Here is a 63,427-nt window from a genome sequence, read left to right on the forward strand (position 1 = left end):
AAAACGCATGTGCTGAGGCTGAAAGAAGCTTCAGTGCTCTCAGAAGACTAAAAAGATGTCTGAGGTCAACAATGACTCAAATGAGATTAAACAATGCTGCTGTATGTCCACCAGGACAGACTGGACAGTATAGATGTAAAACAAATATGCCAGCAGTTTATCTCAGTTAACGAGAGGAGAAGTCATGTGTTTGGCTCCTGCACATAGTGAACACTGAGTTGTTGTGTGGGGCACCAGTAGTCCATGTCTGTTGCTGTAACAGTAGCTCATGTTTAGAATATAAAATCCCAGCTCACTGATTTGATCGGGGCAATAGTGTGCCTAAAATGTTGCATAATTTTGCTGAGAGATCTTTTACTTTGTGGTCGTCTTAGACGAGTAGTTTTATGGACAAAACCCAGCAGGTCGTTCAGTGTTCCCTTAGTGCTAATGTATCAGAGATGTTGGTGTACTATAACTGAAGTAATGTTGTTAAGTCCTTAAAGTCATATTCTTTATTGTCATGACTCTATTTGAAGCTATTTTTATTTTTGTATGATACCTGATTTATATGGAATATGGCTGAAGTAAACTAAAGTCTAAAATACTTTAGTCAGTCATTTGTTTAATAGTAATTTAACATTATATAATTCACATATAAAACTATGAATTGTAATTTTAAATGGTTTAAAAGCATGTAGAATAGCATATGTAGGCAAGTATATTTCTCCTGTTTTTATTAAGAAGCAAAGACAAAAAGGAAAAAAAAAAGAAACAGGGCAGGGTTCGGTGGTTGAATCATCCGTCCCCACCAACGCCAAAACCAAATCTACGCCCTTGATCAGATGTATTATTATTGTTATTAATATGAACATTTTATCCATACAACACATCAACAATCCCAATTATCAAGACGCCATTTTTATTGATTACTATCATTATTATTATTTGTGTCCCATCTTCTGTATAAGGTTGGATGCTAGAAATTGTTTAGATCTTCACTGATTACTATAGTAAATATTACGTATTTGTGCAAATGTTTCGTATGTTAAAAGTATTTTTCAAACTCACCCATTCATAATGCAGCACGGACCATGTCATTTTAGTGCATTAATTTCCAATGAATTTATTCTTTGTGGCTTAAGCTTGTTTTTTCTTTTTTCTTTTTTGCATGAGAATAAACAGAATGAACCAATCAGATGGCTGCATTTGGCAAAAAGTGCGCTCATAATTCAAAAATTGCATGGATACTAAATATACTATACTTTCGGCTCTCTACTTTTTCCTCTGCCTCCTCAGATGTGGACCGAACTCTGTCAACAAGAGCTCAAACTGCCCCACTGACATTCTGAAATGTGTACGAAAGCAGTCGTGATACAGCTTCAACTCCTTCAACCATGAAATTCTCCCTGCTCTGCTTTCTCTTGAGAATTGGGTGGATGAACCCAGAATCTTCCTATTCTTCTTTAGAAACATCCGAACCAGCTCATCATCACTCAATGTCAACTCAATGTCAATTTCTTTTTGCAGTGTGTTTTTTGAGTACAAATTTTTTGCGTGTACGTATGTTACACAACACATTTGCAATTTCGTGTTGTTTTTTCGCAACACATTCAGTGTCCAACTGCTACACAATGCTTTTCTCTTCAGGTATCATCAGGAACAAGGCTCCTAGAAAGCAAAAGGTAGACTCCTGCTAATAACATGTTACTTAAATCCCAAAATAATTCACCATTGTGTTAGTTTGTCATATTGGACCAAACATCAGCTATAGGGTTGTAACCCTATAAGCTGGGATGTTATTCTCAAAATAGAAGAATTAGGCTGGTGCAATATAAGCATGGATGGAGAAGCAAACATCTTGTTGTGGTAGAGAGAGATAAAGCAAGCCACTGAGATATTGTTTCATGTGAGTTTTAATCAGTGTTGGGACTAACGCGTTATTAAGTAACGCGTTACAGTAACTACGTTATTATTGTGGTAACGAGCACGGTAACTAGTTATTATGCCAAAACCAGGAACGCGTTACTCGTTACTGGGATTTAGATAGGCTTGTTACTCGTTACTTCATGTGGTGGATATCGCGGAGCTTCCACAGATTCAATAACATTAGCAAGTGGTGGAAGCCAGCAGGTGGATGAAGGAAAAGGGAGGCAAGAGGAGAGACCCGAAGCGGCCGCCGGTCCGCGTGTCAGGTGAACTGAACTTCAGGTAAGAAGTTATGACCTGCAGTCTATCTGAGTCAGATATAAACCAAGTTTAGGTGGAGTTTATTTTCGGTATGCTGACATTTTCGTACTGCGTGCTAGCTAGCATGACGGAGTTTCTATACAGCTGGGTGGGTGCTATGTTACTGATGTTGAACTTTATTTTGTTCATACGGTTAATTATTAGAGTTGCCAACCGTCCAGTAAAAAACAGAATCGTCTGGTATTCAGAGAAAATATTACGCGTTTCGTACTGAGGTAAAAAGGAACACAGTTTGTGATTTTTCCTATAATGGTGGGCCGGTCTCTAGTCAAAATGCCCGGGACGATTTTTTTGTCCCAGTCCAGCTCTGTATGCAGCTCATCTGCAGTCTGGTGTTACCTACATCTTCCTATTCAGAAGGCAGAATTTCCAAGTTCTGAGTACAATCAAAAGCACCACGACTGCAGTTTTTGTGTTGGATGTAAAAAGCAGGCAAGAATCATGGCGGCGGTCAACGACGGTCCAGGCGTGGGATTTCTCTCGTGGAAATGTGCACATTATTTTTTCCTTTCTATTGGTAGGTGGCACAGTGCACTTGTGGCAAGTAAGCAAGCTAGAAGACTGGGAACCTTGCTGGGTATCCAGTTACAGAAGCAACACATTAACAAGAGAATTCTGAGTAAAACCAAAGTTACTTTCCCTAGTAACTAGTTACTCTGAAAGTAACGAGTAAATTGAAGTAACTGAGTTACTTTTTTAGAGAAGTAACTAGTAATGTAACTAAGTTACTAATTTAAAGTAACTTACCCAACACTGGTTTTAATACAGTGCACATCAGGGGGTTGTTTTTAAGTTTTGCTTCAGTTATGTGTTGGCTTTAACATGAGAATTTCATTTCCTTTATATCAACTGATTGTTTCCCCAGCTTAACTACTCTCCTGTCTGCCTACATAATTTCCCCAGCACAGTGAAAAACCACTGGCATTTTCAGCCATATAATGCTTGCGGGATGAATGCAGATGCTACTCTAAACTATTTGGTTGAAGGACAAAAGAAGAAATGCATTACATTTACAAATACAGCATAAAGTGTGTTGCATGGAGAATTACCTGCAATAAATGAAAGCGCAAGCAGGAGAGGAAGAGATAAAGTGAAAGGGTAAAAATAGAGGAGTGCTCCCACCATTTGCAGATTTGTTGTGTGAAATAGCGGGCCATTATCTGGACAGCCAGGAAGGTTTAGCACAGTGTGAGGAATGCGAAGGTGAGTCCTGGCGTGTAATTAACAGATAAAACTGTTGGTTCATTAAATGCATATGCAGTGTCATGCATTTACTATGCCAGTATTGATCGTCCGGACATCTCCACGCACCTCCCTGCTCACCGGACTTCTGACACACTACATCCATCACGCCACCTACCTCCACCATATTTATAGAATTTTAATTAGCTCTGAGCTCAAGCCAACATCATTAGCTTTTCTGTCTCTTTTTTTTTTTCAGCAAACAGCCGTGCACGGTAATAATGGTGTTCTTAAGAAGTGGGTACAAGGACACAGCATCACAGAGATATAGCACAGGAAAAAAGGTTGACAGTTTAAAATGACTATGAAAAATGGAAGCTATAGAGGTAAAAAAAAACCAAAAAAAAAACAGCACAACATGTGGAATGCATTCAGTAATGTCACCTTGGAATAATTTCAGTATGATTAAATGAGTAGCTCAAACAATACCTGTGTGATGACAGCATCTAAAAAAAGTAAAGAAGTTGGGCGCGAAATTCTTCTATCTCCACCCTAAAAGACAAGACTGTCATGTTTAGCCTTCAAACATGACCTGACTTACATAAAAAAGATGTTGGGAACCAACTATATTGTACAGAATACATCTTCTAAACAATACCAGTTCTACTAGTACACGTGTTATGCATTTCAAAATCCACATTTGCACATGTGAAAAAAAAAGAAGACAGCAACACAGTCTTTGGAATAAGTCAACTTTTTTACTGTAATCACGCTCAGCTATTGAGGTAATGCAATCAGAGACGCCCAAAGAGACAATCACCAGAAATTTAAAATATAAACTTGCATGTTACAAAAAAAGCCTTAGTCCTCAATGTTCTATCACATGCGCCACAAAACGATGAAAAACAGCTGTTGACTCATAACTAATTGTGTGCGTGAAAGCAGTCTCATTGTGTATGCTTTCCCAAATTTGCCCTTGGCTGCACAGAGAGGCACTTTTCAGCACCCCCACTGTAAATTCACTCTGATCCTGTGATTCATGGATATGACCCCGTGGTCTGTTGGGAGATAGTTTTCACACACACACATTCACTCATGGCCATTACGAACGCACACTATCACACAATGCTCACTTAAGGGTGACCTAATTAAGCCCGCAGATAGGTGTAATTACTTGCAACCTTGATCTGCCCCATTTTCCATTGTTGTGGCTACTTGCTGGCTATGGACTGAGTCACTGTGTGCCCTTGCTGCTTTCGCTCAGACTTATTTTTTTTGTCCATTAGATGCACGAGTCCACGGGCACACAAATAACAGCTATAGATAAATTTAGCCCTGCCATGCTGCCTTTCATTGACTGTTTCATAGAACTCTGTATAAGATTGCATGAGGGCCTCTTCACTTGATTTGATATTGAAAAAGTTCTGAAACAGTTATTCAAATAAGTTAAAGTTCCCTTTTATTTGTGAGGAACTTTTTTTTCCCTCTTCTCTGAGCATGTGCATTATGTGTTTGAAATTTAATATGCTGGTATATTGTATGCACAGATTTGAAGTAGGTATCAACCTAGAGCCTGGTATTACATACTTGCTGTTTACACACAGTGGAGCTCTTCAAAGCTACATATCTTGCTCTGGCAACAACCTTGAATTTCACATTCTAGCAATGATTCCAGAGTGTGTACATAAAATACTGATATCAGGTCAAAATAAGAGAAACTGAATATTTGACTGTCCTTAAGATGCGGAGCTAAAAGTCAAATATTCAGTGGTTCTTATACTCTGAGCACTCAAAACACTTTATACGACTTGCCTCATTCACCAAAGCAGTTTTTTTTTCTAAGGTTTTTGCTTTCTATGTAATATTCATACACGGATGCATCTGAGGGTTTCTATTTTACCCAAGGATATTTGGCATGCAGACAGGAGAAGCCAGAGATCAAACCACCAACCTTCTGATTAGTAGACAACCTGCTCTACCTCCTGAGCTATAGCCACCCCAGACAGACAGATGGATTTTTTTAATAATCTGCAACCGATTGCAAGTAGTTGTTGCAACCAACTGATCACCCAGATGTTGAATGTGCAGTCCCCCTTCAACCTCTGGATGACCACTTTCAGATGCAAGGTAATTGCACAGGTCACTTGGTGGGAGGCAGCCAGGTTCCAAGCAATCCCAGTCTGACGTGGACTGTAGTCGTTCAGCGTCAGAGCCAGTCTGTACCAATGAGAGCAACTTATCTATGATGGGCCTCTTTTCAATGGGGGACTTGACTCGACTGTTAAGAGCGGACAGAAGGACGGACCCACACTGGACCTGCACTGGAATGTTTTCAGAAGTTTTTCTTGGCTTCCAGGTCATTTGTAAGCTTTGTGAAGAGGTGTGGACAGAAAGAGTGATTAACCCAGGGCAAGATGAACAAACAGACAGAGCAGACTGAGGCCAAGCATGTTACCTGGCTTATGTAGCAACGTGGCGATGACCGAGTCTGTGCTTCACCCTTAAATAATCTGCTTCCAGAGCCACTGATGAGTTGCAGGTGAGTTGATTACTAAATGCTTACAGGTGAGTGACTGACAGGGAGGCGGTTAAAAACAGGAAGGAGCCACCTCAGACAAAAGGTACATAACACACACCCATTAAAACACATACACACACACACACACATAGAGACAGAGAGAGACAGAGAGAACAAGAATGAGCGAAAAACCAAGAGCACGAGGAAAAAGAAAAAAACAGACAGGACAACACGAGAAACCACAGGGACCATGACAACAATGGGTTGCTAGCTGGTTTCATTTGGGTTAGATTCCTATATAAAAACAAGATCACCAAGCACCTGTGACATATAGCAGTTAAATCGCCATCCTGCTGCAACTATGTCACTATTTGCGTAACAATTTCTGAATCTCTGTTTCAGATATATGAGGTTTTGGTTAGACTTTGAACACATGCAGTTAATGTGAACTTCTGTTTGAATTAACTTTATGTGAATTTAGACAAATTTGCAGTTTACCCCAGTTTATCACAATTAGTCACTGTAGGCATGTAATTGCTGACTTGACCTCATTCAGTCACAAACTAATAGCAGCCTGATAGGAGACTGACTCCATCATTTTGTCATTTTCACGCAGTCTTGACGCACAAAAGAAGATGGCATCTGACTGCGAGCGGTCACAGGGACGGTCCCTCCCTTTGAAGCACCCATTTCAAAGGCGACAAGACTGCAAGTTCATTCCACACGATCACATTAATTTGGGTCTCCAACCGTGTGTGGCTGGAGCGTTACAATCCGCATCCGAATGTCTGATAATAAAGAGAGCAGTCATTTGTTTGAAAACAATAGCTCTACTAAGAAAAGGCTAAATAAGGGTGTGTGCGATTTATGTAAACTGCGGATGGGCTCAGGGAGATCGCCGATATGAAAAGTTATCACACAAGCTGACATCTGTGGTACTTATTCGCTGTAGGCCCTGCAAGTAATTAATCACAGGCACCTGGTAATGTATTCATTCAGTGACAGTGACCCTCAAAAGGTGAAACTTCCCAAGGCGCCGGTCACTCTTTAAGATGTGTATTTGCACTATGCAATGAGTGCTCCTCACTCAGAACCACTTAATCAATATGTACATATTAAATAGGTCCCTTGCAAGAGTGAAATTTTATGTGCTTAAAAGAACCTTATTAATGTACAGAAATTATTCACTGGATAACCAGCAATCTACAACATTTAAAAGAAATGATTTACTTTCAATCTGTAATTTGCTTCTTATTTTTAAGCAATAAATGTTTTATTAAAATAGTTTTTCCAGTTTTGGAAAAGAGCCACATGCAGACACATTTCACACCACTGAGTAGAATTAAAGCAAAATGCTACATTCATTCCCTACTTGTTGGAACTGCTGATAGCGATGCTTTGATTTGACCTCTTGGTGGAGAGGATGAAAGGTTAGAGAAAAGGAATGACTGCCAAATGTACTTGCATTGATTTCTCCTCCTCCATTATTCGTCTACCTGCCACTCACAGTGGATGGAGTGATTTCTGGGATGTTGGTCTGGCAATCAATGAAAGAAGAAGAGGTAGTTTTGGTGTGCAGGAGAAAAGAAAAAAAAGGAACCTTGTCCCTGTTTAAAGGGAAAGGCACAGACAGAGAGGAACAGCAGGGGAACAGGTGATCCTGCATGTTAAGCAAATACAATAGGTCGAGGTTGCCTCTTTGCAGAATGAGATGTGTGTGGTGAGCAGATGTTGAAAGTGAAACATTGTGACAAAGGGTAATTACTAAGGCTGACAACAGCACTGCATTAGATTACCTTGCGGCCAGTAAGATGGAGGTTAAAATGACCAACCAGTAGCAGTGCGAAATCCCCACACCAACACAAATCTGTTCAATTCTGTTCTGTTTATCCATATAAAAAAACTGAAGGGAAAAGAAACGATTTGCCATTTTCAGAGAGTTATGTCACAGACTGTTTCTGAGCAACTGCCAGACATCCTGTGGAGACTCCAGGAAATTACTGCATCCAGCCAAGAAAGAGTCCAGCACACAACCCCGTGCAAAATGGCAAATTGTCGTCCGTGCACAACCATCGAGGTTTAGAGAGCTGCTGGTAGACAGATTTTGTTCTCTCTGCAACATCTATACAAAAGGCATAGTGTGCGTGTTTGTGTGCTTGTATGTGGTTGTCTACGTGTGTGTATATGTGCATGACTTCACAGTGGGGGATCACTCAGAGAACTGGGCTATAGGTCACCTACATCTTGGCATCACTGTACACACAATTTTTGTAAAGAAGTGGAGAAAATAGAGGGAAAACTGACATAAAGCATAAAAATACACTTTTACATACATATATCACAGATGATTTGTGAGCCGTTATATACCACTGCAGCTGCAAGGCTTTTAATATAGACACAGCTTTAAACAGAGCCTGAATAGCAGTTTTGCCCTATTTCTAATCTTTGTGCCAAGCCAAACTAATTGCCTGCCTTTTCTGCAGTTTTACATTTACCACAGATGTGACAGCAATTTCAATCTCATCATCGAATTCTATAGCAGAAATAATTTTATTTGTCCATTTTTTAGTCAGTTTTTGACTCTTTTTATGAACAGACGTCTTTACAAAAAAGCTATAAAACAGCGGTATGGAGGGACATGTTTGTGTACATAAAGGGTTTTTGGATTTGATAAACATAGTTGTTAAAATTGATTAAAATGCACCAAACTGACCTTGCTGGAAGATGCTAAACTTTCCAGAAAAGAAGATACATCTGTTGAAGTACAGTGCAATGCTCTGTTTCTCTTTTTTTTTTTTCGATTGATTATTCAATATAGCTACTCAGTTGAATCAGGTCTTCACCGACATCTATCACTTGGTTGTCAATCGTCTGGGAACGCAAGATGAGTGAACTCAACGGGGCACAGCAGATTTTAGTGATGTTACTACTTTTGAGTCACTTTAATGAGATATGGGGTCAAACCCTGTGTTTTCCTCAGTAAACATCATCATTTTTCTCTATCTCTGCTCTGCTCCTTATCTGATGGCACTGCTGTTACAAAGCCTTTGGATAGGAGGATGAAGGCTGACAGCAAATCAATAAATTGTATACTGTTGGAATCAGTGTTGGTGGATTTATATATATATATATTAAGAAAGTCTTTAGAGCTCAGTTTCAGAACATGAAAGGGCTCAACATGTAAGGAGTGTTGGTGTGCTTTAACTTCTCCAGACTTTGGTATAAAGAAACAGCAAAGTGGTCACAGGGCTTAGTAGGAGATTTGCTGCTGTGCCATATTGGATTTTTGCTACCATGGTGGATATATTTATTCAAAGATAATGAAGTTCCAAACTTATGCGTCCTTATATGCATGCTGTGTTGGCAGCTTTTACTTATTTTGTCCCACTGAGCCTTGTCAATAATCTCAGAAAGTGTCAGTCCCAGTTGATGCTCATGTTTGGCTTGGTATTTTCAGAATAAGAGGAAAAGGATGCGTTGGTTTGAAAACACTACACAAATAGTAAATTCCTGAAATGGTTAATAGTTTATATTTACCTCAGTAATCTTAGTTTTTTTTTCTTTTTTGTTTTTTTTTTTAATTTGAGTAGTTACTTATGGCTTAAAACTTCCCCAAGTATCCTCATCAATATGTAAATTTTTTGTTATGGCCATTGAGCTTAGAGATTTGAGGGGGCTGAGATTTGGCTGCATGCTTTTTGCTCATCCTGTTTTGACACCTACAGTGTCAAAATACTCCCCGAGTAAAACGCGCAATGCACCAATTAAATTCCACATTAAAACTGTGTGGTTATCAGGGCATAACCCCTTGGTGAGATTATGTTTTGTAGTCAGCTGAAGTCTCTTTCTGCATCCAGCTAAGAGACAGGCGGTGAGGCAAGAAGTAGCAGCTCCCGCAGAAGGTGGTCTGATCAGCCTTATAGATCTTCACTGCAGGGGTTGCGCACTGAGAGCCTAGTTAGACGAGTCTTTGCACCAACTTAATGCCTAACATCAGTCCCCGAAATCAACTCACTCCCATGAAAATTGTCTCCCCTCTTCGGGTGCGTATGTCAGGCACTCTGCCTGTCTTCTTTATGCTCTTAATCTACCTGTTTATCCTCCCCTCCTCAGCCTGTCTGAACCACCTACATCTCTTTCTTTCTACTCAGGCAACTTGCTCAGTGCTGATCCTTGCATGTTCAGCTGTTAAATTCTAGCAGTTCGTCAAACACGACACTAAGATTTTGCAGAGGGCTCACTTTGTTCATGATAACTACACAAGAAAACACTTTGTCAGGTCCCCTTTTTTTCCATTTCCATCAGAGCAAATGTATCGGGGCCACTGTACTAATATGCAGCGCCTTTGACGGGCAACAACACACAGAGGCTTGGTTAGATGTTCCTTCTTTTTCTGGAGTCTGCCTGCACTAATAATGCCCTACTGATATTACATTTATTGTCTGTGTTTTGTGTGCGCGGGGGCTGTCATGAAACAGATTATGACATGCTGACTTTTGAAAGACAAAGGTTGTGGAAATAATTTCAGCATCATACCAGCAAGACCAAAACAAGCTGTGAGTTTCCCTCAGAACATCGTTCAAAGCTTAACCACCTATGCCAAAGTGAGATGTGTGTATACCTCAGCTGGATGAACAGTAATGAACAGGAACCACACTTTATGATTTGTGTGTGTGTTTCCATGCCTGCTGCTGCACTCTAGCATTCGACTTATTGTACTTCTGTATTCTGCTCAACAAAGGCCAACACAAGCAGGATCCTCAACCACAAATCTAAACGGTATTTTGAGTGTGGAGCTGAACTGTGGAGCTTACGGTATCAGTATCAGTTTGAGGCTTGTTGTTGTGATGGACACCTAAAGCAGTTTATTCTCACTATCTTATTTTCCTTGTTGTGTCACTAACTGTTTTGAGGGGAAAACAATTTGTCACCAAGCTTAACTAATTATTTCACCATATTCCCAATATGAGTCAATGGCGTCCTCGTGTCCACTGATTACACCGAAGCAACAACCTGCCACACTGGAAAATTAAGCCAGCATGAAAATACCAGAAACTGCATCCCCTTTGGTGGCCACTTATGTGCGGATCCAAAAAGTGAGTCAATTCCCACAGACCGCCCAGGCAGTTCAATAAGGAGAGATCATTTGGAAGAATTGAACATGATTTACTGAGATACAGAATTCAATTAAGCTGCCTGGCTATTAGACTCCGATGACCCATCACAGCAGAACAGAATCTCAGCAGCAATAGGAATTAGGACAGGACCCCTCCAGAGTCTAGACACCGGTGGTGGTGAAGATGAAGATGGAGGCTTGGTGATGGGGAGGAAGTGAGTTGCACAAATGAGAGTCTAAAAGGCAGAATTACAGAAGAGCGGTGAGATTTAAAGCACGCAGAACAGAAGCTGATTGACTCAGAGCAGGAGGGCAGGAAGATGGTTGACTAGAGCAATGATGTCAGCGCTGAATTTGAAAGCGTAGGAAAGGGGAAGTGCAGAACACCCAGGAAAGCAGGCAGGGGAGTGATTACAAATCCTCATTAAACTTATGCATAAGGTTCAAGTTAAACTGAGCAACCTCATCATCACCATCTTGGTATTTTGAAACTGGACTTTAACCAATCAGTATACACTTTACAATGTTCTTTAGCTTAATTTTTATTCTGTATGGCATTGAATATAGTGTGTAATATAGAGTAAGACCATAAACTCACAAGTAAAGTGTTTACTGAGATCATCTACACTCAATAGACAATAATGACAAAATCAAAACCAACTGATTAAAAATTAAAAACTAAAGTTTCCCATTGATCAAATCACCTGATCTAATGATTTGTAGAAGTCTCTATGGCAGATATTACAGCTTCAGGCCCTGTTGGGTAAGTCTCTACCAGTCTTGCAAACCTAGATTTTTGCACTTTTTCCCATCCTCCTGGAAGAACCTGTGAAGGTTCATAAGTTATGAAGTGAAGCATCTGTGAAGTGTTATCTTCAGGTCTCTTCACAGATATTCTGGAGCTTTCAAGTCTGGACTTGGCTGTGGTACTCAAAGACAGACAGTGACTTATTCAGAAGACATTCCAGAATTGCCTTCACTGCACACTTTGGTTCACGATTGTGCACCGAACGAATCTCAGGTCAGGGAGGGGGGGGATTCATCAAAGACTTCTCTGTTTTTGGCTGCATTTATTCTTTCTTCGGTTTTCAGTTACTCAAATTGGCTGGCCTCTCATCTGAACAGGGAAGAGCCTTGGTGGTTCAAAGCCAGTGTGCTGCTGAGAACACCCAAAACTATATAAAACAAACAAGTTTTATATCTTTGTCATGATCTAATCCTTGCCCCATTTCTATTACAGGGGTGTAAAAAGAATTCCTTGGACTTATAATTTAATTTTTGTCCTGGAATCTTTTATGAATAGCCTACAAAAATATATTTCTCTGCTCTTTTTCCAGATAATTCAATTTACCACAGCTTTACTCCAAGCATGGATACATCTCAGGGATATTTAAAGCCAACAAGATGCATGTAAGAGAAATTTTGTAGTTTTGTCATTTTGAGTTATTTAGTGTGGATTCATGAAAAAAGAATCCATATGGCACTGTTGCCTTACACCAAGAAGGTTCTGGGTTTGAATCTAGCAGCCAGCTGAGGCCTGTGTGGAGTTTGCATGTGCTCCCTGTGCCTGTGTGGGTTCTTTCCAGTTATTCTGGCTTCCGCCCACAGCCCAAAGAGATGCAGGTGTGAAGGTGAACATGACTGGTGACTTGTCCATGTTGTACCCCGCCTCTCACTCTGTGACAGCTGGGATAAGCTCCAACACCCCCATGTGACCTTAAATTGCATGAGCGGTTAAAATATAGATGAATAGATGGATGGTGTTTCATACCTTAATTAACTGTGGAGAAAGTGAATGAATCTCAGTACTTTCTGAAGTAACTGTAATATTGTATTAAACACACAGCTATTAATATCAGTACAGCAAATAAAAAGTAAAATAAAATAACTGCTTTTGTCTTGCAATAAAACAAAAGAATGAATTCTGTGTAGGTACTCAGTAATTACAGGTTAATTTCAATTAATTAATATAGTATTTTTACATATATTCCTTAGACTGCTTTTTTATTTGAACCCTTTTGACTAATTAAGACCAAGATATCTCACCGAGGCGTTCTGCTGCCAGGCAGAATTATCTAATTAATATGTAAGCCGCACAGTGCACTTGAGTTTCAGTGATACAGAACTCCAGGAAGAAAAACAATACCTCAAGCAAACAATGTAACAAGTGCTTTAGGGTCTATGAAAGTACAATTTTAAATCAGCACATTCTGCTAAATTGTACTTTAAAATAAGAGTTAAGATGACAGTCAAACCCACACATAAAAACATCTTGTAAAAATATCTTCTCTAATTATCTTCTCTCTAGAAAAATCGATATAGTTACCAGAAATGTACATACATTTAAAAATAGCCATACACAGTATGCAGTGTCTTACAGTTTTATGCCATGCCCACCATCCATACGCCACTAACAGTGATAAAATGTCTGAATCAGTGAAACTACGAGCTTTAAATAGACTATAATTACTTTAGTCGGTTTCACTCACTCCATTGGCAGAGAATCTTGTTAGGTTAAGTGACACCAAATATCATTAAAGAGTGTATAACTACAGTCTGGCACATGCCACATCAGAGTATGATGAGGCTTCTGCCACAACTCCTCAAATCACTTCCCTATCGAGACCTCAAAGCCTAATTGAAGTGATTTCAGGTGTTCAGTAACACATGTGACAGACAGCGAGGAGTCTTTACTAAAATCAGCCATCTTCTATAAATAGTCCCCAAAGCTGCCTCCACAGCTGGTGCTTTACTCACATAAAGGGAAAGTGTGACATCTAGTGTCTCTCATAATAATAACATCTTGGATTTGTGCAGCTAAATCATACATGGTTATTCTATGTGCACTGGGATGCACATTATCTCACTCTGGTTCTAAATGATACAATCAAATCAGTACCTCGGGCAGTCTGTTTCTTTTCTTTACTATGCATCTTCATGTCAGGCTCATACGTTCATAACAAATAGCTAAAGGTTCAGCAAGAAATGTATAGATGCCAGCCCAGAGAGCTTCACCCAAGCTTAGATGGTATGGAGGCATTTTGCATACCATAATAAGATGGACAGGCTACTCTGTGTTCTTGAAGATGCTGCTAATGGGGGAAGTGGGAAGGCTTTGGGACTGCTTGCCCTAATTAACTTGCCTTTTTTTCCAAGATTCTACTCAATTCCATTCAATGCAATTTTATTTATATAGTGCCAGATTACAACAACAGTCGCATCAAGATGTTTAATATTGTAACGTAAAGACCCTATAATAACATAGAGAAACCCCAACAATTAGACCACACCCTATGAGGAAGCACTTTGGCGACTCTGGAAAAGAAAAACTCCCTTTTAACAAGAAGAAACCTCCCGCAAAGCCAGGCTCAGGGAAGGATAGTCATCTGCCGCAACCAGCAGGGGGCTATCTGACATGCTTCGGTCACCATCACTGGATCTAGCTCTATCAAAAGCTGTTCCGCTTGTTGAAGTACTTCAGGACATCTCAGAATTACAAAGAGGTCTCCGTTTATGATGAGTTATGGAGAGAGGCTCACAAACACAGTATCAGTATTGGAATGGTGGGAAAAAAGGCATCAGATGACCAGCTCTAGAATAGAAGGCTCTACAGGGACATCAGCTGTTGGTAGGAGTGACCAATAGGACAAAGATGGTTTAAGAAATTACATCTTCTATCCAATCCTTGACTCTTCGACTGGTGACTTACAGAAGCATTTCTTAAAGCCCAACTGCAATATGAGAGGTGCTCAGACACTCCATCCTAACAGTGACAGCTTTTTATAAGAATTTCTGCTTTGTTTTCTTATTTGCAGAGATATATGACTTATTTGGATGATCTCAAACATGAGCCGCTCACAAGACAAAAGGATTTTGCAAAAACTGACCAGGATACTGGAAATACTTTGTTTCTTGAACCTTTCAAAAAGGCGTTCCATGTACTTTTGCTGCTTGTGAAGAAAGTTTTCCACACTGAAATTAATCAAAAATCACCTACGAACAATCATAACTGATGAGCACCTTAGTGACATAGGAGTGCTCAATATATAGAGTCACCGAGGGCAAAGTTTTTGGTAAGGATGAGTTTATTTGACTGTTTAAGAAGCCAGCACAAAAAACACAGAAAACAGCTGTTTTGAGGCAGGGCACAGACTAGTTGGTGCAAGTGTAAGTGAATCATACAAGTAATTTGATGAGATAATGTGATCTGTAGATTTTTAAATTATGCATATCTACTGAGCATTTGTATTAATGCACAACACAACAGAGGAACTATTAGCACTTGGAGCATTTACTGCAGCCCTACACATTTTTGAATGTACTGTGACAATACATACAAAATGTATGTACAGTACCCCAGGAAGGCACTACTCCATATTGAACTCGGATTTAGCCAAGTGTCCTCAGACAGTCTGTTGGAAGGAGAAAACATCCTATCTGGAAAGATTGTTTTCACAGTATGACAAAAACTAATTACAAGCAATAAATTAATTTCACGCTACTGCTTTAGAATTAATTGCATCCTTACAGAAGTAACTGGAAGTGATGGTTCAAACGAGCCTGATAAGGGTGGACACACAAAATAGTCTATTGAATTTTGTGGCTTATCAGTGCCATTGCTTTGCGTAGGAAGGCATTTCATAGCAATTAAAGAAAATTATCTAAAATTCTCTTTGTTGTTATTTTAATTGCTGGTTGGGTATTTTTGTCATGCACTTCCAGCAGCATGTATTTCATTAGGGCAGCTGTGCATGCTGTTTTGTACAGCAGGCCCTTCTTATGTTTTTTATGGGGTTTTTTTGTTTTGCTTTTAAATATAAAAATGTATGAAAATAAAATCTTTGTAGTGAACTAGTAAGGCAGGATAAGGTTTTTTTAATTTTGATGAAACTTCCACGTCAATCTCTCCCACTCTGCTTCTCAGTTTAAACATACTTGAGACATATCACACTCATTGAGTGGTCAGCACCTATAATTAAACTGTGTCAAATGATTTTGCTTATCAACTTTCTTTCACACCCTTGACCTCGGGGCTAAGTCATCACTGTGAGCAATTCCAGAGTCATGAGTTCATGACACCAAAAGAGTTGCTATATTAAGAAGTTCTAAACATCTAAACTGCTTTAAAAGAAAAAGATCAGGGTTATGGCTTCAAAAATATTTAGGAATCTGAAACAAAGACATTTTTTAATGCAGATTATTACAAGATCAGTCATCAACAAAAGGGTTTTACCTTAGTAGAGAACATTTCCTTTTTAAAATATGGGTAGAAGAGCTGCTATCTCTGCTTGGATCGCATTCTTCAGATATTTGGGTTAAGCATTTTTTTTGTGGAGGGGGGTCATTATTTTTAGTTAGGTGATTTATGTTCAAAATCACCTAATTAGTCCCTTTGGGATTTTGAGCAAAAACCCTTCATGTTCACATGTTGTTCACATCTTCCCATAATTGTGACAGTATTATTTTAATCTGTACGGATATTGTTGTATTTCTAACAAGATTTCACTGTTTGATCAGGGTGACAGACATTTTTTCCAGGAATTAATTTCACCATTTGTTCTTCTCTCTGCCATCATATTTTATACTCATCATCACAATGTGACAGATGGCCCTTTCCAGAGCCTGCGATTGCATATTTCAAGCCTCAAGTGTCCTTTGTACGTCATCATATTGATAAATTGCATAAGAGACTGGTGACTTGTTTATAACTTCAACGCTTACTTACATTATTTATAAATTAATCCAAAGGGTTACGAGAACTCTGGGGAATTTCAGTTGAGGTTTCAATACATTTTTCATTGAATATTATTTATTCACAGAGGTTTTTGAATAACAAAGCAAAGTTTGTTATCTATACCATCTGACAATTTAAAACTAATTATTGATAATTGTTAAATTACACTAACTGGGGCATTACATAAACTTCCTGTAACCGGAAACTTTATGTCTAAAGAAGTCATTTACTGTTTACAAAATAGAGTTTGTTACCATGATTACAGTTAAACTTTTTAACAATAGGGTAGAACAATGTTGCCATAATAACACCAGTGCACCAACTGGATCTGCCAATGACTGAAAGTAATTATTAGCCAACGAGTTGAGGAGTTGGAACATTGAACATATTGTATTACGCAAGCTATCTGTGCCCCACCCTGTGAAACATTCACCACAGTGCACACAAAGCCCGAGAACAATAAGCAACCAGACTGCGACCTTTCTGTACAGTACAACCAGAAAAAAGGATAAGGTAGGTTTTTTAAAAACTAAATAAAATTTAAATAAGCAGTGAAGACTATAAGCACAAACAGTAGTGCTTATAGTTGTAGAGTTACATGTAGGCTTATTGCATGTGGGCTGACTATGGTGTTTTATAATCTTCATCTTGCACTTATAGTTCCTTTAAATGTAGAAAAAGAAAAAAAACAACTGCTACAGTAGCAAAAATTAAACAACACTCTTTAATGTTAAGGTCAAATTACAACTTAACCACATAATATACATGTAAGGTATACACAGTTCTTTGACTGGGTTTTTCCTGGGAGGCCAGTTACATTTAGTTTCAGGCAGTGTCAGTAACACCTTACCCCTCCGGTTCACACCCTTGTGCAGATTTTAACAGGACTACTGTTGGGAATGTTGCAATAACCTGACTGACAGCGAGCTCAAACCGCACCCATCTGACAGTCAGGGATTTGAAGTAAAACATGGTTACACACAATTTCTGTGGCATTAGGAAATTGTGCGAAATTAAATCAACACTGTTTAAAATAGACCATTATGAATGTATAGTTTTACATTAAATATTGTGAAATATTAGAAAATGTTGTTATTTTGTTTCATTATTTGTTTTACTTCAAATATATCGGCAAAGCCTGAAATTCAATAAAGATAAAAAACAGCAACATGACTGAAATAGAAATGCTTTTTTTTCTTTTCTTTTTTTTTTTTTTTAAACAGCAGGTAACGATTAATAAACAGTTTTTTTTAAAAAAAAAACAAACAAAGTTCCTACTAACTGATAGAAAGACAAACATGCTATTACTCAGTAGCCGCATTTCAAACCAAATTAACAGGAACTTCTCGTCCCGAGAGCTTTTTTTGTCTGTACTCCCAGCAATGTCTTCAGACCCACAAAGCTCAAGCAGAATTGTGCAATTAAATATGAAAAAGCAACGCCAGTTTTGTTGTTGCCCATCTCCCTCCACTGCTCTCTGATGTAAGTGTAAGTTAATGATTACCAACAATTTATGTGGTATACCTTGAAGGCAGTGTGATTTTTATGAAAAGTTGCTTTCCAACCAGAAACACTGCAATCCCTGCACCAAAGGCTCCTGAAGTGTTACAAAGTGCTACCCTCCAAAAATATAAAGATATGAAATCATTTTTCCAAGAACTTAATTTAGACCTTGGTTCCTGAGGTACAAACCTCCAAAAGACTGCAGTCCCTGGGTTCCTGTGGTGGAAACGCGGCTATTGACATACAACATAAAGTATGCACAACCAACAGCATCTACATCATTTTCAGTGCAAATGACTACATTAAAAAAATTAAAAAATTAAAAAAAGATAACAAAAACAAAGAAATAAAGCAACTAAGAGCAATAGCATATACACACCAGCACCACCTGCTTGTTCCTTTTTTACATTCTTACCCCAATAACACGCCAAGCATTCACACCCAATCTGCATCTCTTACAGCTTAAAGTAAACAATATTATCTGGAGTGTCACTTTTCATGTCTTTCTGCAGACCTCTGCAAGAGTTTTGAACTTTGGTCCAAGTGTGTTCAGAAAGTCAAGGTTATCGTTGTCATTATTATTACTGCAGCATCCGATAGAGCCAGCTACAGAGCCACGTCCCTCGAATGCGTAGGCGTGGATGATATCGTCTGCGTATCGCCCATCCTCCTCTGTTCCCATTTGGTTCAATTTCTGGAAGACACAGGCAGTTTGTTATTACTCCTTGCACTAAGCCTGGACGATAGGAGCAAGCATACAACACTTTCAAAGCTGCTCAGGATACGACTGACGGTCAGATATTACACATCGAGCAAACAGACCACCAACAGTTTAGAGAAATAATACCTTTCACCAAGAGCTGAGAAATATTGAGGTTTACACAGGATTCTATCACAGCTTAGAGAAGAACATAGTATTACAAATGGGAGTTAACTTATCTGTAACGGGTAACACATTATTAAACCGCAGAAAAAGAAACTTCTGCTGCTCTTTTTGACTTTTTATGCAAACGTCTGCCACAAGACACATTTTTGTTGGATGTATCTAAAAACAAATAAATGATATGTTTGTAATCATAAAAAAAAAAACAATACCTGATGTAGATAGCGGCCATTTGTTTCCCAAGTATACAGAAGAGCTGGGTCCATGTTGTGTTGTCTGTAGTCAAAGTCTACACCACTACCAACAAGCTGACCATAGGATTGACGATCTATGGTCATGTCATACTGGCCGGTATAGTAATCCTGCATATTAGCTGCAGAAATATCAGTCCTTCCATGCATCCCATTCTCGTGAACACCAAGGGTTCCAATAGTGCTTCCACTCTTGTTCCCAATCCACGAAGGATTCATCATTACACCCTTAACAGAACCCTTTACTGCTTGGTCAATCTCAAAGGGGGGACCATTGATGAGACTTGCATCCTGTCAATCAAAGCAAACGTGGCAATTAAATAAATGAAGCAGAAGGGGAAAAGAAAAGAAGCAAATGTGGTTTCCTTGTGAGTAACAGTAAGCCAAGGCAATGCTTCCGCATTACTGTCCTTACCACTTCGTCCCCTGGGGCCTCCGTGTTGGATTTGAGTAGGATTCCTCCAGTGTCTGCTGAGTCGTCAAGTTGCAACTTCTCCCTCTTTGTTAGACAGAAAAATGCAAGGAGCAGGACTGCAACAACAAAGCAAGCGTGTTCAAAATGACAGCTCACAGAGTACTTTTATGTGCAGTAAGCATCACAAGAACGAGCATAGCAGCATTATACACTACACTATTGTATGCAACATTGCTTATTGCATATCGGAAACTGAACAAACTACGAAAGAACCTCCAGCTAACCCTTACTACTTATAATTACAGTGGAAGACTCACAGAGCAGTAGGAGGAGAGCCACAGGCAACAGCAGAGTCAGTATTCCCAGCGGTCCGAGCGACACAGACCTGTCCTTGCCAAGGCAGACGCCATCCTTGCACTTGCAGACTCTCAGATTTACTGTATGTGTTTTGCCACTGCCCTGAAGATCCGTAACAGTCAGGTCAACGGTGTGCATCCCCAAATAAAGCGGTTGGAGCTGCTTCAATGTAGCTGCTGTGTCTAAGAAGGAAACATGTGATAATTATAAAGAGACCCGAGCTTAACCAAAAAAAGCAACGAAAAAAGACTGAAGAATATTGTTTCAAGCTACATCATGTGACTTTAGCATATACTTAATACTAAGATTTGTAATAAAATATGCATACTTCATAAAACAGAGTATTACTGTGTGAATGAATGTATGTAATTTATGATTTTACCGTCCATGCAGTAAAATCCATAACCACATTTTTAGCCCCAAACCTGTACTAATCTACTCGTTTTAAAAAGCGCACAAACAAAACAAAGATGCGTCGACAAGTTCACGCAGTTCCAAGTCTTTTTCTCAACTACATTTTTTCTTTATTACATATTTACTTTTGAAAACAGAGTATTCGCAGAGTTGTGAAACAAAACAGCTCCACAACACCCTCACATATTTGTTTCTTTTCTCTCCACTGGAATGATACCATGTTATTTTTTGGATCATGCTGTACATAAGGTACTACAAACATTTGTGAAAAATTATTTTCCCTCACATTTGATTAACAAGATACACTTTGCGCTTCATCGTGTACAAAGACAGCCACTTACCATTAAGACTTTTCACAGACCATGTGCCATCATTTTTATTTGGTAAACTGAAGGTGAATGGAGACGAAAAGGGATCCTGATCTTTGTCTTCAGCCACCACCACCACAGAGCCGAGCTCTCCATCCTTCTGACACAACGTGAGCTCACTGGGAATTGTAGGAATGTTGTCGTTTTCATCCTCCACCCAAATGACAACTGTTCCTGTTGCTGACTTGGAGCCTGAAACACAACAGCATTACTGGTTCTCACGTAGTCGTGCGGACATATTAGCACACAGGAACAGTGGAACACACCATTTTCATTAGAATAACGGGGCGTCACCTAAGTGCAAGTTTTAAGTTCTGCCAAGCACTGGGATATGTGTCCATTTCCACAAATCACTCAAAGGAACATGAGTCATTGTAAATGACTAGCCACTTGATTTTTTTTTTTTCCCCAACAGGTTTTATCTTGTCAACAGGTGTTCTCAAGAAAAATAAAGCCGTTCAGACAAACACAGCTCAAGGTGGAGCTTGTACTTTTAACAACTTTCGGATTGTGTGACACACCGCAAGAAGAAATGAAGGAACGGCAATAAGGTTTAGTCACACAAGGCACTACCTCAAATGATCTGGCAAATATCCATCAGGTAATATAGAATTGAGTACAGAAAGGACCACTTGTGTTTTGTTGAAGATTATGTTTTCTTCATCAGTACTGAAGTGCCTACAAAATACTTACTAGCATCAACAGCCCTCACTGTGATGTTGTAAAACCCATCGCGAACAAGCGGTGACTCTCTGTCAATTGTGTTTGCCACCCTCAGCTCTCCCGTGTCTCTGTCGACATTGATCCAGGAGCCCGGGTCTGTCACCTTGTAATACCTAAGAGACAAAAAAGTACATGTGCATTACTCGTATATTCACTTTTGTAGTCCAAGTCACAAGAACATTAAGCGTTATTGGGGCAAATTGAAGTCCTTACTTGATGCCTTTGCTGCTCTTGGTCTCAGGATCCGTAGCTGTATAAGTTCCTATCACTGTGCCATTTGGTGTGTTCTCTTTGACATTGAAGCGGATCGAAGGAGCAGAGAATTCTGGGCCTTCATCGACATCGGTCACATTGACCGTCACAGGGATGGAGTTCCAACTGGCGCTGCTGCCACTCAGTGGTGCTTGATTTTGTGCTGTGATCTCAAGCTGTACACTGCTGGTCTTCTCATAATCTAATGGCTGAAAAAAAGAAAGACAGTTAAAAGTTTATGACTATAAATCAGTTTTATAAAGGCGGACTTTCCGTTAATGGAAATGTAAAATGCTACTACCAACATTACTAAATGATAATAATGAATTTAATAAGAAGTCAGTCTCACCTTTGAGACATACAGAAGCCCTTCATTTGTTCGGGGGTCGGTAACAATCCTGAAATTTCCATTTTCATTTCCTTGACTAATGACAAACTTTGATATCCAGTTTGGTGTGTTTATCAAATCTTTATCTTGAACTGGAATTCGAAGTAGAAGTTTTTCACATTCATTCTCTTGCACAGCGACATCATACTAAAAGAAAAAAACATGTTTTTTTTGGGGGGGGGGGTTACTAAACAACCAATGTTCATGGAAATTAGTTATTTAGCCAGATTACATACTGACAGTTTTTTCAAACACTTACAGATGTTTGCATGAAGGTTGGTGGGTTGTCATTGATGTCACTCAGAAGAATTGTTGCTGTTGATGTAGCAAACAGACCATTTGGTGCACCATCCATATCCTGGATTTTTACATCCACCAAATATATGTCTTGTGACTTAAAAAGAGACAGAAATGTTGCAAAATACCATAAGGAAAACATGTTGGAAAGCACTTGCGTCATCTTCTTCAAAGCTATTTTCATTTAAATAAATTTCACAGGTATCACTGATGCAGAAGCAGTGCTCACCTCTCTGTCTAGGGTGTTGGTTCTTGTTGTGATGACACCTGTTTGTGTATGAATGGCAAACATGGCTGTTCCAGTTAGGAGTGTATACCTAATCTTCACATGGTCAGTGCCAATTTGGTCTTTGTCGGTTGTATTCACCTTTCCCACCACAGTCCCTGTTTGTAAACCATGATCATTTAGAGCAACTGCACAAAGGCCAAATACCACAAATTTGTCTGTTACTGTATTTTGCTTTTCTCACCTGCACTACAGTGCTCAGGAACAGTAAACTGTAGCGGACCTACAAACTCCGGTGGATTGTCATTTACATCATCTACAACCACTTTCAATGGCAGATTCTCATCTGTCTCCCGATTTGTGATCTTGTCCCAAACACGCACTACAAACTATGAAGGAAAAAGACAAACGTGTAAGCAAAGTTAAAGGCAAAAACATTATAAGACATATATAAATTGTGTCACTTCCAGGTCTGAGTGAACATAATAAAAAGAAATGCGTAATAGAGAATCAAAACTAACAAGTTGACAATCTGTAATTATTTTAATTAATGATAACTCATTCTTTTTGAAGGACTGCTGAACAGTAATGCAGCTGATTAAAAACCTTAAATCATTTTCATGTTCACACTCACACTATATTCTGGGAACGCCTCACGGTCCACTGATTTGAGCAAGAACAGATCCCCTGTTTCTCTGTCCAGTCTGAGCACTCCAGTTGGATACTTATCGACTCCTTGTCCTTCGATAGTGTAGTACACATCATATTTGGCTGAGGTAATTGACACCAGCTACAAGAAAAACCAAATAAATCACACATATTACAGAAAACAAAAACAACAAAAATTATGTTATTCATTTATCATAAAGCAGCCTACTGGAAGCTCTTTCAGCTCATAGCGTTATTAAATAGATCAAATCTGTAGGCAGTTTCCAATCTGACATGCTGGTAATGTAACTTTAAAAAGAACATCAACGAAAATAATCACTTTCTCAGCTGGATTTAATTAACAGGTGTGACTCCTGAAATAATCGGATAATTTGAGGGAGGAAGTGAGAAAAGAGAACAATGTGTACTGACAATAAACATGTGTATAGCACAGAGCTTATAAATGATAGAAATTATACATTTAATTACCCTTTCCAGTAGTTTTGGATAGGGTCCTACGTAATTCTCCACTATGTTGATGTTCGGAGGTGCCCAGCGTCTTTTAGAGCGACTCAGGAAGCCTTGGCCTCGTTGCTGTGACATTCAAACAAGTCAGGATATGTTAGAAAAAACGCACCGTGCTTTCTGAGCTGTATAAACGGTTCACAATATGCAGTTGCCTTACATGTTTTATCGGCATTGTACTGCGGACAAGGTGAACTTCCATCTTACTTTCCGGTCCACTATTGTCCTGAGCGCACACAGAAAATGTCCGTCCTCTTTCGGCCACTGAGACAGACGTTAAAGCTACCACTGCTCCATTACTGTTTATTGTAAAACTCGGGTCCTTCACAGTTAACTGCGTTGATTTGACATCACAGCCGACGGCTTCAACTGAAAACCGAGAAAGGGAAAGTTAAAACGAGCCATAAAACAGTCTGTGTCCAACGCTTTTTCACACAGAAGGAATGAAAAAAAAAAAGTAAGCAGAGCGGCACCTTTTGCTACTTGGTATTCAGGTGGAATTGTTTCAGGTACAATTACGTAGAGAGACCTCGGGAGAGAGCACGACTCCACGCAGGGCAGGATCTGAAGGTGAAAGTGAGTTTCAAACTGGCTTGTCGCGTTTAAATGTTGTTAATGCTTTGGGGCATTCAAATGTTTGCTATAGCAAACAGCACTGACAGAAGTGACAGACAGCAAACACGTATTTGTGATGTTGGAGTGCTATAAAACCAAACTAGAAGCACTTACCAGCATTAGGCAGATTGTGGGAATTAAAACTCTCCCCATCTTTGGAAGAAGAAAAAATAAAAGGCTGACTTTGTCCTGGGTCCAAGTGGAGAGAGTCCGCTCAGTGTTTCAGAGAGTAATAGAAAACAAATGCGTCTGGTCTATTCGAGAGTTTCGTCTCTTGTCTGTTGCTTCACTTCTCTATCAATGCGAAAATGCAGGCGTTTCTCAGACGGCTCTATCTGTCGCTGTTGGGTGAGTCACCAGACACACCTTTGATGACACACCCAAGTGAAATTTCAAACAAGCGAAGTACCTTTGGGCTGTGCTCGCTGGCGTCTACTGAGAAAGCCAACTCCCTCAAAGTTGCTGATATTCGCGTTTTTTTCCGCCAGCAGGGGGAAACATTACTCTTTTACTGGAAGACATTAAAATCGCTCTTTTATTTCCCCTTAAAGAGTTTTAGCAGGAGCATAAGAGCTAAAATACATGTAATTAAAGCTTTAAGCATCATTTGTATAAATCCATGCATATAAAGTAAAAACAATAGTCGTATAACACTAGCGCATGCTGCAGGTACACTTATTTGAAGAAATACTGGTCTGTCTGCTTTTTTTTTCTTTTGTCAAGACTTGTCCCAGGTCTACACAGAAAATTTACCCCTACGTCCTCCTCTCTCCTTTAGCTCTACTCTGTAGGAGGAGCACACTTGAGCTCCTCTCTGAACACCACAGGAATTTGAGCCGAATGAACCCTGGTGTGGGAGAGGCTGTGGTTCTCACAGCAAAACGCTCACAATCTTTATAAACTGCTGATAAAAGTGAAGACACAAAAACGATGGACCTACGTTGTTTAAAGTATGTCCTCCTTTTGGATATATGTTAATAGTTAGATTGTTATTAAAGGAGCTTTTTGAAAGCAGGATATATGGGCCTGCAACAGGAAAGGTGAGAAAAATGACAGGAAGACTGCCGGTGGGCGTCATGGGCGTGGACATAGTGAAGACTTTAAGGCTTTAACGCTTTACCAGCAAATGCAAAACAGACACAGTAAAACCCCATGCGATGTTATTCCCAAGATAAAAAAGTAAAAGCTAACTGTTGTCATACTCAGGCTTCTGTGTGTTCACAGAATTAAAAGTCTAAACAAGCCTATGTGTAACAAACTTATCATATTTCCAGTTATTCAGCTGGTTTAATCATTACTGAAGAAACATCCCCCACAGTATCCCGGTAAGATTACTCATAACCAGTGTTGGTCAAGTTACTTGAAAAAAGTAATCAGTTACTAATTACTGATTACTTCCCCCAAAAAGTAATCCCGTTACTTTACTGATTACTTATTTTCAAAAGTAATCAATTACTTAGTTACTTAGTTACTTAGTTACTTTTTAAAAACACGATTTACGACCTGAACAGGTAATAAAGCGATAGATCTTTCAGCCCAATTCTACGTTTTCTGCATAATTCATCATACAAAATGTAATCAAATGGAAAAGTCTCTTTTTAAAACTTGTTTTATTAGTTTTAATCTTTTAACTTTATGCATCAAGCAAAAATTAAATTATATGCAACATTCTCTGACTGGAAGAAATTTGTTTAACATTTAAACCTATTTTCTGCACATTCCAGCACATAAAATAAAAAATTTTTTATGTTTACACTCACTCTTTCAAATAGATGCAAGTAAAACACAGCAGAAAATAAATAAAATCAAAGACTAGCGGTCCTGTTGCTCTATTTTCACCTGTAAAGCAGGACTGGGGTAGGCGGAGGAGGTTTACCCTGGTGCAGGTGTGCTGCAGCGGTCAGTGGAAGAATCCGCGAGTTTCTCTGTGAATTTCACATTACGTCGTAGTACACTCGGTGCTTGCTTGGAAGTTTAGGGGTTTTTTCGCTGTAAAAAGAAGTTTTCTTCCCACGCACAACGGACACTAATGTTTTTGTCACTTTTTATGGAATCAAACTCAAAATAAGGTCAGTACTTCCACGCTTTAAACGCTGCATGCTACACTCTGTCCCGCACTCGATATATTATGATCTGCAGACAGCTGTTGTCACGAACGTCGCACTCGCTTACGTCACTGTCATGAGACGTTCTCGCAAAAAATCACGGTTTTAGTAACGCAGTAACGCAGCGTTCCTACGTGAAAGTAACGGTAATCTAATTACCGTTTTTGCAATAGTAATCCCTTACATTACTCGTTACTTGAAAAAAGTAATCAGATTACAGTAACGCGTTACAAGTAACGCGTTACTGCCCATCTCTGCTCATAACAGATGTTTTTAGATTGTACTTTTGCTTTTGTGGAGGATTTTGTGGAGGATTTTCTTTTTTTAGCTTCAAATGAAATTCATAAGATGTCTTGGTGTCATTGCCATATGACCTCATGCATTTTACTCCCAAACTGCAGTTTTCTGTTAGTTTGAACTCATCTGTTACGAAATGGTGTGTTTTGCCAAGACTCCACGTAAATGCTGGAGAGCTAAGACAGGATGTTGTGAGATGCAGTGTTTTAAAGGAAGTGAAAATCTTACAAAGGGAGTATAAAGGTATCTGAGCTGCCACTTCACTGGGTGTGGACAACACATGTTCATTTCCCACACATGCAAGGTTTCCTACCACTGCTTTTAAAGCACACACTAGTATACATTAAGCAGGTTTTGTGTTAATACTGATAATTCGATGCTAGTTATGAGGATCCTTCAATGAAATTGAATATTTTTATTTCATTTGTTAACATTTAATTCCAAAAAATACTCTTGCCATGCAGCCCTGCTTTAATTAAAGATTAATCTTGTGTTTTTTAATGTCAGATAGGATAGCTATTTATTCTAAATAGTTCTATAGTTCAAAATTTGATATAAAAACTTATTGTCCTACTTTAATTATTGACTTGAAGACTTCAAGTTTGATCCTGAACATATTGCGAGGACATGAAATATGAACAGTACACAAGGGTTAATTCAGCGGCTCGGTTTATGACTGTGACACACGTGCTTGACGTTACAAAGTTTCTGGATCCACCCAAAGCAGCTACAACACCCAGCTTTCTCCACCCTTTGCATGAGTATCAAATAAAGTACTTGCGTCATCACATATAGTAGTATTCTAGTGAAACCATTTGAGGATTAATTCACTGATGCCAAAGTAATTATCACTAATACCTTTGTGATTTGTAGCATGTACTCTGTAATCTAGACTGGTCAATCTGAAACGTGAAATGATTTCCTCAAAGATGTTCCTCTAGAGCAGTCACGTGTGTCTACATAGACATGTTGAATTAGTCTTTGTCCATAAGGACTAATACATCAACCAGTTATTTGATCAGTGCATAAGCAAATATCCTTCTTTATTTATTCCTGAATGTGTACTGCACTCAAAGTGGCCAAAGAAGTTTCAGTGTTGTTGTTTTTCTCAGAGTTTCAGTGTTGTCAGCTTACTTCTGCTGCATTTCAAAACTCAGTTTTAGTTTGGCACTGCATAATTTAAGAGCCTCGTTTTTTTGTGTCTCCTGCTTTTCATGATCTGTTATAAATGATCTGTCATAAATCATGTGACACCATCAAAACCACTCTCTGTGTTTTTAAATACTAAGAAAGCCATGGAATGAATGATTGATTGCTTATGAAAAAAAGAAACAGCAGTTGCATAATTCCCCCATATTATGTGATATATTGCCTCCTTGGTGCTCCCTACCACCCAAAAGTCATAGGAAATTCTTGGTAACAGCCAATGTTTTTTTTCAGTCTGCTGTTACAGATCTATCAGCATTCAGAGTTGTGGCCAACCAGCACTTGTATCACCACCAAGATTTCACTTAGACTCCACCAAGAATTTCCAATCTATTCACTAACTAAGACATTTAAAAAAGAAAAAGTCAGTTATAGTATTTCTCATTGCAAATAATACCAGCATAAGGTATGTTTGCTAGTTGTAATATCATATTTCACAACCTATTGTATAGCTTGTTGCGAAAAATATGCATACATGGCACAAAACATCAGGATCGACATAACAAGGTGTTCATGACTTGATATAAATGGTGATAATATAATATACACAGGTCGCTCAAGCCAAATTCTTGGAATTTTCCTTTTTTTCTGGCATTTCTTTCTCACCATTATGGTTGTGAATCTTACTTCGTGGGATAGGTAGTCTAAATCCAAATCAAGCAAGGTTAGAGAGAGCAATGAAGCAAAGCCATGGCCATAATCCACGATGCCAGAGAGAACCCTGAATAGCATAAAAATGTGTGAAAATGAAAAGAAGAAGACCACAGATTCGTGCATATAGTGTAAGGAAGGAGGACATGCAGAGGGCTTGTGTGAGAGAGGAGAATAACAGGGATAATGTGGGATGGAGGCAGATGATCCATAGTGATGACCCTTAAGGGGAGCAGTCAAAAAAGAAGATTATTATTTCAACCTGAGATTCCTTGCCTTTGGCCCATTTTGTGTGAAGAACATCTAAAATATTTTCAGTGGCTTCAAACTCTCACCAACCCACCCAGCCCTCACATGTTTGAATCCACTAAACCGAACGTTCATACAAGGCTAGAAGCACTTTGCCCTTTCACCCTGTCCTCCTCCTAGATCACCTGCTATTAGTATTTCTGTGTAAATTTGGTCTGTGTGAGTGTGTTTATTGTTCTAAGGTGAATCTACCTTCACATCTCACCTACTATTGTTAAGTTGTTGCCATGGTTGAACTGTTGTAAATTTTAAGATGGTAAACAATACTGAGATATATAATCACCGTCCTAAATACACTCCATTTACTTTAGATACAAACTAGTGTGGCTTCTGGGCAGTAACCAGCTAAAATAAGCAAATCAGTAATGAACCAGTTCAACCTACTGTGCAATCCTACGACTAACTCCTTACCAAAGTGAAACTGGAAAAGCGACAAAACAGACGTCTAAAAAACAAAGTCTACACAATCTCTTAGGGCAGCCAATCATAGCAATATGTGAAGTAGCGTAACATAAGCAGCCTGGAAAGTGATAGGAAGACAGCATCTGCAGACTGTTCAAGTTTCTTTTAAGTGTTCTTTATTTTCTGGCGTCACCTTTCAACAATTGCTTCAGAAAAACATAAGAACCCATTAGTCAAACTCTCACCTGCTTTATATAGAATTCCACTCACACCTGGATCTCATTAACCTCTACCATTGGGAAAACAGGGTAGACTAAATAATAATGGATTGGATTTCATATAGCGCTTTTCAAGGCACCCAAAGTGCTTTACAATGCCACTATTCATTCACTCTCACACTGGTGGAGGCAAGCTACTGTTGTAGCCACAGCTGCCCTGGGGCAGAATGACAGGACAGAGGCGAGGCTGCCATATCGTGCCATCGGCCATCACCAGTAGGCGGTAGGGTAAAGTGTCTTGCCCAAGGACACAACGACCAGGACAGAGAGCCCAGGGATCAAGCCGGTGACCTTCCGGTTGCAGATACGCTTCCCAACCCCCTGAGCCACGGTCGGGGGGGTTGGGAATGATTTAGGCATCAATTCCTTTCTCTATCCAAAAGCAGTGTAAATTGTAAATTTCAAGGACTCTATTTTTGGAGTGTATTTTTTATGTATCTGTATTGTGTTATACATACACTTTACAAGTGACTCGCTGTCCAAAAAATGCACTCAGTTTACTTTTTAATCATTATGAGCATCGTTCATTATTCTCCTGCAGTAATTAAGGTTAGCATATGTATATATTTTTTTTAAATTCCAATCCATTCTTCTTTGGCAGCATTTAAATAACCTTTATCAGATTTGATGGTTTTGTTACAGACTTTTCAAAAAAGTGTTTTGCTTTTCTTTCACAAATGTGGGGATTAAATTGTGTTAAAATGTACAAAACAGTGATGTCATGTTTTGTGACGAGGACCCAGGCACAGAGAGACTTGATGAATTTAAGAATCTTATGATTTAATAAAGAAATTTGCAGACTTGCACAGAGAGGGTAAAATTACGATGACTGATAATGGAGATGAAGACAACAGACGATGAGGACAGGGAGGAACAGGGTTTAAATGCACCAAGGAGACCGTCAGAGGGAACTCGGGACAACTGGAGACATTTAAGGATGCAGGGACTGACAGAGACAGGGAAGATGTCTCATTATGACGAGTAAAGTTTACCTTGCCTGGATGGGTAGCTCTCTGGGTGCTCAGCACCCCCAAAGCTCTGATCCTAGAATCGCTCCTGCACCCAATTGACATAATCAGTAACATCATATCCTATAAAATCAGGAAGTACTGGAGCGGCCCTTCCCACACACCTGTTTTACACATAGGACCTGCTCAAAGGAACACACAATGGTAAGTATAACCAAACTACATAAACAAATGAAAGATTCAAATCAATTAATGATGACGTGACATTGATTTAGCTTTAAGTACATTTGCACAGATGAAATGAATATAACCAATGCTACCACAAACAGACCTGGGATAGTATGTAGAGCCAAGGTTACATGTGCTGTGTTTACATTAAAGCATTATGATAGACTATAGGATAACAGAACACAAAATAACAATATATGCAAGTGACAAATGGCAAATGAATTCTGTCCTAGCCACTTTGTCACACAATAACAAATTGAAATTTGGATAACTGTCAATATTGGAGATATTTTTACCCAGAATCCATTTTGCAGAATATTGACTGCTGGATTTTTATTCGTGTTCTCGATCTTTATTGTCACAGTGTTTATGCCTTGGGATGGTGGGTCTCCGAGCTCACCACTTGTACACTCTTTAAGAATTTAATGGGCAGTTTCTCAAAACATTTTACCTGGAACCCTCCAAACCTCTTCGTTTTGCACTGTCTTGGTTTTTAATAAAATGCTGACTGGACTCATAGGATTCTCCACCAGAAGGATGACAGTTCCTGTTGTTGTCAAGGAGCCTGCAATACAACAGTAATGTAGAAAATGTGTACATGTTGGCACACAGGAACAATTGCAATTACTAAGTGTCACCTACAGTGCCTCCTTCTTGATTCCATATTTTTGCACACTTGTCACAATGCCATGTTTCAGATCATTTAATGTTCGACAAAGATAATCTGAGTAAATACAATATCCTGTATTTTTGTTTGTTTGTTTTATCTTGTATGTTGTTTTTCATTTGTTAAGTGAAATATGGTATCCAAACCTGTCTGGTCCTGTGTGAAAAGGTAATTGCTCCTAAACAAAATAACTGGTTGGGGCAATTACCTTAGCACCAAGAACGGCATGTAGTCAAGTAACTGGAATAACTGGAATTGAGTCTTTCGCATCACTGCGGAGTAATTTTGTCTCACTGTTCTTTGCAAAATTGTTTTGATTCAACCACATTCAAGGGTTTTCAAGCATGAATGGCCAATTTCAGTTGACAAAGTTAACTTTATGCAACAAAGTGACAACCGGACTTTCTCCTTCAGGATTTTCTAGTACAAAGCAGAATTCATGGTTCCATTAATTATGAGAAGGCATCCGGGTCCTGAAGCAGCAAAGGAGCCCCAGACCATCACATCATGGTCTCACCAAATTTGACTGCTGGTATCATGGTTTTTCTGTTTTGTTTTGGGGGTTTTTAATTGTGTGTTTGATGCTTCCAAAAGATGCTTTTGTCTTGTCAGTCCATGGAATATTTTCCCTGATGTCTTTCCAGAAGATGTTTTTGGAATAGATGAGATGAGCCTTTGTGATCTTTTTAGTTAGCACTGATTTTACCTTGGAACTTTATCATGGATGCCATTTTTACTCAGTCTCTTTCTTATTATTGAATTATGAACTTTGACCTTAACTGAGGCAAGTGAGGCCTTCGGTTCTTTAATGTTGTTCCGGGTTCGTTTGGGACCTCCTGGATGAGTAGTCGATGGACTCTTGGAGTAATTTTGGTCGGCCAGCAATTCCTGGGAAGGTTCACCACTGTTCCAGGATTTCTCCAATTGTGAATAACGGCTTTCACCGTGGTGCTCTGGAGTCCCAGAGCCATAGAAATGGTATTGTAAGACTTGCTCCTTCTTTAGGTGGTGAAACAATGTGTCGATTTTTGAGGGTTTTAGCATGCTTTACTTTGTCAGAGGGGGTTCCATTGAAGGGATTTGCTGCTCTTGGTCTCAGGATCCGCAGCTATATAAGTTCCTATCACTGTGACATTTGGTGTGTTCTCTTTGACAATGAAGCAGATTGAAGGCACAGAGAATTCTGGGCCTTCATTGGTGACACTGACATTCACAGGGATCGATTGCCAACTAGCACTGCTGCCATTCAGCATTGCTTGATTTTGTGCTGTGATCTGAAGCTGCAAATGTTGGTCTTCTCATAATCTAATGGCTGAAAAAAAAGAAAGACAGTTAAAAGTTTATGAATATAAATTAGTTTTATAAAGGCGGACTTTCCGTTAGATGTGATCCATGTAAAATGCTACTACTAACATTACTACTGTTCAATTCAATTTTATAGCACCAAATCACAACAACAGTCACCTCAAGGCACTTTATATTGTACCGTACAATAATATAAGATCATTATAATGATAATAATGAATTTAATAAGAAGTCAGTCTCACCTTTGAGACGTACAAAAGCCCTTCATTTGTTTGGGGGTCAGTAACAATCCTGAAATTTCCTTTTGCATTTCCTTGAGTAATGACAAACTTTGATATCCAGTTTGGTGTGTTTATCAAATCTTTATCTTGAAAGGAAATCCGAAGTAGAAGTTTTTCACTTTCATTCTCTTGCACAGCGACATTATACTAAAAGAATGAGGATTGAGATCAGACAATCAATGTTCTTGAAAATTAAGTACAAAAAAGTCCTTAAAACAATTATTGTTCAACAAATATGATTTCACTTATTCAGCCAGATTACATACTGACAGTTTTTTAAGCACTTACATATGTTTTCATGTAGTGGACCTACAAACTCAGGTGGATTGTCATTGACATCATTTACAACCACTTTTATGGGCAAATCCTCATCTGTCTGCCTCCATGTTGTCTTGTGATAAGCACGCACCACAATCTATATGGGAAATATATACACTATCAGTCAAAAGTTTTAGAACACACACATTTTTTTCAGTTATTTATTGCAATTCAAGTAGTTCAAATCCAATGAATGGCTTGAAATGGTACAAAAATAAGTGGTGAACTGCCAGAGGTTAAAAAAAGGCAAGGTTGCAAAATGTAATGCACATTTCAGAATTATATAAAAAGACCTTATTCAGGGAACACAAAATGGGTTAACAATTTAAAGGTGTTCTGCAGCAATGGAGTTGATCAAGCTTTGAAAGGTGGTGCTACTAATTCCTACAGGTGTTCCAATGTTTCTGGATTATTTACAACCCCTTCTGCCTCCATAAAAGCACTGTTGGAACACACTGCGATACCATACCGTCATGAGAATCAGTTGAACAGTATTGTACTGCGGAAAGTAGTGTGTTGCTACAAACATGGTGAGAAAAAGGAGATTAACAGTGGAAGAGAGGCAGGCCATCATAGCACTTAAAAACGTAGGTCTTTTCTACAGAGAAATTGCAAAGAAAGCCAAGATGTCAGTGAGTGCAGTACTTCGCAAACATTGATGCGAAGATACTAAGCTTGAAAACATGGAATGACCAGCACAGTCTCCAGACTTAAACCTCATCAAGCTGGTTTAAGATAACCTGGACAGAAGAGTGAAAGCAAACCAAACTACACGTGTCACTCATTTATGGGAACTTCAACAACAGCTATAGGAAGAACTTCCTGAAACATATTTGATTTCTATTGTAGAAAGAATGCCACAGGTGTGTTCAGTTGTTATATCTTTCAAAGGTGGCTACTTTGATGAGTCAAAGTTTAGAATACAGTTTGGTCAATCAGTTGATTCCATTTTGTGTGTGTATACAAATACAAGTACAAAACGCAAGATAAGGTAAGTACAAAATAATATATCAATTCTGCCTCCTCCCAGTACATCCTTGCATCCTTAAACTAACATTAATAAATATGCTTAGTAGAGAAATAAGATCAAAAATTACCTGTTGAAAATCTGTATATGAATCATTGTTTACTCATTCTTTTTGAATGACTGCTGAACCTTACTGGAACTAATTATAAACCTTTTAGATCGTTTTCTTAATCACTCACATTATATTCTGGGAACTCCTCACGACCCACAGCTTTGAGCAAGAACAGCTCCCCTGTGTTTTTGTCCAGTCTGAACACTCCAGTTGGATACGTAGTGACTCCTTCTCCTTCGATAGTGTAGTACACATCCCGGTAGGCAAACGAATCTGACACCAGCTGCAGCAAAAACGAAATAAAACAATAAATATTAAGGAAAACAAAAACAAACAAGGATTCTGTTATTCATAAAAAAAAAATTAAAACTCTGGGGAGATTCCAATCTGACATGCAGGTGATGTGTCTTTAAAAAAGAAAATCAAAGTAAACTAGAAAGTGCATTTTCTGAAGAAACTGCAGTGTGAATGCTTGAATCTGAATATATGCACTGAAAAGAATTAATTGCTGAATTTTAAGTTAAAAATGTTGAATGAGATGAAAAATACAGAAATTTGCACCTGAAAACAAAAGTGCTGAACTGCTAAAAGCTGACAAGCACAGAGAAGAAGTTGGAAAATAGCTGAAAATGTTTTAAATGTAAATTAGAAAAACCTGAGTAATGAGAAAAGACTATTTAGAGTCAGAAAACATCTGAATGAATATTAAAAGTTCATATTCTTTGAATCACTGAATGACTAAAATATGATCCCTCCACTTGGATCCACACAGTTTTAAAGGTTTACATCTCTGAGCTTTGAAAGACACGCTGTTGGAAAGAGAAGAACGATGGCTTCGTTTTGAGGGTAAAATGATGGCTGTAGAGCAAACACTGTGGACACAGCAGCTGTTGAAAGAGAAGTGTTCAAGATGAATCTTGGCACAGTGAGAGAGAGCTCGTTAGGCAGGCAGGTGTGAGCCTGGTTGCTATAGTGACTGAGCCAGGGGCTCCATACACACGCACACAGACATGCACCTCACTTTTGCTGCTTAAAATGAACAGAAAAGTCAGCCCCAAACAAATCCTTCCCAAATGAAAAGTACATGTCGTATTGACAAAATTCTTTCACCGTGAGCGACAGCAATGTCTAGTCTACCTAATTCTCAGTTTTCATGCCTGTGGAGTTTATTATATGGACGTGGTGACAGTGTAAAGACAGCCTGCTCTTCTGATTTTCAAAGGAACTTTCTGAGCCATTTTAACATTGGAGTCTATGGAGGAGTTGGAGGGAGGAGTCTGTGCTTTGGTGACATTTATGAAAGAACCATAACACCTAGTACAATAGTAAACACATTGGATGAAAGAGGACAGCGATGGCTACGTTTTGAGGGTAAAATCATACCTGTAGAGAAAACGCTGCGGACACAGCAGCAGTTTTAAAAAAGATTTTAAGATTAATTTTTTCGCTCCTCTCACTCTAGCAGTTGAGCTGTCTCACTCTAGCCCCAACATTCCGTCCCATACACACCCATTATAAACTCTGAAACGGCTGAAAAAACATCATGAAACTTAAACTGGAACTGAAGAAAAAGTATAACAGATATTGAAAAGATAAATACAAGTTGAATAGTTGAATGTCTTGTCTTCGTTTTAAAGTTTGAATGGTGGCTCTATGTCAACGTATGTTGAAGTAGACACAGTTTGAAAATGAGTAAGTTGAATGAGGATTTGAAGGGTCTCCCCATTGAAATACATGGGAAATTTTTGTTGAAAAAAGTTGAATAATTTAAAAAATATAAATGTTATAAATGAGAAAAATAGAAGCAGTCATGTCCTAAAGAAGAGGAATCTAACGGTGTTTGAATGGTTTTTCTAAGTTGAACGGTTTTGAAGGAGTTAGATGCCAAAAAACGTACGGAATATGGAATAATAGATAACTAGAAAAATTTGCATTTCCTGCGAAAATGCTGTGTGGATGCCTTAACGCTGAAGCTGTCTGCTGAAAAAGCTGAAAAAGTTGAAAAGTTGCAAAAAGTTGTATGGTGGTGAAAAAAAAATTTCACCCTGAGCAGGATTCGAACCTGGCCCTCCTGGTCTCAAGGCGGCTACTCATCTCACTGAGCCAAACTTATTCTCACGAAGAGAAGGTGGACAGACTGACCATTCTGCTGAAATGAGCAGAAGCTGCTGAGAATTGTGCTGATAAGAGGTTAAAAGGCTGAAAATTTTGCAGAAAAGAGGTGAATCAGCAGAATTTCTGCTGAAAAGAGGTAAAGAAGCAGAAAGTTGCGTTGAAAAGAGATGAATCAGCAGAATTTCTGCTCAAAAGAGTTTTTTTCTGAAAACAGCTGAGATTTGTGCTAATAAGAGGTGAAAAGGCAGAAAATTTTGCAGAAGAGGTGAATAAGCAGAATTTGGGCTGAAAAGAAGTGAAAATTCTGCTGAAAAGAGTTCAATCAGCAGAACTTCTGCTGAAAAGAGGTGAATGAGCAGAATTCTGCTGAAAAGAGGTTTTTGCTGAAAAGGGGTTAAAAAGGTGGGATTTGTGCTGAAAAGTGGTGAAAAAACTTAAACTTTTGCTGAAAAGGGGTGAAAAAGCTGAAATTTGTGTTGAAAAGAGTTAAAAAAGTTTAAGTGTGAACTGAAAGAAATGTTGCCATAAGCGGGATTTGAACCCGGCCCTCCCAGTCTGAGAACGGATGCTCATCTCACTGAGCTAAAACACAGGTCAACTCGGCAAGGAAAATCAGTGAGGCCACTGATGATATGGCAGAAATGGGCAAAAAATATTGCAAAAAAAATTCAATATCTCAAAAAGTATAGCAGTTATGAGCACCAAAAGTCATAGCACCCATTAGCAGAAACAGCAGAATTTTTTAAAGTTTGAACGGTGAAAATCAGGTGAAAACTGAAGGAGTAGTTAACGTCCAAAAAACGTACGGAAGCAACTTGAAAAAGAAAAATAAAGAATAAAGAGAAACAGGAACTCAATAGTGTGGAAGCCCTTTTAGGGCATCCACACAACTAGAAAGTGCATTTTCTGAAGAAACTGCAGTGTGAATGCTTGAATCTCAATGTATGCACTGAAATGTATTAATTGCTGAATTTTTAGTTAAAAATTTTGAATGAGATGAAAAATACAGAAATTTGCACCTGAAAACAAAAGTGCTGAACTGCTAAAAGCTGACAAGCACAGAGAAGAAGTTGGAAAATAGCTGAAAATGTTTTAAATGTAAATTAGAAAAACCTGAGTAATGAGAAAAGACTATTTAGAGTCAGAAAACATCTGAATGAATATTAAAAGTTCATATTCTTTGAATCACTGAATGACTAAAATATGATCCCTCCACTTGGATCCACACAGTTTTAAAGGTTTACATCTCTGAGCTTTGAAAGACACGATGTTGGAAAGAGAAGAACGATGGCTTCGTTTTGAGGGTAAAATGATGGCTGTAGAGCAAACACTGTGGACACAGCAGCTGTTGAAAGAGAAGTGTTCAAGATGAATCTTGGCAGAGTGAGAGAGAGCTCGTTAGGCAGGCAGGTGTGAGCCTGGTTGCTATAGTGACTGAGCCAGGGGCTCCATACACACGCACACAGACATGCACCTCACTTTTGCTGCTTAAAATGAACAGAAAAGTCAGCCCCAAACAAATCGCTCCCAAATGAAAAGTACATGTCGTATTGACAAAATTCTTTCACCGTGAGCGACAGCAATGTCTAGTCTACCTAATTCTCAGTTTTCATGCCTGTGGAGTTTATTATATGGACGTGGTGACAGTGTAAAGACAGTCTGCTCTTCTGATTTTCAAAGGAACTTTCTGAGCCATTTTAACATTGGAGTCTATGGAGGAGTTGGAGGGAGGAGGCTGTGCTTTGGTGACATTTATGAAAGAACCATAACACCTAGTACAATAGTAAACACATTGGATGAAAGAGGACAGCGATGGCTACGTTTTGAGGGTAAAATCATACCTGTAGAGCAAACGCTGCGGACACAGCAGCAGTTTTAAAAAAGATTTTAAGATTAATTTTTTCGCTCCTCTCACTCTAGCAGTTGAGCTGTCTCACTCTAGCCCCAACATTCCGTCCCATACACACCCATTATAAACTCTGAAACGGCTGAAAAAACATCATGAAACTTAAACTGGAACTGAAGAAAAAGTATAACAGATATTGAAAAGATAAATACAAGTTGAATAGTTGAATGTCTTGTCTTCGTTTTAAAGTTTGAATGGTGGCTCTATGTCAACGTATGTTGAAGTAGATACAGTTTGAAAATGAGTAAGTTGAATGAGGATTTGAAGGGTCTCCCCATTGAAATACATGGGAAATTTTTGTTGAAAAAAGTTGAATAAAATTAAAAATATAAATGTTAAAAATGAGAAAAATAGAAGCAGTCATGTCCAAAAGAAGAGGAATCTAACGGTGTTTGAATGGTTTTTCTAAGTTGAACGGTTTTGAAGGAGATACAGTACAAAAAACGTACGGAATCTATAATAAAATATAACTAGAAAGTGCATTTTCTGAAGAAACTGCAGTGTGAATGCTTGAATCTGAATATATGCACTGAAAAGAATTAATTGCTGAATTTTAAGTTAAAAATGTTGAATGAGATGAAAAATACAGAAATTTGCACCTGAAAACAAAAGTGCTGAACTGCTAAAAGCTGACAAGCACAGAGAAGAAGTTGGAAAATAGCTGAAAATGTTTTAAATGTAAATTAGAAAAACCTAAGTAATGAGAAAAGAAAATTTAGAGTCAGAAAACATCTGAATGAATATTAAAAGTTCATATTCTTTGAATCACTGAATGACTAAAATGTGATCCCTCCACTTGGATCCACACAGTTTTAAAGCTTTACATCTCTGAACTTTGAAAGACACAGTGTTGGAAAGAGAAGAACGATGGCGACGTTTTGAGGGTAAAATGATGTCTGTAGAGCAAACACTGTGGACACAGCAGCAGTTGAAAGAGAAGTGTTTAAGATGAATCTTGGCACAGTGAGAGAGAGAGAGCTCATTAGGCAGGCAGGTGTGAGCCTGGTTGCTATAGTGACTGCACCCACTGGCTCCATACACACGCACAGACATGCACCTCACTTTTGCTGCTTAAAATGAACAGAAAAGTCAGGCCCAAACAAATCCTTCCCAAATGAAAAGTACAGGTCCTATTGACGAAATTCTTTCACCGTGAGCGGCAGCAATGTCCAGTCTACCTAATTCTCAGTTTTCATGCCTGAGGAGTTTATTATATGGACGTGGTGACAGTGTAAAAACACCATGCTCTTCTGATTTTCAAACGAACCTTCTGAGCCATTTTAACATTAGAGTCTATGGAGGAGTTGGAGGGAGGAGGCTGTGCTTTGGTGACATTTATGAAAGAACCATAACACCTAGTACAATAGTAAACACATTGGATGAAAGAGGACAGCGATGGCTACGTTTTGAGGGTAAAATCATACCTGTAGACCAAACACCGTGGACACAGCAGCAGTTTTAAAAAATATTTTAAGATTAATTTTTTTGCTCCTCTCACTCTAGCAGTTGAGCTGTCTCACTCTAGCCCCAACATTCCGTCCCATACACACCCATTATAAACTCTGAAATGGGTGAAAAAACATCATGAAACTTAAACTGGAACTGAAGAAAAAGTATAATAGATATTGAAAAGATAAATACAAATTGAATAGTTGAATGTTTTGTCTTCGTTTTAAAGTTTGAATGGTGGCTCTATGTCAACGTATGTGGAAGTAGATACAGTTTAAAAATGAGTAAGTTGAATGAGGATTTGAAGGGTCTCCCCATTGAAATACATTGGAATTTTTTGTTGAAAAAAGTTAAATAAAATTAAAAATATAAATGTTAAAAATGAGAAAAATAGAAGCAGTCATGTCCAAAAGAAGAGGAATCTAATGGTGTTTGAATGGTTTTTCTAAGTTGAACGGTTTTGAAGGAGATAGAGTACAAAAAACGTACGGAATATATAAAAATAAAATAGAAGAATAAAGATTAGAAGAACAATACTGTGAATGCTTTTACAAGCATTCACACTAACTAGAAAATGCATTTTCTGAAGAAACTGCAGTGTGAATGCTTGAATCTGAATGTATGCACTGAAATGAATTAATTGCTGAATTTTAAGTTAAAAATGTTGAATGAGATGAAAAATACAGAAATTTGCACCTGCAAACAAAAAAGCTGAACTGCTAAAAGCTGACAACCACAGAGAAGAAGTTGGAAAAGAGCTGAAAATGTTTTAAATGTAAATTAGAAAAACATAAGAAATGACAAAAGACTATTTAGAGTCAGAAAACATCTGAATGAATATTAAAAGTTCATATTCTTTGAATCACTGAATGACTAAAATGTGATCCCTCCACTTGGATCCACACAGTTTTAAGGGTTTACATCTCTGAGCTTTGAAAGACACTGTGTTGGAAAGAGAAGAACGATGGCGACGTTTTGAGGGTAAAATGATGGCTGTAGAGCAAACACTGTGGACACAGCAGCAGTTGAAAGAGAAGTGTTTAAGATGAATCTTGGCAGAGTGAGAGACAGAGCTCATTAGGCAGGCAGGTGTGAGCCTGGTTGCTATAGTGACTGCACCCACTGGCTCCATACACACGCGCACAGACATGCACCTCACTTTTGCTGCTTAAAATGAATAGAAAAGTCAGGTCGAAACAAATCGCTCCCAAATGAAAAGTACAGGTCCTATTGACAAAATTCTTTCACCGTGAGCGACAGCAATGTCCAGTCTACCTAATTCTCAGTTTTCATGCCTGTGGAGTTTATTATATGGACGTGGTGACAGTGTAAAGACAGCCTGTACTTCTGATTTTCAGACAAACTTTGTGAGACATTTTAACATTGGAGTCTATGGAGGAGTTGGAGGGAGGAGGCTGTGCATTGGTGACATTTATGAAAGAACCATAACACCTATTACTATAATAAACACATTGGATGAAAGAGGACAGTGATGGCTACGTTTTGAGGGTAAAATCATACCTGTAGAACAAACGCTGCGGACACAGCAGCAGTTTTAAAAAAGATTTTAAGATTAATTTTTTTGCTCCTCTCACTCTAGCAGTTGAGCTGCCTCACTCTAGCCCCAACATTCCGTCCCATACACACCCATTATAAACTCTGAAACGGGTGAAAAAACATCATGAAACTTAAACTGGAACTGAAGAAAAAGTATAATAGATATTGAAAAGATAAATACAAGTTGAATAGTTGAATGTCTTGTCTTCGTTTTAAAGTTTGAATGGTGGCTCTACGTCAATGTATGTGGAAGTAGATACAGTTTAAAGAGGAGTGAGTTGAATGAGAATTTGAAAGGTCTCCCCATTGAAATACATGGGAAATTTTTTTTGAAAAAAGTTGAATAAAATTAAAAATATAAATGTTAAAAATGAGAAAAATAGAAGCAGTCATGTCCTAAAGAAGAGGAATCTAACGGTGTTTGAATGGGTTTTCTAAGTTGAACGGTTTTGAAGGAGATAGAGTACAAAAAACGTACGGAATATATAAAAATAATAAAATAGAAGAATAAAGATTAGAAGAACAATACTGTGAATGCTTTTACAAGCATTCACACTAACTAGAAAGTGCATTTTCTGAAGAAACTGCAGTGTGAATGCTTGAATCTGAATATATGCACTAAAAAGAATTAATTGCTGAATTTTAAGTTAAAAATGTTGAATGAGATGAAAAATACAGAAATTTTCACCTGAAAACAAAAGTGCTGAACTGCTAAAAGCTGACAAGCACAGAGAAGAAGTTGGAAAATAGCTGAAAATGTTTTAAATGTAAATTAGAAAAACCTAAGAAATGGGAAAAGAAAATTTAGAGTCAGAAAACATCTGAATGAATATTAAAAGTTCATATTCTTTGAATCACTGAATGACTAAAATGTGATCCCTCCACTTGGATCCACACAGTTTACAAGGTTTACATCTCTGAGCTCTGAAAGACACGCTGTTGGAAAGAGAAGGACGATGGCGACGTTTTGAGGGTAAAATGATGGCTGTAGACCAAACACTGTGGACACAGCAGCAGTTGAAAGAGAAGTGTTTAAGATGAATCTTGGCAGAGTGAGAGACAGAGCTCGTTAGGCAGGCAGGTGTGAGCCTGGTTGCTATAGTGACTGCACCCAATGGCTCCATACACACGCACACAGACATGCACCTCACTTTTGCTGCTTAAAATGAACAGAAAAGTCAGGTCGAAACAAATCACTCCCAAATGAAAAGTACAGTTCCCATTGACAAAATTCTTTCACCGTGAGCGACAGCAATGTCTAGTCTACTGAATTCTCAGTTTTCATGCCTGTAGAGTTTAATATATGGACGTGGTGACAGTGGAAAGACACCATGCTCTTCTGATTTTCAAACGAACCTTCTGAGCCATTTTAACATTAGAGTCTATGGAAGAGTTGGAGGGAGGAGGCTGTGCTTTGGTGACATTTATGAAAGAACCATAACACCTAGGACAATAGTAAACACATTGGATGAAAGAGGACAGCGATGGCTACGTTTTGAGGGTAAAATCATACCTGTAGAGCAAAAGCTGCTCACACAGCAGCAGTTTTAAAAAAGATTTTAAGATTAATTTTTTTGCTCCTCTCACTCTAGCAGTTCAGCTGTCTCACTCTAGCCCCAACATTCCGTCCCATACACACCCATTATAAACTCTGAAATGGGTGAAAAAACATCATGAAACTTAAACTGGAACTGAAGAAAAAGTATAATAGATATTGAAAAAATGAATAGAAGTTGAATAGTTGAATGTCTTGGCTTCGTTTTAAAGTTTGAATGGTGGCTCTATGTCAACGTATGTGGAAGGAGATACAGTTTAAAGAGGAGTAAGTTGAATGAGAATTTGAAGGGTCTCTCCATTGAAATACATTATAAATTTTTGTTAAATAAAGTTGAATAAAATTAAAAATATAAATGTTAAAAATGAGAAAAATACGAGCAGTCATGTCCTAAAGAAGAGGAATCTAACGGTGTTTGAATGGTTTTTCTAAGTTGAACGGTTTTGAAGTAGTGGGATTACAAAAAACGTACGGAACATATAATAATAACTAGAAAGTGCATTTTCTGAAGAAACTGCAGTGTGAATGCTTGAATCTGAATATATGCACTGAAAAGAATTAATTGCTGAATTTTAAGTTAAAAATGTTGAATGAGATGAAAAATACAGAAATTTTCACCTGAAAACAAAAGTGCTGAACTGCTAAAAGCTGAAATCCACACAGAAGAAGTTGGAAAAGAGCTGAAAATGTTTTAAATGTAAATTAGAAAAACCTAAGTAATGAGAAAAGACTATTTAGAGTCAGAAAACATCTGAATGAATATTAAAAGTTCATATTCTTTGAATCACTGAATGACTAAAATATGATCACTCCACTTGGATCCACACAGTTTTAAAGGTTTACATCTCTGAGCTTTGAAAGACACGCTGTTGGAAAGAGAAGAACGATGGCTTCATTTTGAGGGTAAAATGATGGCTGTAGGGCAAATACTGTGGACACAGCAGCTGTTGAAAGAGAAGTGTTCAAGATGAATCTTGGCAGAGTGAGAGAGAGCTCGTTAGGCAGGCAGGTGTGAGCCTGGTTGCTATAGTGACTGAGCCAGGGGCTCCATACACACGCACACAGACATGCACCTCACTTTTGCTGCTTAAAATGAACAGAAAAGTCAGGCCGAAACAAATCGCTCCCAAATGAAAAGTACAGGTCCTATTGACAAAATTCCTTCACCGTGAGCGGCAGCAATGTCCAGTCTACCTAATTCTCAGTTTTCATGCCTGTGGAGTTTATTATATGGACGTGGTGACAGTGTAAAAACACCATGCTCTTCTGATTTTCAAACGAACCTTCTGAGCCATTTTAACATTAGAGTCTATGGAGGAGTTGGAGGGAGGAGGCTGTGCTTTGGTGACATTTATGAAAGAACCATAACACCTAGTACAATAGTAAACACATTGGATGAAAGAGGACAGCGATGGCTACGTTTTGAGGGTAAAATCATACCTGTAGACCAAACACCGTGGACACAGCAGCAGTTTTAAAAAATATTTTCAGATTAATTTTTTCGCTCCTCTCACTCTAGCAGTTGAGCTGTCTCACTCTAGCCCCAACATTCCGTCTCATACACACCCATTATAAACTCTGAAACGGCTGAAAAAACATCATGAAACTTAAACTGGAACTGAAGAAAAAGTATAACAGATATTGAAAAGATAAATACAAGTTGAATAGTTGAATGTCTTGTCTTCGTTTTAAAGTTTGAATGGTGGCTCTATGTCAACGTATGTTGAAGTAGATACAGTTTGAAAATGAGTAAGTTGAATGAGGATTTGAAGGGTCTCCCCATTGAAATACATGGGAAATTTTTGTTGAAAAAAGTTGAATAAAATTAAAAATATAAATGTTATAAATGAGAAAAGTAGAAGCAGTCATGTCCAAAAGAAGAGGAATCTAACGGTGTTTGAATGGTTTTTCTAAGTTGAACGGTTTTGAAGGAGATACAGTACAAAAAACGTACGGAATATATAATAAAATATAACTAGAAAGTGCATTTTCTGAAGAAACTGCAGTGTGAATGCTTGAATCTGAATATATGCACTGAAAAGAATTAATTGCTGAATTTTAAGTTAAAAATGTTGAATGAGATGAAAAATACAGAAATTTGCACCTGAAAACAAAAGTGCTGAACTGCTAAAAGCTGACAAGCACAGGGAAGAAGTTGGAAAATAGCTGAAAATGTTTTAAATGTAAATTAGAAAAACCTAAGTAATGAGAAAAGAAAATTTAGAGTCAGAAAACATCTGAATGAATATTAAAAGTTCATATTCTTTGAATGACTGAATGACTAAAATGTGATCCCTCCACTTGGATCCACACAGTTTTAAAGCTTTACATCTCTGAGCTTTGAAAGACACAGTGTTGGAAAGAGAAGAACGATGGCGACGTTTTGAGGGTAAAATGATGTCTGTAGAGCAAACACTGTGGACACAGCAGTAGTTGAAAGAGAAGTGTTTAAGATGAATCTTGGCACAGTGAGAGAGAGAGAGCTCATTAGGCAGGCAGGTGTGAGCCTGGTTGCTATAGTGACTGAGCCAGGGGCTCCATACACACGCACAGACATGCACCTCACTTTTGCTGCTTAAAATGAACAGAAAAGTCAGGCCCAAACAAATCCTTCCCAAATGAAAAGTACAGGTCCTATTGACGAAATTCTTTCACCGTGAGCGGCAGCAATGTCCAGTCTACCTAATTCTCAGTTTTCATGCCTGTGGAGTTTATTATATGGACGTGGTGACAGTGTAAAAACACCATGCTCTTCTGATTTTCAAACGAACCTTCTGAGCCATTTTAACATTAGAGTCTATGGAGGAGTTGGAGGGAGGAGGCTGTGCTTTGGTGACATTTATGAAAGAACCATAACACCTAGTACAATAGTAAACACATTGGATGAAAGAGGACAGCGATGGCTACGTTTTGAGCGTAAAATCATACCTGTAGACCAAACACCGTGGACACAGCAGCAGTTTTAAAAAATATTTTCAGATTAATTTTTTTGCTCCTCTCACTCTAGCAGTTGAGCTGTCTCACTCTAGCCCCAACATTCCGTCCCATACACACCCATTATAAACTCTGAAATGGGTGAAAAAACATCATGAAACTTAAACTGGAACTGAAGAAAAAGTATAACAGATATTGAAAAGATAAATACAAATTGAATAGTTGAATGTTTTGTCTTCGTTTTAAAGTTTGAATGGTGGCTCTATGTCAACGTATATGGAAGCAGATACAGTTTGAAAATGAGTAAGTTGAAGGAGAATTTGAAGGGTCTCCCCATTGAAATACATGGGAAATTTTTGTTGAAAAAAGTTGAATAAAATTAAAAATATAAATGTTAAAAATGAGAAAAATAGAAGCAGTCATGTCCAAAAGAAGAGGAATCTAACGGTGTTTGAATGGTTTTTCTAAGTTGAACGGTTTTGAAGGAGATAGACTACAAAAAACGTACGGAATATATAATAAAATATAACTAGAAAATGCATTTTCTGAAGAAACTGCAGTGTGAATGCTTGAATCTGAATGTATGCACTGAAATGAATTAATTGCTGAATTTTAAGTTAAAAATGTTGAATGAGATGAAAAATACAGAAATTTGTACCTGAAAACAAAAAAGCTGAACTGCTAAAAGCTGACAACCACAGAGAAGAAGTTGGAAAAGAGCTGAAAATGTTTTAAATGTAAATTAGAAAAACATAAGAAATGACAAAAGACTATTTAGAGTCAGAAAACATCTGAATGAATATTAAAAGTTCATATTCTTTGAATCACTGAATGACTAAAATGTGATCCCTCCACTTGGATCCACACAGTTTAAAAACTTTACATATCTGAGCTTTCAAAGACACTCTGTTGGAAAGAGAACAACGATGGTGACGTTTTGAGGGTAAAATGATGGTTGTAGAGCAAACACTGTGGACACAGCAGCAGTTGAAAGAGAAGTGTTTAAGATGAATCTTGGCAGAGTGAGAGACAGAGCTCATTAGGCAGGCAGGTGTGAGCCTGGTTGCTATAGTGACTGCACCCACTGGCTCCATACACACGCGCACAGACATACACCTCACTTTTGCTGCTTAAAATGAATAGAAAAGTCAGGCCGAAACAAATCGCTCCCAAATGAAAAGTACAGGTCCTATTGACAAAATTCTTTCACCGTGAGCGGCAGCAATGTCCAGTCTACCTAATTCTCAGTTTTCATGCCTGTGGAGTTTATTATATGGACGTGGTGACAGTGTAAAGACAGCCTGTACTTCTGGTTTTCAAACGAACCTTCTGAGCCATTTTAACATTAGAGTCTATGGAGGAGTTGGAGGGAGGAGGCTGTGCATTGGTGACATTTATGAAAGAACCATAACACCTAGCACAATAGTAAACACATTGGATGAAAGAGGACAGCGATGGCTACGTTTTGAGGGTAAAATGATGGCTGTAGAGCAAACACTGTGGACACAGCAGCTGTTGAAAGAGAAGTGTTCAAGATGAATCTTGGCAGAGTGAGAGAGAGCTCGTTAGGCAGGCAGGTGTGAGCCTGGTTGCTATAGTGACTGAGCCAGGGGCTCCATACACACGCACACAGACATGCACCTCACTTTTGCTGCTTAAAATGAACAGAAAAGTCAGGCCGAAACAAATCCTTCCCAAATGAAAAGTACATGTCGTATTGACAAAATTCTTTCACCGTGAGTGGCAGCAATGTCTAGTCTACCTAATTCTCAGTTTTCATGCCTGTGGAGTTTATTATATGGATGTGGTGACAGTGTAAAGACAGCCTGCTCTTCTGATTTTCAAAGGAACTTTCTGAGCCACTTTAACATTGGAGTCTATGGAGGAGTTGGAGGGAGGAGGCTGTGCTTTGGTGACATTTATGAAAGAACCATAACACCTAGTACAATAGTAAACACATTGGATGAAAGAGGACAGCGATGGCTACGTTTTGAGGGTAAAATCATACCTGTAGATCAAACGCTGTGGACACAGCAGCAGTTTTAAAAAAGATTTTAAGATTAATTTTTTCGCTCCTCTCACTCTAGCAGTTCAGCTTTCTCACTCTAGCCCCAACATTCCGTCCCATACACACCCATTATAAACTCTGAAACGGCTGAAAAAACATCATGAAACTTAAACTGGAACTGAAGAAAAAGTATAACAGATATTGAAAAGATAAATACAAGTTGAATAGTTGAATGTCTTGTCTTCGTTTTAAAGTTTGAATGGTGGCTCTATGTCAACGTATGTTGAAGTAGATACAGTTTAAAGAGGAGTGAGTTGAATGAGGATTTGAAGGGTCTCCCCATTGAAATACATGGGAAATTTTTGTTGAAAAAAGTTGAATAAAATTAAAAATATAAATGTTATAAATGAGAAAAATAGAAGCAGTCATGTCCTAAAGAAGTGGAATCTAACGGTGTTTGAATGGTTTTTCTAAGTTGAACGGTTTTGAAGGAGATAGACTACAAAAAACGTACGGAATATATAATAAAATATAACTAGAAAGTGCATTTTCTGAAGAAACTGCAGTGTGAATGCTTGAATCTGAATGTATGCACTGAAATGAATTAATTGCTGAATTTTAAGTTAAAAATAAAAATGTTGAATGAGCTGGAAAATACAGAGTTTTTAACCTGAAAACAAAAGTGCAGAACTTTTGAAAGCTGATGTTCACACAAAAGAAGTTGGAAAATAGCTGAAAAGTTTTTAAATTAAAATTTGGAAAACCTAAGAAATGAGAACAGAAAATTTAGAGTCAGAAAACATCTGAATGAGTATTAAAAGTTCATATTCTTTGAATCACTGAATGACTAAAGTGTAATCCCTCCACTTGGATCCACACACTTTTAAAGGTTTACATCTCTGAGCTTTGAAAGACATGCTGTTGGAAAGAGAACAACGATGGCTTCGTTTTGAGGGTAAAATGATGGCTGTAGAGCAAACACTGTAGACACAGCAGCAGTTGAAAGAGAAGTGTTTGAAATGAATATTGGCAGAGTGAGAGAGAGCTCGTTAGGCAGGCAGGCAGGTGTGAGCCTGGTTGCTATAGTGACTGCACCCACTGGCTCCATACACACGCACACAGACATGCACCTCACTTTTGCTGCTTAAAATGAACAGAAAAGTCAGGCCGAAACAAATCGCTCCCAAATGAAAAGTACAGGTCCTATTGACGAAATTCTTTCACCGTGAGCGGCAGCAATGTCCAGTCTACCTAATTCTCAGTTTTCATGCCTGTGGAGTTTATTATATGGACGTGGTGACAGTGTAAAAACACCATGCTCTTCTGATTTTCAAACGAACCTTCTGAGCCATTTTAACATTAGAGTCTATGGAGGAGTTGGAGGGAGGAGGCTGTGCTTTGGTGACATTTATGAAAGAACCATAACACCTAGTACAATAGTAAACACATTGGATGAAAGAGGACAGCGATGGCTACGTTTTGAGGGTAAAATCATACCTGTAGACCAAACACCGTGGACACAGCAGCAGTTTTAAAAAATATTTTCAGATTAATTTTTTCGCTCCTCTCACTCTAGCAGTTGAGCCTTCTCACTCTAGCCCCAACATTCCGTCCCATACACACCCATTATAAACTCTGAAACGGCTGAAAAAACATCATGAAACTTAAACTGGAACTGAAGAAAAAGTATAACAGATATTGAAAAGATAAATACAAGTTGAATAGTTGAATGTCTTGTCTTCGTTTTAAAGTTTGAATGGTGGCTCTATGTCAACCTATGTTGAAGTAGATACAGTTTAAAGAGGAGTAATTTGAAGGAGAATTTGAAGGGTCTCCCCATTGAAATACATGGGAAATTTTTGTTGAAAAAAGTTGAATAAAATTAAAAATATAAATGTTAGAAATGAGAAAAATAGAAGCAGTCATGTCCAAAAGAAGAGGAATCTAACGGTGTTTGAATGGTTTTTCTAAGTTAAACGGTTTTGAAGGAGATAGAGTACAAAAAACGTACGGAAGAATAAAATAGAATAATAAAGATTAGAAGAACAATACTGTGAATGCTTTTACAAGCATTCACACTAATAACTAGAAAGTGCATTTTCTGAAGAAACTGCAGTGTGAATGCTTGAATCTGAATATATGCACTGAAAAGAATTAATTGCTGAATTTTAAGTTAAAAATGTTGAATGAGATGAAAAATACAGAAATTTTCACCTGAAAACAAAAGTGCTGAACTGCTAAAAGCTGAAAAGCACAAAGAAGAAGTTGGAAAATAGCTGAAAATGTTTTAATTGTACATTAGAAAAACCTCAGTAATGAGAAAAGACTATTTAGAGTCAGAAAACATGTGAATGAATATTAAAAGTTCATATTCTTTGAATCACTGAATGACTGAAATGTGATCCCTCCACTTGGATCCACACAGTTTTAAAGCTTTACATCTCTGAGCTTTGAAAGACACAGTGTTGGAAAAAGAAGAACGATGGCGACGTTTTGAGGGTAAAATGATGTCTGTAGAGCAAACACTGTGGACACAGCAGCAGTTGAAAGAGAAGTGTTTAAGATGAATCTTGGCACAGTGAGAGAGAGAGAGCTCATTAGGCAGGCAGGTGTGAGCCTGGTTGCTATAGTGACTGCACCCAATGGCTCCATACACACGCACAGACATGCACCTCACTTTTGCTGCTTAAAATGAACAGAAAAGTCAGGCCCAAACAAATCCTTCCCAAATGAAAAGTACAGGTCCTATTGACGAAATTCTTTCACCGTGAGTGGCAGCAATGTCCAGTCTACCTAATTCTCAGTTTTCATGCCTGTGGAGTTTATTATATGGACGTGGTGACAGTGTAAAAACACCATGCTCTTCTGATTTTCAAACGAACCTTCTGAGCCATTTTAACATTAGAGTCTATGGAGGAGTTGGAGGGAGGAGGCTGTGCTTTGGTGACATTTATGAAAGAACCATAACACCTAGTACAATAGTAAACACATTGGATGAAAGAGGACAGCGATGGCTACGTTTTGAGGGTAAAATCATACTTGTAGAGCAAACGCTGCGGACACAGCAGCAGTTTTAAAAAATATTTTAAGATTAATTTTTTTGCTCCTCTCACTCTAGCAGTTGAGCTGTCTCACTCTAGCCCCAACATTCCGTCCCATACACACCCATTATAAACTCTGAAACGGGTGAAAAAACATCATGAAACTTAAACTGGAACTGAAGAAAAAGTATAATAGATATTGAAAAGATAAATACAAGTTGAATAGTTGAATGTCTTGTCTTCGTTTTAAAGTTTGAATGGTGGTTCTACGTCAATGTATGTAAAATTAGATACAGTTTAAAGAGGAGTAATTTGAAGGAGAATTTGAAGGGTGTCCCCATTGAAATACATGGGAAATTTTTGTTGAAAAAAGTTGAATAAAATTAAAAATATAAATGTTAGAAATGAGAAAAATAGAAGCAGTCATGTCCAAAAGAAGAGGAATCTAACGGTGTTTGAATGGTTTTTCTAAGTTAAACGGTTTTGAAGGAGATAGAGTACAAAAAACGTACGGAAGAATAAAATAGAATAATAAAGATTAGAAGAACAATACTGTGAATGCTTTTACAAGCATTCACACTAATAACTAGAAAGTGCATTTTCTGAAGAAACTGCAGTGTGAATGCTTGAATCTGAATGTATGCACTGAAATGAATTAATTGCTGAATTTTTAGTTAAAAATTTTGAATGAGATGAAAAATACAGAAATTTGTACCTGAAAACAAAAAAGCTGAACTGCTAAAAGCTGACAACCACAGAGAAGAAGTTGGAAAAGAGCTGAAAATGTTTTAAATGTAAATTAGAAAAACATAAGAAATGACAAAAGACTATTTAGAGTCAGAAAACATCTGAATGAATATTAAAAGTTCATATTCTTTGAATCACTGAATGACTAAAATGTGATCCCTCCACTTGGATCCACACAGTTTAAAAACTTTACATATCTGAGCTTTCAAAGACACTCTGTTGGAAAGAGAACAACGATGGTGACGTTTTGAGGGTAAAATGATGGCTGTACAGCAAACACTGTGGACACAGCAGCAGTTGAAAGAGAAGTGTTTAAGATGAATCTTGGCAGAGTGAGAGACAGAGCTCATTAGGCAGGCAGGTGTGAGCCTGGTTGCTATAGTGACTGCACCCACTGGCTCCATACACACGCGCACAGACATGCACCTCACTTTTGCTGCTTAAAATGAATAGAAAAGTCAGGTCGAAACAAATCGCTCCCAAATGAAAAGTACAGGTCGTATTGACAAAATTCTTTCACCGTGAGTGGCAGCAATGTCCAGTCTACCTAATTCTCAGTTTTCATGCTTGTGGAGTTTATTATATGGACGTGGTGACAGTGTAAAGACAGCCTGTACTTCTGGTTTTCAAACGAACCTTCTGAGCCATTTTAACATTAGAGTCTATGGAGGAGTTGGAGGGAGGAGGCTGTGCATTGGTGACATTTATGAAAGAACCATAACACCTAGTACAATAGTAAACACATTGGATGAAAGAGGACAGCGATGGCTACGTTTTGAGGGTAAAATCATACCTGTAGACCAAACACCGTGGACACAGCAGCAGTTTTAAAAAATATTTTAAGATTTATTTTTTTGCTCCTCTCACTCTAGCAGTTGAGCTGTCTCACTCTAGCCCCAACATTCCGTCCCATACACACCCATTATAAACTCTGAAACGGGTGAAAAAACATCATGAAACTTAAACTGGAACTGAAGAAAAAGTATAACAGATATTGAAAAGATAAATACAAGTTGAATAGTTGAATGTCTTGTCTTCGTTTTAAAGTTTGAATGGTGGCTCTATGTCAACCTATGTTGAAGTAGATACAGTTTGAAAATGAGTAAGTTGAATGAGGATTTGAAGGGTCTCCCCATTGAAATACATGGGAAATTTTTGTTGAAAAAAGTTGAATAAAATTAAAAATATAAATGTTAAAAATGAGAAAAATAGAAGCAGTCATGTCCAAAAGAAGAGGAATCTAACGGTGTTTGAATGGTTTTTCTAAGTTGAACGGTTTTGAAGGAGATACAGTACAAAAAACGTACGGAATATATAATAAAATATAATAATAATAATAAAGATTAGAAGAACAATACTGTGAATGCTTTTACAAGCATTCACACTAATAATAATAATAAAGATTAGAAGAACAATACTGTGAATGCTTTTACAAGCATTCACACTAATAATAATAAAGATTAGAAGAACAATACTGTGAATGCTTTTACAAGCATTCACACTAATAATAAAATAGAACTAGAAAGTGCATTTTCTGAAGAAACTGCAGTGTGAATGCTTGAATCTGAATATATGCACTAAAAAGAATTAATTGCTGAATTTTAAGTTAAAAATGTTGAATGAGATGAAAAATACAGAAATTTTCACCTGAAAACAAAAGTGCTGAACTGCTAAAAGCTGACAAGCACAGAGAAGAAGTTGGAAAATAGCTGAAAATGTTTTAAATGTAAATTAGAAAAACCTAAGAAATGGGAAAAGAAAATTTAGAGTCAGAAAACATCTGAATGAATATTAAAAGTTCATATTCTTTGAATCACTGAATGACTAAAATGTGATCCCTCCACTTGGATCCACACAGTTTACAAGGTTTACATCTCTGAGCTCTGAAAGACACGCTGTTGGAAAGAGAAGGACGATGGCGACGTTTTGAGGGTAAAATGATGGCTGTAGACCAAACACTGTGGACACAGCAGCTGTTGAAAGAGAAGTGTTTAAGATGAATCTTGGCAGAGTGAGAGACAGAGCTCGTTAGGCAGGCAGGTGTGAGCCTGGTTGCTATAGTGACTGCACCCAATGGCTCCATACACACGCACACAGACATGCACCTCACTTTTGCTGCTTAAAATGAACAGAAAAGTCAGGTCGAAACAAATCACTCCCAAATGAAAAGTACAGTTCCCATTGACAAAATTCTTTCACCGTGAGCGACAGCAATGTCTAGTCTACTGAATTCTCAGTTTTCATGCCTGTAGAGTTTAATATATGGACGTGGTGACAGTGGAAAGACACCATGCTCTTCTGATTTTCAAACGAACCTTCTGAGCCATTTTAACATTAGAGTCTATGGAAGAGTTGGAGGGAGGAGGCTGTGCTTTGGTGACATTTATGAAAGAACCATAACACCTAGGACAATAGTAAACACATTGGATGAAAGAGGACAGCGATGGCTACGTTTTGAGGGTAAAATCATACCTGTAGAGCAAAAGCTGCTCACACAGCAGCAGTTTTAAAAAAGATTTTAAGATTAATTTTTTTGCTCCTCTCACTCTAGCAGTTCAGCTGTCTCACTCTAGCCCCAACATTCCGTCCCATACACACCCATTATAAACTCTGAAATGGGTGAAAAAACATCATGAAACTTAAACTGGAACTGAAGAAAAAGTATAATAGATATTGAAAAAATGAATAGAAGTTGAATAGTTGAATGTCTTGGCTTCGTTTTAAAGTTTGAATGGTGGCTCTATGTCAACGTATGTGGAAGGAGATACAGTTTAAAGAGGAGTAAGTTGAATGAGAATTTGAAGGGTCTCTCCATTGAAATACATTATAAATTTTTGTTAAATAAAGTTGAATAATTTTAAAAATATAAATGTTAAAAATGAGAAAAATACGAGCAGTCATGTCCTAAAGAAGAGGAATCTAACGGTGTTTGAATGGTTTTTCTAAGTTGAACGGTTTTGAAGTAGTGGGATTACAAAAAACGTACGGAACATATAATAATAATAATAAAATAGAACTAGAAAGTGCATTTTCTGAAGAAACTGCAGTGTGAATGCTTGAATCTGAATATATGCACTGAAAAGAATTAATTGCTGAATTTTAAGTTAAAAATGTTGAATGAGATGAAAAATACAGAAATTTTCACCTGAAAACAAAAGTGCTGAACTGCTAAAAGCTGACAAGCACAGAGAAGAAGTTGGAAAATAGCTGAAAATGTTTTAAATGTAAATTAGAAAAACCTGAGTAATGAGAAAAGACTATTTAGAGTCAGAAAACATCTGAATGAATATTAAAAGTTCATATTCTTTGAATCACTGAATGACTAAAATATGATCCCTCCATTTGGATCCACACAGTTTTAAAGGTTTACATCTCTGAGCTTTGAAAGACACGCTGTTGGAAAGAGAACAACGATGGCTTCGTTTTGAGGGTAAAATGATGGCTGTAGAGCAAACACTGTGGACACAGCAGCTGTTGAAAGAGAAGTGTTTAAGATGAATCTTGGCACAGTGAGAGACAGAGCTCGTTAGGCAGGCAGGTGTGAGCCTGGTTGCTATAGTGACTGAGCCAGGGGCTCCATACACACGCACAGAGACATGCACCTCACTTTTGCTGCTTAAAATGAACAGAAACGTCAGCCCCAAACAAATCCTTCCCAAATGAAAAGTACAGGTCCTATTGACGAAATTCTTTCACCGTGAGCGGCAGCAATGTCTAGTCTACCTAATTCTCAGTTTTCATGCCTGTGGAGTTTATTATATGGACGTGGTGACAGTGTAAAAACACCATGCTCTTCTGATTTTCAAACGAACCTTCTGAGCCATTTTAACATTAGAGTCTATGGAGGAGTTGGAGGGAGGAGGCTGTGCTTTGGTGACATTTATGAAAGAACCATAACACCTAGGACAATAGTAAACACATTGGATGAAAGAGGACAGCGATGGCTACGTTTTGAGGGTAAAATCAGACCGGTAGAGCAAACGCTGCGGACACAGCAGCAGTTTTAAAAAATATTTTAAGATTAATTTTTTCGCTCCTCTCACTCTGGCAGTTGAAGCTCTCACTCTAACCTCCAACATTCCGTCCCATACACACCCATTATAAACTCTAAAATGGCTGAAAAAACATCATGAAACTTAAACTGGAACTGAAGAAAAAGTATAACAGATATTGAAAAGATAAATACAAGTTGAATAGTTGAATGTCTTGTCTTCGTTTTAAAGTTTGAATGGTGGCTCTACGTCATTGTATGTGGAAGTAGATACAGCTTAAAGAGGAGTAAGTTGAAGAAGAATTTGAAGGGTCTCCCCATTGAAATACATGGGAAATTTTTGTTGAAAAAAGTTGAATAATTTTAAAAATATAAATATTATAAATGAGAAAAATACAAGCAGTCATGTCCAAAAGAAGAGGAATCTAACGGTGTTTGAATGGTTTTTCTAAGTTGAACGGTTTTGAAGGAGTTAGATGCCAAAAAATGTACGGAATAGAGAATAAAAATAAAGATTAGAAGAACAATACTGTGAATGCTTTTCAAGCATTCACACTAATTAGAAGAACAATACTGTGAATGCTTTTACAAGCATTCACACTAATAAAGATTAGAAGAACAATACTGTGAATGCTTTTACAAGCATTCACACTAATAATAAAGATTAGAAGAACAATACTGTGAATGCTTTTACAAGCATTCACACTAATAAGAAAGATTACAACAACTATACTGTGAATGCTTTTACAAGCATTCACACTAATAATCACTTTGTCAGCTGAATGTAATTTAATTAACAGGTGTGACTCCTGGGTGAATCGGATTGATTTCAGGGGAAGTTAGAAAAGAGAACAATGTGTACTGTCAGTGAAAATTTGCGTAAATTATATTAATTTAATATAATATTAATTATATTAAATTATATTAATTATATATATATTAATTCACCTTTTCCAGTAGTTTTGGATAGGGTCCTACGTAATTTTCCACTATGTTGATGTTCGGAGGTGCCCAGCGTCTTTTAGAGTGACTCAGGAAGCCTTGGCCTCGTTGCTGTGACATTCAAACAAGTCAGGATATGTTAGAAAAAAACGCACCGTGCTTTCTGAGCTGTATAAACGGCTCACAATTAGGGATGGGTATCGAAAACCGGTTCTTGTTGAGAACCGGTTCCCACTGTTTCAATTCCTTGGAATCGTTTGCCATTTTTGCAAACGATTCCCTTATCGATTCCAGTCGCCCCGAATGACATCACCACGTTGCGGAGCGTCGGAGTGTACCTGGCAGGAAACACGGCGCCTAAGCGGCTCAAACGCTTAAAAGTTTGTTTATACTTTACGAGAACGGATGACAACAGGGCAACTTGCAATACTTGCAAAGTAGATATTTCATTAAGGGAGGAAACACTACGAATATGCAAAAGCATTTGCTCACAAAACACGCGATGAACTTAAATGAATGTCTTTAATTCCGCTCCGGACTCGTGAATCTCAACCCAGCAGCAGCGGTAACATTTGCACGTCATCTCCTGTTAATGCGGCAGGTAAATAATCAACTAACAGTGCATATTATGTTAGCGCGATCTGCTTTATTACAAAACCTGCCATTGTGCATTTAGGTGACCGTGATGAGAGAGACAGACAGTCTGGCTGGCGCTCGCTGGCAGTTGTCGCTGCAGTCTACCGGTAGCGTCTCTTTTCAGGCCCGAATGTCACCGAGCAGTGACTAAGTTTGTGGTAAAAACCTTGCACCCGTTTGCCACAGCAGATGGTAAGTGAATGTGTTTAATTGTAGACAGGGACATTACTGGATATTCTTGTGTAATTGCTACAGAATAATTTATGTTATACTTTGTTATTGCTACAGAAGAATATTTATTTTATTATTTTACATTTACAATTTTTCCCGGGGACCCTGTGACACCCCATTGAAGAGCTGTAGGCTGTGGATCTCTTAAGATCCCACTGTTGGGTTTGTAAGGCCATGTTACTCCTAAATTTCTATCTTGTTGAAAGAGAAGATATAAAACAGTTCTAAGATAATCGACCTTAGTGTTCTCCTTTTTTAAAACAAGAATCGATAAGAGAATCGAATCGTTAAACAGAATCGAAAATGGAATCGGAATCGTTAAAATCTTATCAATACCCATCCCTATTCACAATATGCAGTTGCCTTACATGTTTTTTCAGCATTGTACTGCGGACAAGGTGAACTTCCATCTTACTTTCCGTCCCACTATTGTCCAGAGCGCACACAAAAAATGTCCGTCCTCTTTCGGCCACTGAGACAGACGTTAAAGCTACCACTGCTCCATTACTGTTTATTGTAAAACTCGGGTCCTTCACAGTTAACTGCGTTGATTTGACATCACAGCCGACGGCTTCAACTGAAAACCGAGAAAGGGAATGTTAAAACGAGCCATAAAACATAAAACAGTCGGTGTCCAACGCTTTTTCACACAGAAGGAATGAAAAAAAAAAGTAAGCAGAGCAGCACCTTTTGCTACTTGGTATTCAGGTGGAATTGTTTCAGGTACAATTACGTAGAGAGACCTCGGGAGAGAGCACGACTCCACGCAGGGCAGGATCTGAAGGTGAAAGTGAGTTTCAAACTGGCTTGTCGTTAATGCTTCTGGGCATTAACATTTTTGCTATAGCAAACAGCACCGACAGAAGTTACAGACAGCAAACATTAAGAGAAATGTATTGTAGGCGAGACTGAGGATGACTGCAGCCCTTTGTGTATCTGCAATTACAGCACACAGAATATTTGTGCTGGGATTGTTACATATTGACATTAAAAACAGTCTTGTGTATCAACTACAAATTGGCAATATTTATCAGTATATCACAATTATAATTCAGTTTATTTCCCTCTCACTGCGATAATGCTTTTATCACCGACTGTCTTGAAAAGCTGAAAAATGAGTAGTACAGGGAAAATGTAGTTATTTGTTATCCGTAGGATAGCTTTAACACTTTTTAATAAGATTTTACAATCCTCCCTACCCCAGTCATGCATACTTAAAACTAGTTGTACCAGTATAGTGGTTTAAAGTTAGCATAGATGGAATGCCAATTTCACTTATGACCAGTGTTGGGAAGGTTACTTTTAAAATGTATTCCATTACAGAATACTGAATACATGCCCCAAAATGTATTCTGTAACGTATTCCGTTACGTTACTCAATGAGCGTAACGTATTCTGAATACTTTGGATTACTTAATATATTATCGTGCTGTTTACAACTACCTGAATGTACTATTGCTGTGATTTATTACTGATACTGAAGGTCCGCGGTTCCGAACCGTAGTAAAGGGACCTCTGGCTAATACGGTGGGTTCCGTGTCGGGCTGGTAGCCGAAAACTAGCTTTACTTTGTTGTCTGGATCAACTTTGCTTGCGAGAGACAGAGAGAGGCGTTGAAAGGCTGCTCCAACGGAACTTATTTTTTCAGGAGGAAAACACGAACACAGTGTACAGTCGAGTCTTAATAGCTTACTTACAGCTGGGCTCATCAGGCACTCTTCTTGGCTGCTGTGGTTATTATTATATTTACATGCTTCCAGCTCCCGTTTTTGCTCCGTGACAGCTCGGACTTTTCCTTTCTCTCCCTCCCTCGCTCACAGACACATAACGTGTATGGCAGTCCATTCTCGCTGCAGCACAGACTACACTGCCCATGAGGCTACATTCTTTAGGGCCATGCCTGTAGCATTCTGCCTTTTAGCTTAGCACAACAACAACAAAAAAGCGCTCTCTCACCCAGGAAACACGCAGAGAGAGAGCGTCACCCTGTAACCATGGCAACCGTAACGCTGCCGCCTGGAACACCATTAAGTAGCTGTCAAACAAACCCAAACAGTCCTGACCCGCGACAATATGAAACAGGGAAGTACCGCCGTGTAATCCATTTATTTCAACAAAGTAACTGTATTCTAAATACCACCTTTTTAAACGGTAACTGTAATGGAATACAGTTACTCATATTTTGTATTCTAAATACGTAACGGCGATACATGTATTCCGTTACTCCCCAACACTGCTTATGACATGGCTTTAAAAAAAAGAAAATACAGGTTGCACGACTTAACAAGTATCAGTACTAATCAAAGTAGACAAGTGATGAAATAAAATACTGGAAATCGTTGATTTTACTGTAAACTCTGAATTCTTCGTCGCACGGCTTTGCAATTTCACTTGCAAGGTCAGAGTGAGTTTTTGTACATGGAACTAAATACATGTTAGGTAATCCCTACTTACTTAGCTATTATAGTTATAATATCCCTGGTAATCCCTAACAGTGGAATAAAGAAAACTAGAAACACTTACCAACATTAGGCAGGTGCTGGAAATAAAACATTTTGCCATTTTTGAATAAAAAAGAAGCTTTGTCACTTGTCTATGCCCCTACTTCTGTCTTAATAAAAACAGGTGGTCATTTATCAGCTGCAGTATCTGTTGTAACAAGTGAAATTTCAAACAAGCACAGTACCTTTGGACTGTGCTCCTCAAAAAAAGTAAATGTGAGCCAAACACTGTATTTGTGTGGGTCAATGTGGGAAATGTCAGTAATGACAGGAGGTTGTCTGACAGTTTGGTGTTCAAATTAAAAAAATAAAAAGGATCTATAAAAATGTGCAGGTTACCGGATTTGTATTTAGCATGTAAAGGTCAAATAAATGATGGTCAACTCCTTTGCTAAGTAAGGGTAAAGTGAATTTGTTCTTGTGGTCTCATTTGATACTCTTTATATACCCCTCTATTTTTTTCTAGCTGCTTTCATGTCTGGGAACCGTCAGTGGACTTCGATATGCATCCATAGACTATCAGTTTACTTCTTTTCTTGGTCTCATCCTTCCCACACGCTGTTTAAGCCAGTGTTCTGTGTTTCCCCTTTAATTTCCCAGTTTGGCGTCTTTGGCTCCAGCCAGCTTTGTTTCATATTTTCTGTAAGCTCACAAGCTGTGTTTTTTTGTTTTTTTTTAGTTTAGTTCTGCTTCTGAGTCCTGCATTTGGATCCACATTCTACAAAGCAGGACACTGTTGACAGTGCAGTCCCACATAAAGAGTTACATCAGATCACCCTATGCATTTTGCATATGAATGCATCAGTACAAAGCAATAGTAATAGTCTTATAACACTGTGGCATGCTACAAGTATAGGCGCTTGAAGAAATACTGGTCTGTCTGTTTGTTTGTGGAGGCTTATCTCAGGTCTACACAGAGATTGACCCCTGCTTGCTCCTCCTCTCTTGACTGCAGCTCTACTGTATAGGAGGAATACACTTGAGCTCCACTCTGAACACCACAGGAATTTGAACTGAGTGAAGCCTGGTGTGGGGGAGACTGTGTAACCACAGCGAAACACTCATTATCTCTACAAACTGTTGATAAAAGCGAAGCAGCAGAAACACTGGCCCTACGTCATTTAAAATATGTCCAGTTCGGAAATACTCTACTGGCTTGACCTTGTTTATGAAAGCATTTTGAAGGCAGGATACATGGGCCTGCAACAGGAAAGGTGAGAAAAATGTCAGGAAGACTTATGGTGGGAGTCATGGGCATGGACATAATGAAAGTGCTTACAGCTTTAACGCTTTACCAGCAAATGCAAAACAGACACGGCAAAATACCATGTGATTTTATTACATTAAAAAAAAGTTAATTATCTTTGTGCTCAGGCTTCTGTGTGTTTACAGAATTTAGAGTCTAAGCGAGCCTGTGTGGAAGACACCTATTGTACTTCTGGTTATTCAACCGGTCTCCCTATTTCTGACTACTTTTTCCCTACAGTATCCTGGTAAGATTAATCATAACAGATGTTTTTACATTCTATAAGTAACCATGTTTTGCTTTTGCTGAGTTGTGCAGTTTGGAGAAAGCCAAAATGTGAACTTTCTCTGAAATATTTTCAGCCATTTTTTTCACTTCCGGTTAAATTCGCCCAGTGTCTAAAACATCACTTCATCCAGTAAGCTCTTCTAGTCTGAACACATAAATTGCGAAATGATGACGCAGAAATCTCTTTGTTTGTTTGCCAGGATTCCACCCAAATGCTGCAGGGCTCAGACCAAATGTTTTGAGAAGCAAAAGGTACTAAGTGCCAACACTAATTGAACTGCTCACTTTGCATCAGTGACACACATGTCAGGTAAGAAAAGTTCTTCAGTCCACCTAAAGCACCTACCACACCCAGCTTTCCCCACCCTTTGGATGAGCGCCAAATGAGGCATTCATATCATGCGTAGGAGAGAAGTATTCATGTGAAACAAGGTGCTTAAGAGGATTGAGTCAATAATACTAGTGTATCATTACTAACAACTACGTGTTTGGGAGTGTGTGCTGAACAAACTGAAGAATGTGAAGTGTCATAATGTTCCTCAAAGACTGTGACATGTGTCTGCTTAAAAAGTTGACCTGGCATTTGTTGATAAGGACTACTACATTAAACAGTTATTTGGTCATTATATAAGATAGTACCTTTATTAGCAGGTATTAGCACCCTCAGACTTTTTATGATGTTTTTGTCATAAATCATATGACACAATCAAAACCATCGACCTCTGTGTTGTGTTTTTAAATGCTCACCAAGAAAGGTATTACATAAATTTGAGTCTTAATTGAAAGAAAGAAAGAAAGAAAGAAAGAAAGAAAGAAAGAAAGAAAGAAAGAAAGAAAGAAAGATTTTTGTCATTTCTGTTTTTTATTGTGTAATTCCAGTATTATCAGAAACATGCCTACCAGCCTGGCATTGGAGCGGATGATGCCGTCATTCACCTCCTACATCGTTCCCTCGCTCACCTGGAGACCGCTGGAAGCACTGTGAGAATCATGTTCTTCGATTTCTCCAGTGCCTTCAACACCATTCTTCCCTCAGTTCTGAAGGACAAGCTGGAGAACTCAGGAGGGGACCATCACCTCACTACCTAGATTTTGGACTACCTCACCGACCGACCACAGTATGTGAGGACTCAGGGCTGTGTGTCGGACAGGGTCGTCTGCAGTACGGGGGACCCACAGGGAACGGTTCTGGCTCCGTTCCTCTTCACCATCTACACTGCAGACTTCTCCCACAACTCCACCCAGTGCTTCCTGCAGAAGTTCTCTGATGACTCTGCAATAGTCGGCCTCATCACTGATGGGGACGACAAGGAGTACAGAGGACTGACTCAGGACTTTGTGGACTGGTGCCAGCTGAACTACCTCCAGATCAATGCCAGTAAAACCAAGGAGCTGGTGATAGACTTCCGCAGGCACAAACATCCTCCACTGCAACCACTGAACATCCAAGGTATGGACGTCGAGGCTGTGGACAGCTACAGGTACCTTGGTGTTCATCTGAACAACAAACTGGACTGGACTCATAATTCAGACGCCCTCTAC

The 63,427-nt window shown here is 38.4% G+C and overlaps 2 protein-coding genes across 3 annotated transcripts; both read right to left on the minus strand.

The window, feature by feature from the left end:
* Nucleotides 1–17,484: 17,484 nt before the first annotated feature.
* Nucleotides 17,485–25,576, minus strand: dsc2l (desmocollin 2 like). Its single transcript, XM_005476358.4, has 16 exons — nt 24,759–25,576; nt 24,503–24,593; nt 24,190–24,398; nt 23,994–24,098; nt 23,491–23,646; nt 23,101–23,245; nt 22,860–23,014; nt 22,593–22,727; nt 22,295–22,480; nt 21,907–22,154; nt 21,664–21,806; nt 20,944–21,162; nt 20,149–20,370; nt 19,832–19,947; nt 19,378–19,707; nt 17,485–18,976 (listed from the first exon to the last, which is right to left on the minus strand). The coding sequence occupies exons 1-16, from the start codon at nt 24,795–24,797 to the stop codon at nt 18,779–18,781; spliced, it is 2,697 nt and encodes an 898-aa protein (XP_005476415.1). The 5' UTR covers nt 24,798–25,576; the 3' UTR covers nt 17,485–18,778.
* Nucleotides 25,577–30,806: 5,230 nt separating this feature from the next.
* LOC112842746 (desmocollin-2-like) lies at nt 30,807–60,502 on the minus strand. 2 transcript variants are annotated; one of them, XM_025900034.1, is made up of 8 exons: nt 60,374–60,502; nt 58,538–58,628; nt 58,219–58,427; nt 56,990–57,094; nt 34,866–35,021; nt 33,630–33,756; nt 33,303–33,427; nt 30,807–33,067 (listed from the first exon to the last, which is right to left on the minus strand). In XM_025900034.1, the coding sequence occupies exons 1-8, from the start codon at nt 60,410–60,412 to the stop codon at nt 33,002–33,004; spliced, it is 918 nt and encodes a 305-aa protein (XP_025755819.1). In that variant the 5' UTR covers nt 60,413–60,502; the 3' UTR covers nt 30,807–33,001. The 2 variants fall into 2 exon arrangements, with proteins under 2 accessions (XP_025755819.1, XP_025755820.1); XM_025900035.1 differs by lacking the exon at nt 30,807–33,067 and having other exon boundaries at nt 33,423–33,488; nt 60,374–60,501.
* Between the last annotated feature and the right edge of the window lie 2,925 nt (nt 60,503–63,427).

This window comes from Oreochromis niloticus, linkage group LG18, assembly GCF_001858045.2.
Source record: "Oreochromis niloticus isolate F11D_XX linkage group LG18, O_niloticus_UMD_NMBU, whole genome shotgun sequence".
NCBI classification, from domain to species: Eukaryota; Metazoa; Chordata; class Actinopteri; order Cichliformes; family Cichlidae; genus Oreochromis; species Oreochromis niloticus.

Bases quoted from the DNA above. Each gene is read 5' to 3' on its own strand.
- dsc2l (XM_005476358.4), bottom strand. From the start codon at position 24,797: ATGGGGAGAGTTTTAATTCCCACAATCTGCCTAATGCTG. The intron at 24,594-24,758 runs GTAAGTGCTTCT...TTTCACCTTCAG, and splicing joins CCACAATCTGCCTAATGCTG to ATCCTGCCCTGCGTGGAGTC. The intron at 24,399-24,502 runs GTGCCGCTCTGC...CTCGGTTTTCAG, and splicing joins TGAATACCAAGTAGCAAAAG to TTGAAGCCGTCGGCTGTGAT.
- LOC112842746 (XM_025900034.1), bottom strand. From the start codon at position 60,412: ATGGCAAAATGTTTTATTTCCAGCACCTGCCTAATGTTG. The intron at 58,428-58,537 runs GTGCTGCTCTGC...CTCGGTTTTCAG, and splicing joins TGAATACCAAGTAGCAAAAG to TTGAAGCCGTCGGCTGTGAT. The intron at 35,022-56,989 runs GTGAATTAATAT...TTTTTGCTGCAG, and splicing joins ATCCAAAACTACTGGAAAAG to CTGGTGTCAGATTCGTTTGC.